The sequence below is a fragment of the Arachis stenosperma genome, chromosome 5, assembly GCF_014773155.1.
Source record: "Arachis stenosperma cultivar V10309 chromosome 5, arast.V10309.gnm1.PFL2, whole genome shotgun sequence".
NCBI classification, from domain to species: domain Eukaryota; kingdom Viridiplantae; phylum Streptophyta; class Magnoliopsida; order Fabales; family Fabaceae; genus Arachis; species Arachis stenosperma.
Genome location: NC_080381.1, coordinates 137,283,140 through 137,355,228, shown reverse-complemented (window position 1 = coordinate 137,355,228; position 72,089 = coordinate 137,283,140). Strand labels below are relative to the sequence as shown.

The following is a 72,089-nucleotide window of genomic DNA, read 5'->3' as shown; positions in this document are numbered from 1 at the left end:
AAACCCTATCAGGATCTACGACTGAGGCATCAGAGCCAGGGTCGTCCCCACTAGGATGAGATTGTTGGGTCGCCGCTTCCAATCTCTGCAAGTAGTCCTTCTGTGTATCATACACGTTGGTATTAGAATGACAGTCAATTGACTTTAAACCGAATACATTTTTAAACTTAGAATTAATTAAAACTCACATAATGAGTCCCAAACTATTTATCATCAAATCTCTCCATGTTGGTCTTCAACATATGGGTATACTTGAAGGTCTTCGCCAATATCCCTTCACCCTGGCTTCCAACGACTTAGACTACACGTATTGAAACCAACTAATAAAATAAATTAAGTAACAATTAATTCAAGTTATAATTAACAAAAATTAGCAAGCTACATACTGTCCTGCTCTTCGTCTTCATGAAAGTCACCGACCCACCGGTATACTTTGACAACTTCAGTGATATCTTGTTAATTCTGTTCGTCAGACGGCAACGCTGGAACCCCTCATTAGTACTAAAATGGACGTCCAGTTTCTTCTTAATATTTGGACAAAGCCATGTCGTGAGATGGTCGTGTCCTTCATGAACGTCCTATAGTATCTCCTAAAGTCACCTAGCTATTCGGTGGTCATAGATCTTCCTAATCAAGAGATCATATTTTCTATCCCATATAAATTTTTCTCGGACAAAGTAATTCAACATTAGTTAGTAAAAAAAATATAGTTAAAGGAAAAGTATACGTTACCAAGAGAGAGTCTGCCAACTATTACCAACACGTGATAAATTAGGATTAAACCATGATTAATTTAGATGTGGCTTTATTTAGTAGATGGGCTTCATGTTCAGCCCAACTCAAGTTGGCAGATTTTGGCAGATAAAAAGTTGGTAACGTAGCACTACTGATAGTTAAAATACATTTAATTCAACAATATTGGGTTCTTATCGCCTACGTCTAAAATCATCACTCTCTAGTCTCTTAGAATGATGAGATGAGACAATATGGAAGGAGATGAAGAAGAAAAAGAATAAGAAGATGACGACAAAGAAGAAGAGGGGAAAGGATGGAAATTTTTAAATTGTGCAAAATTTATCATAAAATAGTGTCAAAAATTTTTAACCACGACACATAAAATTTCTTAGGTTAATTTTGACACAGGAATTTCTTAACCATGACAAAAAAAAATTTAACCAATTAAAAATTATCAGAAACAAAAATAACACCAAAATTTTTTAATTGTAACATAAGAAAATTTTTAACCAATTAGAATTTATCATAAAATTTCTTAGCTTGTGATTCTTTTTAAGACTTTTTGAGTCGTTTACCAAAATTTTATGTGTCATTTTTAATAAAATAATATATTTTTTTTATTATTAAAGTGATTGACTGAAATTGAATTCATATATAAGATGTCTAGTCATATTCATGTATCATTTGTAATAAATTGATATATTTTTTAATTTCAAAAACATTTAACTGTATTTTATATGACGAATGAGTTAAGATTTTAGACTTATAACTTTTAAAATTTTTTTTTGCAATTTATAAAAAATTTATGTATTATTTTTAATTAAATGATGTGTTTTTATTAACATTGAGTCTATTGTGTGATATTAGACTAATATATAAGAGATGTAATATTTTGTGTCATTTGTAAGAATTTGATATATCTTTTGAATTTAAAACATATTTAAATACATCTGTTAATTGAGTGAGTCAAAGATTTAGATTTGTCAAAGATTTGGACTTATAATATTTTAAAATTTTGAAAACAAAATGATGATAATTAATGATAATAAAAAAGAAAAAAAAATAACGAAAAGAAATAAAAAAAGAGCAATAAGACGAAAAGAAAATGAATGAAAAAAAAAATATTAAAAAAATACATGCATATAAATTTGACTAAGTTAGATGTAATTAAAAAAAAGTTTAATTTTCTAGTATTTTTTATTATATATTTATAATTACTAGCATTTAAAGTGGTGCATGAGTTGAGATTGTAGTTAACCACTCTCTAATTAATAAATATACACTCAGTTCATCAGAAAGAATAATATTGCCTCTCCTAAAGAAGCATGAACATGAATTAGCTGCACACACAGAATCAACCAATGATGCATCGACAACAATATAATAAAATAGAAAATGAAATCATCAGTGACGAACGAGAGACCACGTGAATGTAGGTCCATAATTTAGATTTTTCTGTGTCAATTATTCTTGATGGAAAAACTAGCTGAGAATTATATACAATTATACATATATAGCTATCAAGTTATATACTCTTTCTGTTTCCTGTGATACTATTATTTAGTTTGTTTTATTGACAATAATTATTGTAAAATACAATTATTTATATATCTTTATTTATTAATTTGAATTTTCAAAATATATAGATATAGTATGAAAACTTTTAAGATTAAAATATCTAGAATTTATTTTTTATTGATCTCAAAGAAATAATTTTATTAGAGCACAATAAATATTCATTTCTGTTAAAAATAAGTTTCGTATATTTTAGATATGTTTAATTTTATCAGAGCACAAAGAAATTTTTTCTACTAACTCTTTTATGCAGGTCGTACAATCGGAGATTTTGGCGAACGAGATCACGAGTTATAGTTTTACAAGCTCTATTTGGAGAGGAGTGGTACCACCGAGAGTTGAGTTCTTTGGATAGTTTGTGCTGATTGGTAGAGTGAATATTAAAGAAAGATTGAGTCGGTTAGGCGTAATCATTCAGACTGATAATATGTGTGTCCTATGCAACAAAGAGGTAGAGTCTATTCAGCACTTATTTCTTCGTTGTGAGTTAACTTGACAAATCTGGTGCACTTGGTTAAAGTCGTTTGGTAGGGCTTGGTCCATCCCTGCTGGAACCATGAAAGAAATGTTTGAGACATGAACTGGCTACCACTATAACAAACAAGAGCAAAAGAAGTGGCTGATTAGATTCTTTGCAGTAATTTGGAACATCTAGTTGAAATGTAATAACAGAATTTTTAATCATAAAAAAGTAGGTGTGAAGATCATACAACATAGGACGTACATACTGGAGTTACAACGAATGGACTAGCAGTAATTCTTTGAGTTGTTGATGGCATTGTAGGATATGACAGCGGTTTAAAATTTATTATGTTATTTATCTCTATATCTAATTGTTCTTGCTCCAATTCAATGTGTTGAGTTTTATTTATTTAAAAAAAAAAACATAAACTTAAATTATATCTAAACACATTAATTAAAAAAGAAACTACCTGGCCTGTACAAATGTTTCCATTCGTAATAATAATCATGCATTTGAAAGACTTTAGGGTAAATTATTAATGATTATTATATGCATGCACGGTAGAAATTACGAAACATGATGACAATACTCACCATTAATGAGATCTGCGCTGGTATAATAAAACAAGATAATGAAGGAGGAAATTTGTACTAAAAGCTTAGTAATAGTTTTCCAACAAGTAAATATATATAACCCACGTAATTCGTCGTATCTTGTGTTGTTTGGTATTATTAATTATCTCCATAAAAAGATATTTTCATCATTGTTATTACTCGTGCAAATAGAGAAATGACAAAAGTGTAAGCAGGGACGGACCGAGGTTTAGAGGAGCTTTTGAAAAAATATATATATTGAGAGAAGGGAATTTGAATCCTCGATAGTTTGTGTTGTGAACGATATCAGTTTTTAAGATCGAGACTATTAAGTATTAATCATTATTTAGCTATTTCTCTAACCAAAAAGTTTACTTTTATTTTATTTTTATTTTACTGAACAGAACATATAGTTTTGAATTAATATAGTTAGTATATATATGAGGTTGAGATATCAACAATAAAAATTTGTCTAAGTTACTTTTTTTTTCTGTCCAAGTTAATTACTTTTTTTTGGGTCTAACTCATTTTCTTTTTTCTTTGTGAGTTTTTGGAGTATTTTCATTCATAAATCCAAGATCCATATTTATAAATTGAAAGGCAGGTCTGAATAATCTACTCTATAATTCTATATAATATGTAAAAATATTTATTTTGTTAAATTTAATATCAAATAAATAAATAAATAAATTCAATAAAAGATTAATGAATAATGATAATATATTTTTTGAAATTAATTAACTAATTTCTTTTTTATCAAATTAAATTTATCTCAGTTTTTAATCATGAGAAAATTATTAATATTTTTTAATCTTCAAAATTAGTTGAGATTGAGAAGAATAATATTTTTTTTATTAATTCGTATTTTTTATTTTAAAATTATATAATATTTTTTAATTTTAACTCTTAAAGAATCTTACTTATAACAATTTTTTAGTTGATCTCAATTATTAGATTCCGAATCCGGATGATCAGAGAGGTCATTGAGCATGCAAATTAAAGACCGGTTGAATGTGATTGATTTATTGACTATATACATGATGTCCTAATAAGTGATGAGTACTGCTAACATTTCTACTTGGATCATTAGTTAGTGAATAATTAAGATCAAGTACAATCATTTGTGCTTTACATTCCCCTAGCTAGGCCCTAGGTACCAACTATCTATAGTATAGGGCATTTGAATTTAATCATTAATCAATCAATTATATTATATATATACAGAGTAATACTAGATGATCAATAAATATTATTATTTTTTATTAATAATAATTTATATTTATAAATATTTTATATACAATAAATATATATAATTTATATTTATATTTATTATAATTTTATACATATAAATCAATATAATTTATATTTAAATTTTTTAAAATTTATACATATAAATTAATAAAATTTATTTCTTAAAAATAATTTAATATTTATATTAATTAAATAATGACAAAAATATTAAAAATTGCTGATCTAAAATTTTTTTCATATATATATATATATATAAAATCAACTATTAATGAATCGTATAAAAATACATATTTGATATTAAAAAAATATTATTTTTTATAAAGGTTTTGATCAATTTATTATAATAAATTTTATTAATTTAATAATTGACCATTTAACTAAAAAATATATAATTATTAATTTAATGACTAATTTTAAATAAATAAATATTATTTTTGTTCATGGAGGGTGATTTGCAGAGTAGTGGTTTGACTTTCGTCCTAAAATTAAATTGCTTTCATTGCAAGCATCTTGATGAGGATGTGCTATCTCAAATTCTCAATTTCACACATGTAATAAGTAATTTAGTTTATGATTTGTCCGTTGACTATAAATTGGTTCAGATAAAACTATAAATTAGAATTTAGTTAAAATTAAATACACATTTATTATATCAGAAATATATAAAAAATACGTATTTTATTCTCCTAACGGATTTATACTATAAAATCAACTAATTATGTATTAATTTAGATGGACACATAAATTTTTTCACAAATCTTTTTAAACAAGATCACTAAAACACAATTACGAAATAATTAACAAAAATTTCGTATACTTTTCTCGTATAATTAGTGTATGTAAAATTGAATGCCTAAATGCAGTGTATGTGTAATCACTAATCACTTTGTTTTTCTATGACAGTCTCAGTGATAGTAACTTAAAGCATATCACCACCGATTTTCAAATAATGATCATTGTTTGAAAAACCTAATAATAGGATAAGATTTCATTTTGTGTGTTTAAATTATTCAGAAATGCATGGGTAATATCAATTATAGACCAGGTTACAATCATAAGCTCCACCAATGTCTTATGTATCCTAAACGATAGGACAAAACTAAATAAACTAAATTCAAGCCTAGCTTGGACCAAGTTAAAGTAAATTTGGCTTCACATGTATGTTCAAATTTCTCTGCAAATTAAACATTAGGTTATCAATTTTAACATGTTACTCGTAATATAAATAATAGAATAATACTAAAAAATTATTTTTTTTCAATTTGTATTAAAATTATTTTATTTATCTTAAATTTTAAATTAATTAATATTGATTAACTAAAAATAAGTTTTTTATATTTTTTAAAGAATAAATATAAGGAATTAATTTTAAATTAATTAATATTAATTAATTTTTTATTATTAAATTATATTTTAAAATTTACTTTTTGGAGATTTTAAAATTTAATTTAATATTTAATGTTTAGAATTTAAAATAAAAAACAATTTTAAAATATTAACTAATATTAAATGAAAAAAGTTAACAACCTAATTGAGCTCTTTTCTTATCCATTGTGTTAAACGTTGAGAAGGGGATAAAAATCAAAGATATTCTATGTAGACGATAAGCTTAGTGAAATATTTGATCATTATATTACAAATTTATTTTGTTTAATCTAATCTTGCAAAAGGAACGGTCCAAGAGATAGTTAGGTTCTTTTGTCTCACAAATTCATAGGTCGAAAACAAATTAAAGCCAAATTAAAAAGGGATTATATCAAAGATTTAACTTCTTAAAGTTTCAGTCTTTTTGAATTGTCATCGTTTACATCATAATTTTGGGGGGGGGGGGTTAGTTTTAACTTTTATCGTTTAGCTTTTTAATTAACTTCATAATCATACTAATTAAGAACCTTCAAGAAGATCGATGTTAGTCTGAACAACTTGTTGACTTTGTCTTCTTCATTAAAGCCATTTTTCGTGCCACTTTGCTGTCTTTTGTCTTGAGAGAAAAATGGCATTCCCATTTGGTTGTTACTGCCGCAAAAGATACACGATAGCTTAGATTCAAATATATATTATTCCAAATCCAAATTGGTTTATTCGCTAAAATTTATTTCATATTAGTGATCTCTTGTCTTATACGTACTATATACTAGGAAGTACCCCTTTTTAAATTAAAAATATCTAAGAATATATAGTTAATTTTAAGGTTTGGTTTACATTGACAAAATACTGAAATAAAGATATAGAGACACAAAATTTTATTTGATAGATGAAACATGAATAGAAATATTATGTCCACCAAAAATACTGAATTAGTATATTTTGTGTTCATCTTGACAAGAAGGATACAGAGATACTAACAAGAGATAATTTATTTTTTATTTTTTTTTTCATCATTCTTGTTAATTTCTTATAATTATATTTTTTTCTCAAATTTTTTAAATAAAAAAAATAATTGAATTTTTAAAATTTGTTATAATTTATCACTAAATAGAATATAAAAACACAAAATTTTGATTATGTATTCTTTGTGTCTTATCTTATTTTGTTCTCAGAAACAAACGTAGTCAGAATTAGTGTAGAAATTAACTATAATTTAGTGAGTAAACTATTATTATTATTACATATGTATTTAGAACGCTGACAAATATTTAATAAAAAATAAATGAAATTAATTTTAGTATGATAGAAATATCTAAATGTTAATTTTTTTATGAATAGATTTGTTAATACTTTAAATTTTTATAGTAAAAATAATAATTTATTCATCTTTGACGAACACAAATTAAAGTTAGTTTTATTTATTTTTAGATAATTAATTTATCAATATTTTAATTTTTTATAAATAAAAATAATAATTTACTTTAATTTAACGGTTAAAAATTATTGTGGGTAAAATTTATAACTTGAAAATATTAAATTTTATTTTTTACAATAGTTATTTTGAAATTATTCGCATTCAATTTGATTAAGCTTTCAGGGTAAATGGTAATGATAACAAACGTAACTCAAAGAGTTATAAAATAAGTTTTTTATGTTACACGTTTTCTTGACCGGAAAATAGTTCTTTGATATCATATATAGATGCTCATTTTTTATGGATTAAGCTTTGGTGAATATGACACACACATCACTTCTTTTTTCTTTTTTTTTTTTTCTTTTTACTAAAAATAGGAGACTTAAACCCGTAATCTCTTAATTGAATATATAGAGACTATGTCATTTGAGTTATAACTTATTAGCACACACATCACTTACTTATCCATATAAAAATCGTTCTCTTACATGAGAATTGTGAACACACTTAGGATTTCTAATGTAGATAATGTAGGTATAAGCCGCGCCATGCATAGTTATTCATTTGAAGTCATATATGTGAATCATTATATGTAGTTTGAATATTTAGAAGGCAACAAAAAATTAACTGTGGAGCCACATACATACGTAGTATCTATGCTAAATCATATGATCTCTTTGTTTTTCATTTTATATACACTACTTTCTCGCCCAGATATTAGGGAAATTTTGCATTTATGTATCTGTGTGTTCAACATTTATTATATATAATTCCTGTGTTTTAAAATAATTTTGCCTATATATTCATCTTTCAATAAACTCAAATAGTAAAAACAATAGTTATTTTTCGCGCAAAATGCCTATCAAACTACTGCCTTATAAAATTTCGCGCAAAACATTGTATGGTTTAATAATAAATACTATATTTTTTTTTAATTATGTGATTTTTACAACTATATGAAATCTATTTTAATTTATAAAATTTTGCGCAAAATATTGTATTTATTTATTAATTTATGAAATCTATGTCACGGACGATCACTGGTATTTAAAGATTGTGTTCCGGCATACAGGTAAGCTGGCCCCTGAATTAGAAAATTTGCTTGCAGAATTGAAATTTTAGTTGCTTCTGTGCTCAAATCGGCTGAACTTGTTTTTGGAAGAAGATATCTCTGATGTGGTGTTGTATGGATGTGAATTTGAAAATCTGGATCTAAAATTGTTGATACCTTCTGCATATTTGTTGTTGAATTATTTGTTGAATTTGAATTTACATCGAGTTCTTTTTCTTCTGCATCCATGGATTTTGAAGTTTGGCATGAATTTTGTTGTTGTTGCTGAAACTGTGGCACTGCTTCTTCGGCATCAATTACATAATCTGAACGTGTTGATTTGCACACTAATCTTGTGTAATTGAATTTGTGATCTATTGTTGAATTTATTGCTGAATTTCTTGTTGAATCTGTAATTTTTGTTGATTTTGATTGTTACTGCTATGGTTGAACTCGTAAACTGAAATCTGATTCTTCTGCATCTTCTTCCTCTTCTGTGTGAACTGGAGTCATGTTGAATTCTGGAAAATTAGTTGCTGCATTCTCCAATGCTGCCTTCTCATAATCTGATGTTGAATTCTGAAATTGCAGAGCCGTAAGTGTTGAATTTTTTGCTTCTGAAGCTGTTGAATTATTGTTGAGTGGTTGAAAAGCTGAGGTTGATTTGGCTTAAATCTGGCATATTGGAGGCTGTTGGAGTCGTTGATGATTTTGCAAGGTTGCACAAATTTTGGTGCAGGTTGCCTGAATTTCTACAAGTATCTTGGATCGTTTTTCATATTCTGAATTCAAGCGATCTAAGCTAGTTTGAATCTGATCCTAGATTGCATTATCATAGGAATTTGGCATGGTGTTTAATGAAAGCACCATTTGATACGAATTTGTATCAAGAACTAGAGAGAATTAGAGATAATCAGAGAGAATAGAAGAGAAATTCCTAAACATAGGGCCAAAGAGAGAAAATAGAGTTTCCAATTATACCATGCCTCTCTTATATTATTACATCATACTCCTATTATTTATAGTATAATTCTCTAATTGGGCTAGCCCAATACTAATCCTATCATATATTCTCACATAAATTAAATGATCATAATAAATACCTTGGTTATATGTTACTTATTAAGTACATTTAATCTTAACTGATCAAATTAATCTAATGACTAAAAGTTAGGGATGGCAAAAACTTCTCAAGATGAGAAAATTCTCGCAAGAATTCCTAAAAATGAGATCTTACTGTAAAATTTTTTTTCAAGAAGATAGGAACAGAGGATGAAATTCTTCCGAGACAGGCGTGGGACCTGTCTCGGGATGCCGTCCCATCCTGCTAATTTTTTAAATTAATAAATTTACTTAATTGTCACATATATTTTTTAGTCATTTCACATGTCACACACACACACATTTTTTCTATTTGCGACATTATTCTTTCTCCTCGTCGTGGATATGTCCGTTCTCCTCTCCACAACTCTGCTATCGTGTCCATTCTCTTTTTTGCTGCTACGTCCCCCACCTCATCCACTGCTCTAGCCTCTATGTTCTACCTCGCCGTCGCATCCTCCACTGCGTCAATTTAAAAAAAAAGTCGTTATCTGTTGTTTAGTATTTTTCTATAAAATTTTGCTATTTTTGTATAAGATGAATACTTGCATTTCTACTCCTATAGAAATTTATTATCAATCACAACTATAAGAGACATGGAGAATGGAGTCCAGTAGAAAATGGGGATGGGGCCAATATTATCTACGGCGAGGATTAAAAATGGGACATGAAACAAATTTGGAGGTGAAGACGGGAAGTAAAGAGACATTTTTTGTTCCCTTCTTACTTCGTTGTCATCCCTACTAAAATTACATTTTCATATTTTTATATAAAAATTTTATTTTTATAAAATATTATATATATAATTTAAAAAATTAATCACTAAAATTAATTACTATATGTCACCAAAAATTATTATATAATTCTTTTTATATATATATGTAAAATTAATTTTTAATATTTATTTTATATTTTAATATGTTTCATAATATGGTTAATATATATTAGAAAAAAGATAAGTTATTACCAACTCATAGACGACACATTTATGATACAATCTTCTAAAGAAAATGTATACATGATAAAGGTATGACTAAAGCAAAAGCCATTTAAAAAATAAAGGGCCCAACAATATATAGCAATTGTTGATTTGCAGTTATTGCTTTTCTAAAGGACAATTTGGAGCCTATACAATCATCTTAATTATGGGAACAAAAAGAAGAATGCTACAAGACACAGAAGATATCTTTACATTGTTTGTTTTGATATTGGGGGAGCAAAAACAACCAAAAAGGAGTAGAGAAATTAAAGGTGCATATATAAATATCTGGATGAGGATATATAATACATCATAATCTTTTTATATTATTCACGGATATTTGTGTCCCTTTTCACATGCGTTCTCACGTTCTTTTAACATTTATCACTTGCTGGGTTTCATATTGTATCCGGTTCAAAAGTGAGATCTCTTGATCAATCTACTATATGTTATCACTATATAAGAAAGGAAAAGTATAACTAGACAATAATGTGAATAATGGGTTCAATAAAGTAAAAATACATTACACTTATAAATTATTTACCTAAATCTTAATATTAGATAACTATCCGTACACTTAGTAAATTGAACACCCGTTGTTCATATTGTTCAAAAAAATCATTGATTACCTAATATTATCCTATAAAAAATAACTCATTGTGTATTCATTGGTGAGCATCACTTTAATCATCTTAAAAATGATTTATCTTTAAATTTAAACTGATAAATAAAAATATATAAATAATTATATCTTATAAATTTTTTTATTCATTAATAATTTTTTTATTTTGTTGAAACGTAAATTTTTGCATAAGTATTTTTGTTTTTTTTTTCATCTTATATATTAAAACTAAATTTATTTATAATATATATATATATATATATATATATATATATATATATTATGTGTATTTCAAAATCAGCTATTAAAATTAGTTATTAGTATAAAATATATGTTAGAATACAAATACACATTAAAAATAAATTAAACCACACATGTATTTATACACAAATATATTGGTTGCTGATTTTACTGGTTGATTTTGGTGTATATAAATAACATTTTTGATATCTTATTATATACGTGGAAACCAAATAAAATCACTAACTCTAAAAATTAAACCACTAAGGATTAAGAGGATTATTGCACTGAAATATTAGACAACAAAGGTATTAGTACTATAGTTGAAAAAATATTATATAAGCATGTTAAAGCTTGAATTGAACACAACTTTTGTTCAAACATTTGTATTTTTCTGCACGATAACGCAACTATTTTTGCTTAGAGACAAAATGTTTAATTTGTGCTATAGAGAGTGAAAGAAACAGAATGCTAAATGAAAAGAAGGAAGTGATTGGAATCATTACTGAAATGTTGAATACAAAAATTCTACTCTATAGGACTCAAGAATGGATACAAGAATTGATCACAAGGCATAACAGATTTAACAATGGCATTATAGAGCACTAATCATTGAACATAAATCTAGTAAACAAGTATATATGCATGCCATAGGCGGATTCAACATGAAAATTTTAATAGTGATGTTGAAAAATAAAAGATTGGGCACGTCGAGAAATACACACAAATGAGTCCGTAATTCGTAGTTGGAAATGAACTCTTCTTATTTTCAATTTTTTTAAATATTATTTTATATATTTTAATATATATTTTATGCTATAAATAAGTAATTAATTGATAATTGATTTTTAATGTATATATTATAATTATTTTTGTAAATTGATTTTATAAAATATAATTTATATCATATAAAATTTAAATGAAAAAAATATAAAAAATAATTTATACGATATAAGATTATATTTTATAAAATAAATAAAAAAAGTAAGAGAATTTATTTGCCGGTAATGCATGTATGATGTATGATGATTTGAAGAGGACAAGGGTATCCATGAACTGAAATTCGACACGTGTGAACATAGCCGTATATGCGTACTGGTAGTTGGGAAACACGGACCCTGCACCAAGATGGCGACACGTGTCTTCAATCGTACGGTAGAAATTTTGTGTCCTTCCACTTTGGTGTTCCCTTTTCCGTGACACCTTTGATGAAGATGCGTCAACTACCCCTGCTTCTATGTTCTCTGTGTTTTATTCTTTTATTTTACTTCAGCTTCGTTCAATATATATATATATATTTAAAATGTTGAGTTTGCATATGATATTGATTTTAGTTGCTGCATTTTCTTGCAGAATATTGCCTCATTTATGGTTATTTATAGGAACAACATGAAAAATTGAAAACCAAACCAAGTAAAAATTGACTTCGTATTTTAATTAAAATGTAAAAGTAATATGATTTTCTTTTTTTGTTTTTGGTTATGTATATGAATTGCTTATATCTTCTTCTTCTTCTTTTGTTTGGTCTAAGGTTTATTTTTTCGGTTTTTGGTCTTGGGCGTACTAAGATATGAATGATTGTTCTGACTCACTAACAAACTTTTTCTGTTGGTTTTCTTCGGTATACCTTAGGGCCATGGCCCATACTACTTTTTTGGTGAATAAGACCAACAAAATTTATCAGCCCAAAATAAACTAGCCTTTTTTCAATGGAGAGTATTTAGATGAGATGCTTATCAAAATCAACCTTTTCTCCAGCAGTGGCGCTTCAACTCTCCAGCAGTGGAGTTTAATTTTTTCAATAAGCGAAGCTGGTGATCTCATTAATACACTAAATTTATATTTTTCGTAAACACTACAAGTTCATTATCCTGTACAAAACAGAGTGCTAACAATCATTACAATGAATCATCCTTTTAGAAAGAATCATGGAAGGTATGATATTTGAAGGCATGGGAGGAGATGTTGTCCACTTTGATGAGCCCCCAGTTCAATAGAAAGCTGCTGCCAATTAGAAACTGGTCAGGAGAGTACTCACAAAAAAATCACTCAACATGACTATAGTACGAAAGATCATCTTTCAGATGTGGAGAGATTCGTAAGGGTTGATAATCATTAGTGCAGATTTCAAGTCTTTCATTTTGAACTTTAGAAGCCAAAATAAAATAAGAAGAGCTTATGAAGGTGGACTATGGAAAATAGAAGGCCACATACTTAGTCTTCAGTGGTGGAGTTTAAAATTTGTCAGGAAGCCTTCTTCGCCCTCCACCTAAGCTGTGCAGGAAAAGCCCAAAGCCAATCCCAGAAGTGATATTGATTATTCAAGAATCGAAGTCGATTTGCTTTAAAAAAAGAGGATATCAATGAACTTCTATGAAATGGTTTCACGGGATTCAGCCAATTGTCTTGTATTCGGTGCTAAAGCGTGGGTATTTTGTAATCCTTGTCTTTGTTTATATCTTGGATTGGAACAAATTACTAGAATTCTACCTCGTCTACGGATCAATCTACATTTTTCACAAATTTTACGAACAAAGACCCGTATATTGATGAAGTAAATTACAATAAGCTTTTTATTTGGATTCAAATACATAGACTATCATATGATAAAATCAATAAAAAAAATACTAAAAAATAGGAGCAATATTGGGTAGGATTATAAATGCGAAAGACTCTTTTGTTGAAGGGATTATGCTTAGGCCTTTTTTGAGAGTTAGAGTTGAGATTAATATTTATTTTCATTAAAAATTGAATTTTGTTTAACAAAATTTGATGGAAGTCACTCATGGACATCGTTAAAATATAAAAAAATGTATGATTACTGCTATAAGTGTGGGATGATTGGTCATGATAAAAGGACCTGTGTTAAGGAGATGGTTATGGCCATAATTAATCGTGTCCAAATATGGTCCAAAACTCATTACTCTGGGTTTGAAATCCATAGATGTTAAAACAAGAAAGGCTGGGATTAGAAGACAAAGGGAAGAACAAAATAAGTGAATGGAGGAGCTATGGGAGGCGTGTGAGAGAAGCCAACAAGAGAGGGTATGGTAGAGAAGGCATAGAGAGAGAGAGAAGAAGAGTCTAGTCAAGGGTGGGTAAGGAGCTCTCAAGCTAGTGTTTCAGTAAAATCAATGGACAGAGTAGATGGTACACAAGATCTATCAGTAAATAGACAAGTGACATTGCAGAAAAATTCGAAACAAAATGAAGGGACTAATATGGAAGAGTTGATGGGTGATGTAGATACTGCTGTCTTGGAATTAGGTGACGGCTCAAACAGGAAGGAGGATTGAGAAAATCTCTCTTCTAGCACAAGGGATAGATTGGGGGGATAAATCAAACTATGATATGAAGACCCAGAGGCCCAAAAATTATATAGAAAAAATCATTGGAGGCATGAAGAGAACAGACATAAAAGCAAGGAAATGAATAAAGAAGGAGCAGGCCAATAGAAAGAGAAAATAATGTACAATCCAACATGGTCTTCTATCAAAATGATACAGTGAAAAGCCCAATACACTAAACTACCAATGAGAGAATGGGTATAATCAGAAAAAAAGAATTTGACTTAAGTGAGAGTCATATTACAAACAGGGACTATATGATGTTCAAGGAATTAAAGAGGTTCAAGGAAAGATGGACTAAAGATGAAAAAATACTAACTATTGGAGAAATATTAAATTAGTGGGGTAAAGGGTTCCAAGAAAATAAAGACAGCAGGGTGAATTAGCAAAAGAAGCAAGGATTCATAGTAGGAAATAAAACAGAAGGAAGAGAGCACGTGAAAAAGAAAAAAATATGCTGGAATCAAAGAAGCTGTGAAAAATCAGCAAGATTGGCACAAGAAAGACAAGTACACATGTCAACTAATGGAGATTTATACTTTGTGAAATTGGCTAAGGAGGATGAGGAAGAGGATAGCAATGACAACCAGCCACTTACTATAACAAAGGAGAGTGAGGTGGAATTAGCAAGATGCATAAGGGATAGCTTGAAGCTGAAAAGAAAAAGGGAGGACGAGGATGTTGCATATGTAATAGAAGTGGAAGAGGGTGAAGAGGGGGTGAACCAAAACATCAAGACAAGAAAAAAAGGCAAGGCAAAATTGGAGAAGCACGAATCAGGAATGAAGGAACAACAATTACAAACCAAAGAAGCTGTCATGGAATATTTTATGGCTGAGGAGGCGGGTCTTAACATGTCCCTAACTCAGCCATTAGTGTGATAAGTTGGAATTGTCGCGGGTTGGCAACTCCCGCGACAATGTAATTTCAGAGCTTCAGAATTTATGCAAACAGATAAAGCAAGCCATAGTATTTGTAATAAAAACTAGAACAAAAGAAAAAACTATCATGAAAAATAGGAAAAGACTACATTTTGATGAAGCTTTTTGCATTGAACCTCAGGGATTGTCTGGTGGTCTTTGCTTATTTTAGAATGCAATATATAATGTTAATGTTTATTTTTGGTGTGACAATTACATTAAAGCTCGTATTGAAGACAAAAAAGAAAATATATAATATTGTAATTTTGTATATGGTAATCCTCTTTTTAGGAGAAGAAAGGAGTTATAGAAGGATATCACATCAAGTAATAATCATAGAGACATACCCCAACTCTTTATAGGAGATTTTAATGATGTATTAAAACAAGAGGAGAAGGTGAAATTGCACTCGAAACCACAAAATCAGGTAAGGGAGTTTAGAAATTTTGTTGATGCTAATCCTCTAATGGATATAGAGTTGAAAGGAGGTATATTTACTTGGTTTAGCAACCCAAGGAATGGAGTGATTACTAGGGAGAGAATAGATAGAGAGTTAGCCAATTAGGATTGGAGAAGTATTGTTCAACATGCCTCTTTGACAGCCATGCCAGCCATAAACTCAGACCATTGTCCAATCATTCTGAATTTAGAGCTAAAAAATGAATCATGGAAGAGCTTCAATTTTGAATTGTATTAGGTCAATCATGAAGACTATGAGAAAGCAGTTACTAAAAGCTGGAATAAGGAGGAATCAAATGGAGATAATTAGAGTAAGATGATGGAAAAGATTAAAAACGACAGAGAAGAACTCAAAACACAAAGTAAGGTGACCTTCAAAAGGGCAGATAAAAAAATTCAAAAAATGAAAGAGGAACTTAGAAGACTGCAAACATCAAAAATTTCAGAAAAGCACAGAAAATGATTCTAGAATTAAAAGAAGAGATAGCAAAACTATGGAAGCAAAAGGAAAAATACTAGGACCAACAAGCTAGAATAAAGTGGCTAAGGTGGGGCGATAAAAATACAACATTCTTTCACGCGACTGCTATTCAGAGAAGAGACATGAACCATATAGAGAAATTAAAAGATAGTATTGGACAATGGCTGAATGAAAACTGGGAGATGATGGAACAGATTGAGAGCCATTTTCAGAGCCTTTTCAATTCAACAAAAAGGCAAGATTTTGAAAAAACCATCAATAAGATTCCAAGAATGATAACTAATGAATGAATGATGAGCTATTAAAAGAAGTCACAGAGGAGGAGATAATAATGGATGTCTTTAGCATGGGAGGTCTTAAGGGACCCGGGCCTGATGGTTTGAACGGATTGTTTTATCAGAAATACTCGGAGTTTATTAAGAGTGATGTGTGTGCGATAATAAAGAAATTTTTTTAATAGTGGGTACATACCTGAAGAGGGGAGCGAGACAACAGTGGTCTTAATTCCTAAGATCAAGAACCCAAAGAACCTCAACCAGCTGTGACCCATAAGTTGTTGCAAATTTGTATATAAAATCTTAGCAAAAGTCCTAGTATAGAGAATGAAGAAGATGATGGAAAGAGTTGTATCGCTGACTCAAAGTGCGTTTGTGGGGGTAGATTCATACAAAACAATATCATTATAGTACAAGAGGCTTATTATAGCCTTAACAGAAAAGAAAAAAAAAGTTCTAAAAATATAGCAATTAAGCTAGACATGAACAAAGCTTACGATAGGCTTGAATGGGACTTCCTAGAAAAGGTCCTCACAGCTTTCGAATTCCAAGCCAGGTGGGTGAAGTTGATAATGGCATGTGTTACACGTGTTACCTATAGATTCAAAATTAATGGAGAGCTATCAAGAAAATTCAAGTCATATAGGGGAATTCGACAGGGCGATCCCTTATCACCGTATTTGTTTATAATGGCAGCAAAGGTGTTGACAGTCCTAATGAGTGAGGCACAAAGAGAATGCAGGATTTCAGGATTCAAAATAGCACCAACAACACCTACTGTTTCTCATTTACTTTTTGTGGATGATTGCATTATTTTGGCAGAAGCAAATGAGGAAGAAATTTTTCATATCATTACAGTTTTGAATGAATATACTGAAGTTTCGAGTCAGAAAATCAATTTAGACAAATCAGGAGTTAGTTTTGGATATCAAGTGCCTATACAGACTAGAGTGAACATCGAGAAGAATCTCAGTATGGCGACATGGGACACTCCAGGGAAGTATTTGGGGCTGCCAGCCAACTGGAGAAGGTCCCAAAATAAAGCTTTAGCATGGATCGAGGAGGTCATAAACAAGCTAGAAGGTTGGAAAGAAAAGCTATTAAGTCAAGTAGGGAAGGAAACTTTAATAAAAGCAGTTGTGCAAGCAATACCGTCTTATGCAATGAATGTGATTAGATTTTCAAAAGGCTTTTGTAGAAGGCTGAGCTCAAGAGTGGTGAGATTTTGGTAGGCTTCATAAGGAAAAGAGCGAGGCATACACTGAAAGAGTTGGAAATCTATAACAGCAAGTAAAAGGGACGAGGGGGCTAGGATTTAAAGACATAAAGATTCAAAACCTAGCTTATTTGGCTAAACAAGCTTGGAGAATTATAAAATATCCGAATGCAACATGGGTGCAAATCCTAAAGGCTGTTTATTTTCTGAGAGAGAACTTTTGGGAAGTGAAGGCTTCAAGAAATGCTTCGTGGGTATGGAAGAGTATTTTACAAGGTAGGGAGCTGCTCCAAAAACAGGAAAAGTCGTGTATGGGAGATGGTACCCAAGTTAGCATAAGGAAGGACAATTGGGGATAGCAGAGGACAAAAAAGTAAATGAGCTATTGAATGAAAGTGGCGAGTGGGATAGAACCAAAATTACTCAATATTTTCACAAAAGGTAGCAGATAGCATAATGAGAACACAATAAGTACAATAAAAAGGTGTGATACTCTATATTGGCCTTGGAGAGAAGATGGTATTTATACAATCAAAATTGGTTATCAAGCAGCAAGATTAAAAGCGAAAAAAAAAACTCAAAATGGTCCTTCAACAAGCACATATAGAAGGGGACTATGGAATGAGATTTGGAATATGAATTTTTTTAAAAAAATTAGAACGTTCTTATGGAAGGCAACCCAAGATATCCTGCCTGTAAATGCTAACTTATATAAGAAAAAATTGATAACTAGTCCTATTTGCCAAATGTGTATGTAACACGGGGATTGAAACTATAGAGTATGTCCTGCTTTTTTGCAAATGGGCGCGAGCAACCTGGTTTGGGGCAGAATGTCAGTGCTCACCCACAGCAGACTTAGTAAAATCGTTTGGGATTTGGTTCATGGAATGTATAGAGAAAATAAAAAAACAGATAGGAGATCATCAAGAGATGAGAATAAGTAGAGTATGTTTTCTAGCTTGGAAGGTGTAGAAGACAAGAAACTAAAAAATATTTTAGTAGTAGAATATTCAACCAGAATAGACAATTAAAAGAGCTAAATTGATAGAGAATCTATCTTGAAATACAACAGACCAACAATTTATAGAAAAGACGAGCGAGAAAAATAGAAGAGGACACCTGATCAAATGGAGGCCTCCATCGGAAGATTGGTTAAAGGCTAATGTGGATGTTGCTTTTAGGACGGAGGATAGAAAATGAGCAATATCTGTAATAATTAGGAACAATAATGAAAATATTGTGTTAATCTTCATTGAAAAAATTAGCACACATTTAAGTATAATAGCTGAAGCTATAGCTATTAGACAAGCCTTTATTATTAATATTGATAATTTAGATTGGAGAAAACATTAATTGAATCAGACAGTTTAAAATTAATCCAAACCATAAAATCAAATACTTCTGTCGGGAAACTGAAGCAATACGATATTAGAGAGCTAATAAAAAGATTACTAAATTGTGGTGTAACTTGGACATCCAGGAAAGAAAACCTACTTGCTCACATAGTTGCTAAAATGGCAACGTCAGATTGCCTTCGTCAAAGTTGGAGTATGCAACTACCTCTAGCGATGCGGCGTATTATCAACATGGAAGCTCAAAGTTGACAACAACTCTTGAAAAAGGAAAATCAATAAAAAAAATAGAAACATAATAATTTAGAAAATTCAACAATCGAAAACAAGAGTAATTGTTACATGTAGAATAATTTGAGAGACAAAATCAATCAAAATCAATACCAAATTCAGGGGTTTAAGGAGGAACCAACATGAGCAAACTTGACCTGAGAAATCACATGTCTTCCACGACCTTGTTCAAAGCAATTGGAAATGAAGAAACGATAAGGGTGGATTTCCAGCGGCAGCAGCAATTTGAATTGAGACAAGAGATACAACCAAACTGAAGATGCATGTTAGCTACAAGAGAAAAGGGAGCGGTCTCGATGCAGGGAACGAGTTCGAGGGCAAATAGGCTAGAAACTTAGAAACGACTTCATTGAAATTACAAATTTAGAGGAGAGGAAGCCGAAGCTTCCATGTTTGTGTACCCTTGGCGTTAGAGCTTCATTCGGAGCGCAGGCAGTAGAGGAGACCCGACCGAAAGTCACATCCATAATTACAAATCGCTATGGGTTCTAGATTTGTTCAGTGCAGGGGCGGCACCGGAGAGAACACTAACGTTGCAATGGCCATGAACACACATTACATTTAACTGATTTAAGACCTCTTTTTCAAGAGCGTAATGATAAGGGAGTTTAGATTTCGGGACGAATGAGTTTCAGGTAGAGTTATTGAGCTTAGCCTAAAACCAAAAAAAAAAAAAGATGAGATACTTGCACATCGCAAGGCTTGATTTTGTGGCAATTATGTCTGCCTTGTTAAGAGGTACATCAGATTTAAACTTTAGTTATGTCTAAAAAGTTGATATATAAAATCTATTAAAAAGAAAAAGTGTGTGTAAGGATATTTGACAAAAAAAAAAATGATATGCTTGCAACTCTTTTGTTCAAATTATTGAAGTCTAATTGAATAACCACCCCCTCCCTCCAAAGAGAAACTCATTTTGTTCATAATAATGACTTAAAACTAGCAATCTAGCATTTTGTTCATTAATCAGAAAACTACAAGAGCTTTTTTTATTATCTGTAAGGTTAGATATTTAAATCATAATTTTCTTTTTATTTTCAAGAATAGATAGTATCATTAACTACTTTAGGTCCTACAAAGATTTAATAGATTTTATTTTATTTAGAGAAAAATCCAGATATCTATTATTCTACAAATATATTATAACCTGGACACCAAATTAAAAAAAAAAACTATAATATCTTGATTTGATGAATCTTTTTATTCTGCATCAATATGGTTTGGGAATATATTAGATACATATAGATCTAGTTATTTACTATTTGCAAACAAATTAGACTAGATTGTTAAAGTGTTACCCTTATTTACTCATATATTATTTGTTAAGTTCTTTTTTTATCTGTTCATTGTAAATATACTCAATTTTTTTTATCAAAAATAGAGAAATTTAAATTCGTGACCTCTAAATAAATATGAGAAGACTATGTCATTTGAATTATAATTCATTAGTTAAATATACTCAATTTATTTTCTTAATTCTAAACTTTTTAAATGTGAGTAAAATATGCTTCTTCTTTTTTTTTTTTGAGATTTCTTATTTACACTCTCTTCTCTCATATTTTTAATTGAAAAATTTTATATGAATCCCAGAAATCATGAAATATATATTTCTATATATTTATACATATTTTACATATACTTTTAGTAATCATATTATATATGTACAAAAAATTAATCACTCAGTATAAAATACGTGTTAAAATATAAAATATATATTAAAAATAAAATAAATAATATATATATATATATATATATATATATATATATTCTTACACAAAAAGCATATTGACTAATTCTATTTTAATATGTAAATAATATTTTTCTATTTTTAGTAAAATAATTAATCACCAAAGTTATCAAACATTTTATAGCAAAATTTCATGAACATAAAAGATTAACTGTGACTGTGTTTTTTTTTTTTACTTTTATTCGTATTTTAATTACAAATATAAATATAATTTGTTTATATTAGTTATAAAATTTGATTAGGATCATCCAGTGTTCGATGCAAGTGATTTATTGTTAATATTCATATAGCATGATATTCACTAAAAAAAATAAAAAAAAATCCAAACAGAGTTTCTTTTATCTCCGTTTTTCAAAAAAAAGAATGATATGACAGAAAAAAAATAATTCAGAAATTGTACAAATTTTCACTAGAAAAGTAGAAAACACTCATTGTTGTTCTTGAACACCAACGCTAGTTTCCTTATCAGTTAAGAGACAGAGAAGGATTCATGGCTCTTCAACCTCCACCTCCACCTCCACCACGACGACTGGGGTGCCATAAAGGTTGAGCGGCATGCGACATACAGAGAAGACGCTGTCCACCAGATTGCATCTTTGCTCGCTATTTCCTCGATGATCCTGATTATAAGTAATAAAAATATCTTTTTATATGATTATATCTAAATATAATTCATTCACAAATAAAAATATCTTTTTACATAAATTATTCAAATATAAATTTTTTTTAATTTTTTTTATAAAATCTTTTAAAAAAGATAACTTAAAAAAGATATTATCTTAAATACTCCCTCAAACAAATTCTTAAATCATATTTTAAAAATTAAATCAACATTCTGTCAATTATTTTCTAATATATAGTAATACTAGTTAAAAATCCGAGGTTTGTTCAGTAACCAGCAAAAAGAAACCCAAGTGTTTGGCGTCTCTTCTGAGGTCTGAAACATGGGCGAGACGGGTCGATGGGCAAACATCTATCCAGATATGTTGAACGAAATCAAGAAGCGGTTCCATTCATTCAAGGATCACATCCCACTTGGATTGGTTTGCAAAGAATGGAACCTCAAACTTGGAAGCAGCGAAATTCCGTGGTTGATTCTACCTGAAGAAACTTTGAAGGCTAGTTTTGATGAAGAGGAGGAAGAGATCTACAGTCTCATGCATTTACCTGTTGCTGACGAAGACGCACTTGAGACTAAGGTTCTTGAAGAGAATGGAGTCTACCATGTCATGCTTCCAGATATGCAGATGTTGGACATCTTCATCCGTGGTTCCTGCTATGGATGGCTGATCACCCTAACAATATCCCAAGGTAAGATGCAAATGCTAAATCCATTTACAAAGATGCATTTTGATCTTCCTCCACTGTCAACTTTTCCCAATATAATTGAGTATAGTCATGAATACGATGAATATATTATGTGGGATTTTAAGGACAAAATCTCTCGCCTAGAACGCGATCGTATGCACAGGGTCCAAATTTGGAAGGTTGTCATAAATTCAGCTCCTAACAATGATAACAAAGATTTTATGGCGGTGGCTATATATGGACAGCTCAGAAGATTAGCCTTTTACAAACCTAACAATAAGAGATGGTCATGGTCAGGCTTGACAACAGACACGAGATTTGAAGATATCATATTTTTTAAAGAGAAAATATATGCAGTAGGCTTTGATGGCCAGCTACACAAATTTGACACCAACACAGAATCAGGGACTGTTGTGGGAGGAATCCATGCCCCACCTCCAATTGGGTATACCACATCCCCTTATAAGCTGAAATATGTAATTGGATGTGCCAATGGAAACATATTGATGTTGGTAAGACATTATGCTTCTTTGAGGGGAACAGAGAAGGAACATAAGGAACTTGAGACCATGAAATTTGAGATCTATGAATTGAGAAAAGGTTCTAAAAAATGGTCAAGATTACATAGTTTAGGAAATTACGTAGTCTTGATCGGATTCAATTCCAGTGTTCAGATATTACCTACCAATTTTCTAGGCAAAGGAAATCAAATTTATTACACGGATAACTTAATAGAGCTGAAATCAACAGACTTCGCTTCTACACGTGACATGGGCATCTTTGACTTGAAGGATACAAGTTTCCGAAGAATATTACGGGATGTCAAGTTTTTCTGTCCTCCTGTTTGGTGCTTTCACTGTCTTTCTTCTTTGATGTAGTTACTCTTGTGAATTAATGTTTTTCACTAATTTTATTTAATTGATTAAGTGGTTATAATAGTTTTGTGTTCGTATATAAAGTATGGTTCTATAAATAATTTTTTCTACATATTTTGATTCATCGTCGTAATAAATTTTTTTTACAGGGGTAATAGTCATTTAAAAAAAATAAAAAAAAAGTTAAGATCGACTAACAATTTTATGCATAGAAATTGGTCAATGTTAGTCTAAAAATTAAATTATATGGCTATTTTAGGTTGTGATTGTTATAATAAACTTTTACTTTGGATAATTCAAGGACTAATGTTTAAGAACAAAATAACGTATATGTAATTAACAAAAAAAACACTTAATTTGTTAGCAGGGTCAATTACATAAACTAAATGACATCATTGTGCCTAACTATTAGTATTACATATTTTTGATCTATTTACATTTTTTGTTATTAATATATAAAGACTTATTTTTATCAGTCCCTTACATCTCAAACGAGTAAAATCGGAAAAAATATATATTTTTTGGAATTAAATTTTGATACAGCTGATGATGTAAATAAGTTTTATATACGTGTTTAATTACGTATTATCACGTTGATAAAAATAATTATTTTTGGATCTATTATATATATAAAACATAGATATAATTCAGTAACAGAATACCTAATTAGTTGCAGTCGAAGGCATCATTTTTCTTCACGGTAACTGTCTATTCATCTATTTTCCAAGTTTTTTTGCTCTAACGTTCGTTTCTTAACCATCAGGAAAGCAATCAGTTCATTGATTAGGTAGGTACTTTCGCAATATTTTCTGTTCTGTTAATTGTGGGCAGCAAAAAAAAGCTCTCGAATTTAATTTGTATAACCATTTGGAAGCTCTGGTTAACTCTAATTTATATTCTAAGTTCGAGTGTTTTTCAGGGTTTTAATTTGACTTTAATTTGTTTTCCCAAAAAATAAAAAAATTGTTTTGTTCTTCGATTTTTTTCCCCCGAGAGAAGGAATCCATTTTGCAAAATTGAAATTTTGACTAGAGGAGTGCTAAGGTCCAGGTTTTGTGATTTGTAGCCATCAAAATGAGTGTTCCATTCAAAAGGGTAAGAAATCAATTCTTACAGAAGAAAAAGAGTTTGTTGATCTTTGGCTTCTTAATTACAGTAAAATCAATCATACGTAGGATTCTCTTCTCTAAGAATTGTTATTGCAAATTTGCACTTGCACTGTAGAATGATGACTCTTTTGCAGGCAATAGACTAACTTTGAATGAACCGCATTCAAGTTGATTCTATCAAAGAATTTGTTAAATGTCAACCTTCAAGTTTTTGTTAAGACCTGTTGAATGAAGTGTTACATTTATATTGTATTGTTTATTTGCAGAGTGAAGGACATTTGATGCTTTGGAGTTTTAGTTGATCAGAAGAAGTTTCACTTGCACACTTTTGCAATCATGGTATGGTTTAACCCTGAAATCTTAACTATCTCATGTATGTTTCCTTGTTATTCTATTTAATTTTGTTTACCTATAGAGGGTTTTGTAATGCTGATTTACATGCTCCATATTGTTCTTTGCTTTTTGATATGATTATCCTTATCTAGGAAGCATTATGTTGATATGTTTTCTATGTCAAAACGGAAATTCTATCAGATGTATATAAGAAGAAATTCTTTTAGACCAAAAATTGTATTACACAGTGGAACGACAGTACCTCCGATTTTAAATGCCACAGGAAAAGAGCACATCTCATCTCATAAATAGTTAAATACACTTTTGGACTAAATTCAAGTTTTGGAGTTCTTGGAGTTTACTTAACTAATACCATAAAAACTAAAATTTTTCGGATAATTTTTTTATTTTATTTTTTAAAGTGATTGTGTTCTGCACTTATTTTATGTAATGCTGATTGCAGGATGCAAATGGTTCCATTGATGATAAGTGTGAAAGTAGACTTTATATTGGCAACCTTGATCTAAGAATTACAGAGTAAGACTTATAATAACTCCTAGAAAGGCTTAAGTTTATGAGCGCCAAGAGTTGTGGGTCGGAAAGTAGTCCACGAGTTTTGGTTTCATGCTGAGACAACACGTTAAGGATGAATCTTCAAGAATGTATGGACCAATAAAAGAGTTGGTGACAGAAGAGAATCCTCCAATTTATAAGGAAATGAAAATGCCGAACTTGGTAAAAGTGGTGTATACCACAAAGCTAGATTACGATGTCTTCTCTTCACTAAAACACTTAGACTATGAAGTATCAAGAATTAAAGATACTCCTGTATGAAACTATATTAATTACAAACTTTTTTGAGGGGTGTTAGAGTGAGAGATTCAACATTTACGGTTTTAAAAACTCTCATGTCTTATTTCTAAATAAAAGTCCCTTCGAAATTCATTTGGTGTATGTTAAACTAGATGATGTGAGGAGTTATTTATAGAATGGGAAAGTATGAGGAGCCAATGAGATATTTATACAATGTGTACAATGGAGATTTATAGAGTATTAGAGATATAATTATTAGTGTTACATTTTTCTATCAGCAGAAGCTTTTGGGATGAGTGGTATCATGACATGGTATTAAAGCGCTAGATCCGAAAGGTCAAGAGTTCGATCCTTGGTGAACCCAAAAATTAAACTAATTTTTCGAGAAGATGTTTATTATCCCTTGTACTCGGATGGTTATTCTAAATAGTATAGGGAATGTTCATTTCATAACTCAATAGCCATTGTACACATTATAAGTATGGTTGTACCATTATAAGTAAATTATTAGAAAAATATATTTTTTTAATAATTTTTTTAATGTGTTTGACAAAATATTAGTAGTAAAATTAAAAGTATTAAAAAATAAATATATATTTTTTTAGAAGTTATAATTTATATTTTTTTAAATATTTTTTGTTTAAAAAATACTTTTAACATAATAAATAAACAAAAAATACTGTTTATATTGTTATAGTTAAATATAATTGTTAGATAAAAAATATTTTTATATAAAATATCTAAACATAAAAATGACTTTTATTTTTTTTTAAATGGTTTCGTTTTGATAATATTTTACATTCATTCGATTACCACAGAGAATCAGAGTCAATAAAAATGTTAGCAAAATCTACTTAATATACTAAAATTGGGTTTTTCCCCAGCTACTAAAGATGACGTGTCGATCTCTCATGCCTCCGTTTTTCCTCCAAAAGGAATGAAATTTTTTTATTCTAAATTATTTTATAAAAAAATATCTTTATTGTAATTATATTATATTAATACTTAATGAATAATATATAATTATACTAATTTAGCAACATATCTTCATTATAATTATATCAAATTAGTATTTAATGTACTATTAAACTACTTATCAATTATCAATTAAAAATACTTTTAATAATTTTAATGATAATAATAATATCGATAATAGTAATAATAATAATAAAAAAATTTTGTTACCCGTGATATGATGAAATTATTCACGTATATCAATTAATTTTTCTAACTTATTTTATAAAAAATATCTTTATTATAATTAATATTTAATGAAAAATATATAATTATACTAATTTAGAAACATATCTTCATTATAATTATATCAAATTAATATTTAATGCACTATTAAACTATTTATCAATTATCAATTAAAAATTAAAAATATTTTTAATCACTTTAATGATAATAATAATATCAATAATAGTAATACTAGATAATAAAAAATCTTTGTTACCCGTGATATGATGAAATTATTCACGTATATCAATTAATTATTCTATATTATTTTATAAAAAATATCTTTATTATAATTATATTATAATTAATATTTAATGAATAATATATAATTATACTAATTTAGTAACATATATTCATTATAATTATATCAAATCAATATTTAATGCATTATTAAAAAATTACCTTAATAATAAGTAATTTACATATTTATTTTTGTTTTACTAAAGTCTATATATAGTGTTTTCCTGTGGTACATGAATCTAAATTTGAGAGTCAATTCATAATTTTATATTTAGTGTTTTTTTTACTACTTCATAGAATAAGAAGGTATTCTTCGTTTTTTATTGAAGTTGATCCTTTTAAGGTACAATTTATAATTTTTTATAATATTTTTCATATACTCATTCTATTATATTATTCTTTTGATAATTTATTATTTGTTGTTACTCTAAGTTATTCTTATCGTCTAATGTTCCAGTTCGATTGTCTTTTGCCACAATCATTTATAATGCATCACATCCATGAAATACCTCATCGAGTTGTCTTCACTGATTTGGGTTCCAACTAATGATGTAAGCGTTCAAAGAAGGGGCAATAGTCTCTACTTTACTGAAGGATGGTTGGATCTACTCACCTATTATGACCAACCTAATGGAATGTGGTTAAAGTTAGATTTCTTAGGAGGAGCTCAATTTTTTATTGAGGAATTGTATCCACGGAACTTTATAGGGCAAGTTCAAGTTCCATCCCCTCTATGCTTTTTATGTCTGCCCGAAAATCTTCGAAGTGGAGCACATAATGAGATTGAATTTCCTCATTTTAAGTTCAATTTTGCTAAATTCGTGACAAATTCAGATATACAATTTCAACGATTGGTAATATATTTAAATTTTCTTATTTAAGCTGTTCATTATTAGAATAATTTTTTAACATATTTTGATTTTTTTTTAGAAATTACCAGCTTTCTTTTGCATACAATGCCATTGAGGGGAATAAGAGTTAGTTTGGTTTCTCGGTGTGACAATTCTATACCTTGCCGCATTGCATGGATAGCGGATGATGAAGCTTATCTAACAAGAGGATGGTCTGATTTTGCACGAATTCTAAATATTGAAACTTACGATGTTATTTCAGTTGGTTATCGTTACAAGAATGATTCTACACTATACGTGACTAAGGACTAGAATAGGTTCATTATTGTTTAGGTAATTTGATTTTAATATTAGTATTTGATTAAATTATAATTATAGAATTTTAAATTATTGCCTCAATTTATATATTATGAATATTTTTTGTTGATGTGCTATTTTTAAATAATTTAATAAAATGAAGTAGTGTTAGATATAATTAAGTTTATTTTTTTCTTTTATTTCTTTATTTGTATTTTCATTATGTTTGACAAAAAATGCAACCTACACATATATTAAATCGTTAACCTAAACACAATTTATTTGTCAATAAAAAAATATTTTATCTAACAAAAAATAATAAAACATGAATAATGTATGATTATGTTATTTCTTCGACTAGCTAATTAATACAAAATCGAGTACCCTTTTTTATTCGATTGATGTCATATTTTATTTGGTGCAAGTTTCAATCACCTTAATTAAATCATGTCTTTGTGCCTTAACTTATACAGGGAGTAATATGTTACATATTATTTGGTATATCTAAGTAGTTATTTCCCATAGCGGAGATGTAAAAATCATATTAAGGTTTATTGGCAGATAATTAGCTCATGAATAATATATGATTATATTATTTTGGAAAATTATTTTTATTATAATTATATCAAATCAATATTTAATTATGATAAAATATGTTAATTATAATTATATCATAGAATTATAATAATTACGATATTTATGTTATATATTTTAATCATTTATGTATGTAAATAAAATAGAAATCAATCAAATCAAATTATCACGGTAAATAATATGTTGTATATTATTACGAAAAATAATCCGTGGATAAAATTGAAATTATACCTATGACATATAATTATAATTGATTAATTGGTATAAAATGAAATTATACCCGTGCCATGAGTAATAATCTAAATAATTATATCTTAACAAAATATAATTTGAAATAATTTATAAACAATTATCTTAACAAAAATAATTATTTAATAATTGATTTAAAAATCAATGCAATTTTTTTTTAAAAATAGTATTATTAACTGGGTAAATAATATAATTTCAAATTATTACTTGAAATATAAATAATATATGAAAATCTATTGAGTAAATCAATGATTTTGCACCTTAATAATTTGACAATTATTACTCAATTAACCAGTTAATTGAATTAGTAATAACAATTTCTAATTTCAAATTTTGTATATTAAGTAATTATTAAAAATTGAATAATAACGATTTACACGAAAAAATCATTGATAAATTCAATTAACCATATAGAAGATAATATCCTAACAGTTTTAGTATATTATTTGTGGCAAGGGAAATTATTTCCTCAAATTTTCTAATAAAATTGAAATTAGTAATAATTTAAAAAAAAATTTATTAATAAAATTACTAATAGTCACATTTTTATACACAGGATATATGTTTTCTATATATTATTTAAATTTATTTTTTATATAACAATAATTTTATATACATTTATATATCACTTTTTTTAATGCATTCTTAAAAATATTGGCATATAATTAATATAGATAACATATATACTTAATAAATATCTTTATTAAATTAATTATAACGATTATATCAATTATAATAATAATTCACGTGACTTTATGTGCAGTAATTTTTGAATTATAATTGTCACCTAATTATACTTGAATATTATTTAATTTTGGATGTTTTATAGGTAAAATTTGTTATCACGTGAATTATCATCATTACTCAATAATAATAATAATAATAATAATAATAATAATAATAATAATAATAATAATTTTAAAATCATATAATTGATATAGTTCTAATTCTCATTCGTATGTAATAATTTTATTAGTATGTATTCACAGTTTTAATCAATATATAATAATAATAATATTATATGGACATAAAATTAATTAGTTAACAAATTGAATTTAGCTTATGGAGTTTTATTTTCTACTCAAATTTTTAATCATTACAGATTTTTGTTTTTTATATTTACAGTAACTTTTGACCATAAAAAGAAAAAAAATTAGTTTTGATTGTTTCCTATTTTATTTATTTACAGTCATAATTAAATTTGATATAATTATAGTAAGTCTCTATAATTATAGCAATATAAAACTGCTTCATATATAGCAATAATATTATACATATTTATATATCTTCTCTTTTATCTCTTTTTTTTTTAAATTTTGGCATATAATTAATGTAGACAATATATAATATTAAACTGTTTTGTTATGCATATATATTAATTTATAAAATAATCTGTGTACATTAATACGTATGGCATAATACATATGTCAAAAAAAGATTCCATAATTTTTGTTAACCACTGTTTTGATATATGAAATTGAAATTGAAATTAAATAATTTTTATTTATATAATCTTTTTCTATTAGTATCAAGTATCTCCATTAAAAATTCATACCGTTTGTTATTAGTGTGTATGTATATATATAAGTCGTAATAGTCAACTGTTTTAATTTTTTTTCATCTACAAAATTTGTACCTTATTCATATTTCTTTTTCTCTTTATTATTTTCCATACCTAATGGCTACAAGTTATGATTCTATCAACAGTATTACCTGTAGTAGATTATGTAATGAAAATATTTGGAAAATAAAGGCAAGAATTATAAGGTTATGGAAAGTTTCATCCAAATTTGACAAAAGTAAGACAACTTATCTAGAAATGGTTCTCATGAATGATAAGGTAGGTTGATTATTCTACATAATTTCTTCGAGTGATGCTAGGTCCAGTTTATAGATATTTTCTGTTCATATTTTAACTTTATTTGATAAGTAAACTCTTAGAGGAATCAACGACAGTGGGATTTAATAGAATTGTAAGTGCTAATAATTACGAAGCTTTAGACAAATCAACGACAGTGGGATCATAATTAAATTTTTTAAAAAAAGGACGATTTTAATACAAAAAAATACGTTAAGGATGATTTTAAATCGAAAGATACATCAGGGATAGGTTTGATTCTGACCCTGAACGTGAGGACCAAAATAATACTTATCCCCTTATTTAATTACGAAATGATATTATATGTTACTTTTATATTGTTAATTAAATTTTAGTTACTACACAAATATTATATTTTAGGTAATTGTATATTTTTTTATTATTTTAAAAATTATTATATAATTTTAAGATCATTTAATTTTGTGTATTTTTTTAAAAGTATTGTCATTATTGAAGAGTAACTAATGTTTGTGATAGTCTAAAATTGAGAAATAAAATACAAAATATTAATATACTAAGTTTTCAAAGTATAAATCTTGAAGTAAATATATGTGATTATAATTAATGATCATAATTAAAAATTTTTATTTTAATGATAAGTATTGTTACGAAGCTTTAGACAAATGCCTCAGAGACATCTTAAGGTGTTCAGATTCGTACAATGCTCATTTGCCATTTGGAGGTAAAGTTGTTGTTCTCGGAGGAGATTTTAGACAAATTTTACCTGTGATTCCCAGAGGCTCAAGGCAAGATATAATTCAGTCTTCTATTAATTCTTCATATTTGTGGCATAATTGGAAGGTTCTGAAGCTTATAAAAAAACATGAGATTGTCACTGGGTGAAAACAACAACATACAAGAACTCAGAAATTTTACAGAATGGCTACTCAAAATTGGTGATGATTTGGCTGGTGATACAACAGATGGTGAATCGATCGTTCATATACCATATGACATTTTGGTTAAGAACTCTAAGACAGCTTTGGATGACCTCATTGATTTCGTGTATCCATATATGTTATCCAATTTATCCGTTGAAAATTATTTCAAGGATAGAGCAATTCTTGCACCAACTTTGAATTGTGTCACTGATGTCAACAAGATGACTGCAGGGTTACCTGGACAAGAAAGAGTCTACTTAAGTTCAGACTCTGTGTGTGCTGAGGAGGGAAATATGAAATTTGAGTTAGATGTTTTCTCGCCGGAGATTCTAAATGGAATAAATTATTCAAGTCTACCACCACACAAGTTGGTTCTGAAGGTTGGCGCTCCTGTTATGTTGCTGTGGAATATAAACCAAACTAATGGTTTGTGCAATGGAATGAGAATGCAAGTTAGAAGAATGGGAAATCATGTGATAGAATGCAAGACTTTAACTGGTAACAAAGTTGGAAGTATTGTTCTTATTCCAAGACTGAATCTAATTCCAAATAATGAAACATTGCCGGTCAGGTTTTAAAGAAGACAATTCCCAATTATCATGTCATTTGCAATGACAATAAATAAGTCTCAGGGACAAACTCTATCGAAAGTTGAAATTTACCTTCCAAGGCCAATTTTCACCCATGGTCAATTGTATGTTGCGTTATCAAGGGTAACGAGTAAAGACGGTCTGTGAGTGCTGTTGCAAGATCATGGACACTTGGAAGATAACTGCATGATGAATGTGGTATATAGAGAAGTTTTTGAGAGCTTATAATGAAAAGGTAATAACAAAATGACTTGCTAAATCTATTAATTTATTAAAATTAATTACTATCAATCAAAAAAATTTATAAATTCTAGGAAATAATGGATGAATTTTTATTGTACATTAATAGTTTGAGAATATTAAAATTATCATAAAAATTCGTATTATCTTATTCTCCTGATAAACAATTTTATAATTACGTTAACAATATAATTTTATATACTAACATTGATACAGTGTTGTTTCATGTATATATTTTGCAGGTATCAAAGGATAGCATTGAATTGTTAATCAATATGTTTATATTATTTATTGTTTATTACAGAACTTTCTGCGTTAGGATTCTTTATTAATTTTTTCTTCATTTTGAGCTGATTTTGATATGTTCTTACTTCACAGTAAACCAACATATAGAACTTTGTTGGTGGATTTAAGTATTACTAGATTATTTATGGTCATATTGAGTATATATGTCTGATTTATTAAACAAAGTAGATTAAATAACTATTTTATAGTTAATACAATTAACACTATATTAAGAAAAGAAAAACAACGCATACAATTTTTTTATTAATTAAGTTATTATAATTAAAATTAATTTTAACACAGCAACTTAAATTTTTCTTTTCAATCTTATCACGTGCATGGCACGGATAATTATACTTGTATTGGTATTGCTGGTGATGACGACAATAATGATGGAGGAGAAAGAAAAAAAGAAATGAAGAGATCAAAGAAATTCAAATAAAAAAGAAACAGGAAGAAGAGGAGGAGGAAGAGATGAATGTGGTAGTATAATGGTGGTGATGATGACGATAATAAAAAAAAGAGGAAGAAAAAGGAGGAAGAGGAAGAGGAGAAAGAAGAAGACGAAACCGGCAGCGTAAACTAAATGACTTAGATGAAATTGTTTAGATATGTAGCGGAACTCAAAAAGAAACTACTATGATAACTGATAATATCTGGTATAACACCAACTCTTTTAACAACAAACTAACACATCATTAGATAAGGTTTTTTTTTCTGAAATAAATTAAAAAAATATTTATTTCCAGACACACATTCTTTGAACTTTAATTGTTTAGATACGATTTTTTTTTATTCAAGGCAAGTTCGACGCATCTCCAGCAAACTCCATAATATTAATAGAACTTAACTTCAAATTCTCAAAAATATCTGGCTTACTCAAATTCTTAAACTTTGCAACAGATAATGACAATCATTATCATCGTCTCGAGAGTACATTAAGAGTACACAACAGTACATGGGAATAAGTCGTATTTTTATTGGAGAAATAATGGTTCTTTTAATTTGTAATGAAAAAAAATCTTATTAAATCTGGAGACATGATATTGGTTACTATTGCCGCTGATAATGTTAAAGAAGACATGTTTGTCTGTGTATTTTGTGTACTTTTATGTATTTTTTGAGACGATGATAATGACTTAAAAATTTGAGTTTCGTTATCAGATAAGTTTTGGAGAGAATTAGAGTAAAATTCATTGAAATTTGACGAACTCTATAAAATTATAGAAGTTGGCCAAAACTAAACGAACTCATCGTAAAAAATGTTTTTTAAAAATTAAAATTCAAATAACATATTTTTAAAAATAATATATTTTTTTATTTTTAAAAAAAATTCCATTAGATAATGGTCCCAAAAGGCATTAGTTTTGTTGGAATAGAATTAAGAGGGATACTTTCATCATGTGAAATTATTAACACATAATTCCAGTTGCTATTAATATTTGGGTGAAATATCTTTGTCCAAAATGCGACCTGTACAATATTCACAAGCCATGAGTATGGACATCATGATTAAAATATATAATATAGAGTAAAGTATTGTTTTTATCTCTAATATTTGTGGTAAATTTTAAAAGGAAAAGTATAGGGTACCAACATATTATCTGTCAACTTTTGCCAACTCTTATTTATATTTGTGTTTCATGGAAGTGTGTTCGTAGATGTGTCTAGTAATTAAGGTAACGTTTGTTTTCGGGACAGGACACGGAGACATGGCTCAGGATTTGGTGATCCAGGAACCTTTGGACCACTTAGTGGTCCAAGTAGAAAACATGTTTTTTAAGATTTTTTAACAACTGCTACATAGTCCTTTAACTAATTTTAATTATAAATTGACCCATATATTTTATATAATTATAAAAATAATTTTTTATTTTATAAATAATTAATTTATCATAAATCTATCATGTTCATTAACAATCAAATACAAAAACAATTTTTTGGCCATTACAATCGATTAAAATATTAAATTTGATTCGTGTCGTTCGCGAGGAATCATAAAATTGTGTTTTCTGCGAAAACCAATCGATTGGAATAATGAATCAATCGATTGGATTACAGTTTACCACTAAACAATCGATTGAAAATTGCCAAAAGCATGGTTTTCGCATAACTCAATCGATTGGTCATACGATCCAATTGATTGAACGATGAATAAAAATTGGATTTTTGTAATTCAATCGATTGTTTAGAATTTCCAATCGATTGAATGCTTCAAAACAACCTGAGTCTCACCAAATTCAATCGATTGAAATGATAATTCAATCGATTGGAACGCGATGTATTACGTCAGTCTTGTTTTCGTTTTTAAAAATTATCTTCTTATTCATCTATCTCATCTTTAAAATTCTATCTTCCTTTTTTAAGGTTTTATTTTGATTTAGATACTCTAATCTTATGTTTTCCTTAATATTAATATTATAAATTAGTGAATAATCCATCACCAATTATTCAATCCCACCATTAAAATCGTGTATCATTCTCTTTGTAAAAAATTTCATTGTTTTTCTTTCGAACATCCATCCATCTACTGAATATCTAATTTTTTTTATTTTTTATCCGTCTATTTAATATCCACTTTTTGTTCATCGTTAATTGACAATCACCCGTTGCAGTAATCAGCAAAAGTCCAATCAATTTTTTTCATTGTAGTGTTCAAAAAACAATCCATCGTTTTGATTACAAAATCGAGGTAAGTGATAGAATCTCTAATTTATAGTGAATAAGTTGCAGCTTACCATTTTTTTAACAAAAAAAATTTATAGTGAATAAGTTGCAGCTTACTATTTTTTTAACAAAAAAAATTTACAAAAAAATTATTCACTTACCATTTTTTGTACTAATTTATAGTGAATAAATTGCAGCTTGAGGATCACGATATTCGCATTACTCTGAAATCGGATCAACCATAAGAAGGCACAAATTATAGCGTCGGCCGATGATTTTTGGAAATTGCACACTAACCATAAGATGTAAAGATTATAGTAGTAATCTAGATAAAACTTAATACTTTGGTTATTGTCAATTTATTTGTTATGTTTGGTGGATGTACTTCTTTAGTTATTTTTCAATGACTTCTTAAATAGATATTTATCGTTTTGTGGCTTCTACAATTTTTCTCTATTTCTATGCAATTTATAGATACTTTAGTTTAAAAAACTCATATTATTTTGATGTAGTAATGTTATTTTCGTTTATTATTTCAACAACAATTGCATACAAATATTATGTCTTGTGAATTATATTTTATATTATTTAATTAATTTATAAATAAAAAAATTCCATGTCTTTTTATTTGTTTGCATTCTATTTTGGATTTTGCATCTTATAAAATTTGACCTCTCTATTTTAATTAATTTTATATATTGCTAATAGATAAAAAAATCTTGATAAGAGTAACCATAAGAACAATCAATCATGATTATTATATATTGCATTTGGAAAGAGAGACTTTTTTAAAACAACATAACGAAAAATCAAGAAGCAATAAATTAGAATAGCAAACCAGAAATTCAAATTACATAAAGAACAGCTTCTTCTTCTTCCCTTCCCCCTTCTTTTTCTTCCCTTCCCCTTTCAGACGAACAGAGACACTCTTTCTCTTTTTTTTTTTTCATTTTATAATTTTTTATTATGGGTAATTTGATCCAAAATTTTAACATCTAAGTAAAAAAGACAATTTCGTATACAAAAAAAAGATTAGAAACGAAAAAAATTTTAGCCTATACCTTAAGAACCAAAATCGTTCTTAACCCTTCATATTTCATAGGGACTTACTAAATACCTTTTAATTTTAATACTGTATGATATGAGATATAGAAATTCTTGGTTCGGCTAGAAAAACCAAGGTGAGACCACATAATGAAAAAATTCCGAGGGGAATGAAAAATTCATTACACATATTTTAATTGTAGAGAACATGTGGTAAATTGGATTTCCATTCTAGAGTTTCTTAGGTAACATAGAAAAATCAACCGTGCATATATTCACTTGGACTACAAACTATGCAATTACATCATTAGGGACAACTGGACAAGGAGCAATCAGATTTGAAAACAAACAAAGGTATGTGTCCTTGTATGTAACACCAAAAAATGTTAAACTATCAAAAAAGCCTAAGTGAGACTCCTAACTAGATTGGTATCTCAACATATAAGATATAAATTTTCTCCACTATTTAGTTGGCCATAAGAAGTGGAGGCAAATGAAAAACACTTGAAATGAAGAATGCAAAGAATCAGTATAAAATTCTGAGACAGCTTCCATCTTCAGAGATATGGTCTCTTGCATGCATAGAACTGTTGTTAAACCACTCTAGCCGCTACCAGCCCACAAGCCAGAGCTGCTCCAAACAAAGCATGTAACCTCACATAGAAGTACTTTGCCATGAAGACATTGCTTTTGTCCTGTAAGTAAATAACATAACCAAGGCTTAATACCAAACTCCAGGAATCATAAAAGGGTAACACAAAGTCTTGGACGTGCCTTATGATTTTCTTGCACAAATCTCACTACCAAGTTTCCAATTGGTAAGGTCAAGGCACAAAGGAACTAGAACCACCATAGTCATAGCAAGAGAGAAGACAAACAAATCATAAGCTCATAATGAGATGAGAAGATATCAGAAATTAAGTGTTTAGAGTTGCATACAATACTGGCTAGGGGAAGCGCCTTGCACAGACCGAAAGCAATCAAAAGAGCATAGAGTGCCATGACTGCCACTTTCACTACCTCTGCGCCTCTTGCAGTGCCTAGTCTAACCTGAAAGAGACAATGGGAAATCAAAATTATCCTAATCCGAATCCTAACCAGCAACAATACCTAACAAAATAAATCAATAACCAGCAACAATGAATCAAATTAACAATGAATTAACAAGTCAGCAAGTCAGCAATAAAGTAAACAATATCAATGAATCAACGATTTAGCCAAATCACATACCTGACTCGGTGGCTCGGGCTCCATATCTGACTTGAATCGGTGACTGGTGGGTGCTGTGTTGTGGGTGGCGACTGGCGAGGGTTGTGGCTCTGTTACTGCTGGGTGCGAGGTTGCGAGGTTCGGGCTCTGCTACTGCTGGGTGCGAGGAAGGAGGCTCGTGCTCTGCTATTGCTGGCGCTGGGTGCGAGCCTGCGAGGGACGAGGGTCGTGCGCTGTGTGCGAGCGTCGTTCAGGCTGTGGTGCGAGTGTCGTGCGCCACTGCAGAGAGGAGAGCGCGACGGTGAGAGGAGAGTGCGACGGTGAGAGGCTGAGACTGAGAGCTTTGGATTGGGGGTGGGAGGCGTGGGGTTAGGGCTCACTTCTGCTCAGTAATCGCGCTCAAGGGAATTGGGTTTGGCCGTTTGGGGGTGGGGTGGGGTGGGGGTGGGGGTGGGGGGAGTGGGTTGGTTTTTAAGGGTTTTTTTACTAAACCGGTTCGGTTTGGTTCGGTTAAGATTTTCCTGTTCAGAACCGAAAATCGAACCGAACCGCAAAAAAATGCAAAACACATTTTTTTGGTTTTTTTGTTTTCGGTTTTCGATTTTTTCATATTGGTTGGTCGGTTTAGTTCGGTCCGGATCGGTTTTGAACACCCCTAGTTTTTCTGATTCTGATTCTGAATGAGGAACGAAAGGGGGAAGGTTTTAGGGGAAGGGGGGTTGACGCGTTACGCGTTTGGTGTTGTTTTTAATCAGACCGGCGTCCTATTGTTGAACCGGTCAGAGAGCACAATCCGATCAAACCGGCCGGTTCAACAATTTTCAATGGTTTTCAATCTGACGATTTTAAATACTGAACCAGACCGTTTACATTGCCGGTTTGAGCGATTTTTTTACCCTTTTTCGCAAACCGATATTCAGTTGGCAATTATTTCATCTAAAGAGCATACGCACGACTATTGTAAGAATTATATATAATTTCATTAATATAGTGCAATAAAATAAATAAACACAACTATGGAACTGATTCATTCCGCAAAAATATTAAGTATATGGAGGTGGCTAATTATCACTATCTAACTCAGCCGTCGGTACTGAATATACGTCGCTATCATCTGAACCATTAGCTTCATCTTCAATAACATTGTTGTCAATGTCCTTTTGCCAAGGACATGTTGTCTTCTTATGTCCTTCCATTTGACAAACACTACAACGTTGCCGCTTCTTCCTAGATGGTTGTCCTGAGCCTACACCAATTTGATGAGCATACGGATTGCTACTTTTAGCTACACCTGAATGAGGTTAATTAGTGCCTTCGTTTGCAGCCTTGTAAGATGAGTACAATCCCATAATTAGGTCACGTGTCTCTTCATATCTCCCTGGTACTTTAGCAGCAACAGCAGCCAATTTTTTAGAAAATTCTATCAAGGCACTTTGGCGACTAATAATAACAGCATCCCTCGTGAACCCACTTGGATCAATGAGTGCTGACTTAACCTTTTTTGTCCATCTATCCAATACCAATGACCGGGGAATCTCACAAATGTCTTTGTCAACCATAACTTTCACAATATGTTCGTAGGGAATTCCAAATGACTCCATTCTTAAACAGGTACACATGAAGATCATTTCTTCTTGACAAAAATCAACAGTCCACATAAAATCGGGCCTCCCATGCTTACACATAATGTACTTTATGCAATCATCGTTATTCTCTATGTTTAGCACCCGCATTGATCCAGCTCTAGAAAAAAATGGCCGAAAGAAACGAAATATCTCATGAGTGTATAACTCAGCAGCATATCTCTCTAGCAGCTCTATACAAGTCTGCATAACGGGCACCCCACGTGTAGATTCATAATCAGCATTAAATTCTTTAAAGCGCAAGTGTGCAACACACCTTTGAAAATGCTCTACGAAACTTGTCAAATCATGCCGCGACCCCACATACCTTGCAACAACTGAGTGTAAACCTTCACATCTTGAGGTAGTTCTAAAGCCAGCAAAGAATTTTCCTCTTATATATGCAGTAGCCCACATATGCTTCTCTTCGTACATGTTGATCACCCACGGCTTATCCTCAAGGCCAAATTCTTCAATAAGCTGAACCCACTTACGCTTAAACACGGAAATCTCGTAGTCTCCCAACATAATTTTTTGGAATTTAGATGTAAACGATGGACTTCCAACATTGCTAGTTGCATTTCGAATAAGGTGCCAAGCGCATAATCTATGTCTGACTTCGGAAAATACAACTCTGACTGCATTCCTAATCGCCATGGCCCTATCAGTTATTATTGAGGTCGGGGTCTTATCCTTCATTGCAAACATGAGCTGACGCAGGAGCCAAATATATGTATCAGTAGTTTCGTCCACAACTAACGCAGCAGCAAAAATAATTATTTGGTTGTGGTGGTTAACCCCGCTGAATATGACTAATGGACAACTATACTTGTTCTTCTCGTACGTAGCATCAAAAGCAATAACATCCCCGAAGAGTCGGTAGTCTAGTTGGCTAATCCCATCAGACCAGAACAAGTTACGTAACAAACCTCTTGAATCATGACATGCCTTGAAATATAATTGTGGATCCTTCAACCGCATAGCCTCCAACTTCTTCAACACTCGTGCTGCATCACCAGGAATTTGACGCCTTTGCCGAGCAATCTCATTGTACATATCTCTGGGACCATAGCCAACAAATTCATACCCGCCTGCTTGACTAGCTAGAAGACCAAATATCTGTGAAGTGCTAATCCCTGACTTTAGCATGTTCATCATTTGCATAATATCTGCCTCTGACATTTTTCTATGGGCAGGCAACATAGCACTGAATTGTGTATCCAATAGATCATTGTTGTGTTTGTCAGAGAAATAAAAGATATGCCACCTTCCAGTTTCTGGTACAAATTTAACATCCATTCGGGCTTCACATCCAGTTCTTGTTTCCAATCTAGGCTCCTTCTTCCTTTTTTTCCATCGTGTAATATTTCTCCATCCTGAATCCTTGCCTATGACATACAAACTTTTGTTTGTATACCTCGCCAGTACTATTCTTGAAGGTCTTGCTCTTCCTTGCACTAAAGCTCTTCGACTTTGAGTACTTCATATAAAAATCAAATGCAAGCTGCAAAGTAGAAAAGTGGTATTTGCCAATTTTCTCCGCAAAATTCTCACTAAATTTCAAAGTTGTAATGTCTTGCACGGAGTCAACCGCATAAGCGGCTTCAAGGATATCTTCTGACATATCAGATTCAGAAAAAAACGCTCCCTCAATAAATTCATCTCTGAAATCTTGTTCGAATTCATTCTGTTCATCCATCATATATTGGTCACTTACTAGCTCTTCTTGTTGGTTAAAGTCATTGTCCTCCTGGTATTGCTCATTCATCTCAGTGTCCGTAAATATACCTGACATCTTAAAATGTCCAATGAAAAAAAAAATCAGTACACTCCATCTTATAACATTACATAAAATAGATAGATTCGTATATTGCTAGCAGGGACGGATCCAGAGATTTTAATGTTGAGGTGCCAATTTTTATATAATTTTTTTTAATCTATAAAATAATTAACATATAGTTATTGGAGTTAGTTTTTTAATAGATTTATTAAGATACATATAATTATAATTTTTTCCAATAATTTTATTTTTAATATGATAATTACATAAATAAAATATAACTTTAACAATTGTACATTACAAATTTATAAAATACCATATAATTTATAACGGGATTTGCTAAAAATGATCCCATATCTTATTAATTAAAATTCATTCTTTCAAAAGTTTTAAAAAAATTTGAAAATAAATTATAAATTATTAATTAATTGAAAGACACGGTACCATTGTAGAATACAAGATATACGATATCTTTATAAAATTTTTCTTTTACCAATGTGAATTTAGAAGAAGAATTAATATTTTTTACAAGAAAATAATATCTACAGTATATAATGTGATTACCAAAGCATAACTACTTAAGTTATTATTAATATAAAAATATGAATGTTAAATATATTAATATAAAAAAACAAATGATTTTTAAAAAAATAAATATAAAAATTATTATATAAAAACTAATTTGAAAGGTACAAAGACTTGATGGTATGATATTAAATTAGTTAGGTAAAAATATTAATGAATTAACAATTAAGACATAAATCTATTACATAGTGAAAAATAATACATATAAAACTATTAAATTACCTAATATTTGTTTTTATTTTTTAAACACAAATCGTATATATAAGTATAATTTCTTAAAATTTTGGGGGGTCCAGGCCACTACTCGCCCCCTCTAGGTCCGTCCCTGATTGCTAGCTAATTAGTAATAAAAAATAATAACATCTATTTTCTTTTTAGTAATTCTCAATGTCTTGTCAGTTAATAAAAGATAAAAAAAACATTTTTTCATTACACAATCAATTTTACGAATAAAATATCGAAACGAATAATTGGAAAATTAGAGATTCTATCCACTTACCTTGATTTTGTAATCAAAACGATGGATTATTTTCTGAACAATGAAAAAAATTGATTGGACCTTTACTGATTGCTGCAACGGTGATTGTCAATTAACGATGAACAAAAAATGGATATTACATAGACGGATAAAAAATAAAAAAATTAGATATTCAGTAGATGGATGGATGTTCGAAAGAAAAACAATAAAATTTTTTATAAAGAGAATGATACACGATTTTAATGGTGGGATTGAATAATTGGTGATGGATTATTCACCAATTTATAATATTAATATTAAGGAAAAGATAAGATTAGAGTATCTAAATCAAAATAAAACCTTAAAAAAGGAAGATAGAATTTTAAAGATGAGATAAATGAATAAGAAGATAATTTTTAAAAACGAAAACAAGACTGACGTAATACATCATGTTCCAATGGATTGAATTATCATTTCAATCGATTGAATTTGAACTCACACACACTACAATCGATTGAAATTGGCAAATTCATATTGTTTGGGTAAATTCAATCGATTGAGTCACAAAAGTAATCGATTGAATTTGGTGAGACTCAGGTTGTTTTGAAGCATTCAATCGATTGGAAATTCTAAACAATCGATTGAATTACAAAAATCCAATTTTTATGCATCGTTCAATCGATTAGATCGTATGACCAATCGATTGAGTTATGCGAAAACCATGCTTTTGGCAATTTTCAATCGATTGTTTAGTGGTAAACTGTAATCCAATCGATTGAGATATAATTCAATCGATTGATTCATTATTCCAATCGATTGGTTTTCGCAGAAAACACAATTTTATGATTCCTCCCGAACGACACGAATCAAATTTAATATTTTAATCGATTGTAATGGCCAAAAAATTGTTTTTGTATTTGATTGTTAATGAACATGATAGATTTATGATAAATTAATTATTTATAAAATAAAAAATTATTTTTATAATTATATAAAATATATGGGTCAATTTATAATTAAAATTAGTTAAAGAACTATGTAGCAGTTGTTAAAAAATCTTAAAAAACATGTTTTCTACTTGGACCACTAAGTAGTCCAAAGGTTCCTGGACCACCGAATCCTGAGCCCGGAGACATGGACAACACTTGTTTAAAAAGTGTTTGGAAGCAGAGACATGGACAGTGGACATATTGTCTCTGAGACATTTTTTTATACTTTTGTGTCCACTCTTTCACGAAGGACAATGATGGACACGGAATTTGGAAGAGTGGACACGGACAATTTTAAAAATTTTGTTTTCCTTTTTTTCCACTATTACCCCTTCTTATGTTCTCTGAAAAAAGTATCAATTTTAAAAATTTTCTTCCTGTTCTTTCTCTATCTCTTTCTTTCTCACGTACTCTCTCTTTTCTGTAGAATTTTTTATTGAGGGTACATAATTCTTTTCTTTTTATCGTTTTACTTCAGTACCATTTTAACCTTATATTATATTATTTGATTTGTAATAAAAATAATAACAAAAATAATTAATCTTGAAACTTTTGAAAGATAAATATTATCAAAAATAAAATTGATCTTTTAAAATGCTAAAAAATAATTTATAAATTGTAATTGATTTTATATAATTTAAAGAAAAATCAGTTTTTAGATAAAAAATTAGTTTTTTTTTAAATAAAAATAGATTTTTATATGCAAAAACTAATTATTTTTTCATGGATTTTTTTAAATTAATTTTTTATTTAAAATTAATTTGGCTTATTAACTTAAACAAAATTTTTTATTAATCAAACTCAAATTTATTTTTTTTTGTTAATCTTAACTATATGTATTCCTACATATTAATAATAAATTTTAAAATAAAATAATTATATTTATAAATTTTATTTTAATATAAATACTAATATATTTTTTTATTAAAATTTTTTGCTTCTTCAAATATTTTTTTCAAGTTCCATCTGTACTCTTACGTACTCTCATTTTTTATTAAATTAATTTGTATTGATGTAGAAAATTTGGAATCACAGGGCTATTTTAGTAAAACCATATAATATTTTATTCTTGTCCATGTGTATCCAAGCATAATACTAGACATTACATTAGTGTCTTGTCCATCATATTCAAACACAATACACAAAAAATAATTTTTAGTATCTCCGTCCTATTGTCTCCGTTTCAGTGTCATGTTTTGTCCTGTCTCTAAAAACAAACGTAGCCTAATATATTTTAAATACATATATAAAGAGACACATCCAAAAAATATATCTATAAAGACACTTCTATTAAACACAGTTATAAAAAAGATATTTTTATTAGACACATCCACAAACACACTTTCATGAAACACAATTATAAATAAGAGTTGGCAAAAGTTGGCAGATATGTTGTTGGTAACGTAGCGGAACCGATTTTAAAATTGTCTTTGACGTTCTTTAGTGACTAAGTTGTGTTTAAATCGTCTTATTTAAATTCCTAACGTTTTAAAAAATAATCGAATAACTATGTATCGTAAAAAATTAATATTATTGAAAGATAAAATTAAAATTTATTACTATATATAGTTTTTGTTCCAACATTTTCGTCGTATTTAAATTCTTAACGTTTTAAAATTTTTCAATTTTGTCTCACCGTCAAGTTTGTTAACAAATTCCTAATGCAGGATAATATTGAGCCAATTTTAAAATGTTTGAGACTTAAATAGGACGATTTAGTGTGTATTTGGGCTGAACGTTTGTCAAACTAGAGTTTGAATAAAATTGATTTTGTAAAATTAATTCTGGTAAGAGTGAGTTTATGTCAACCTTACATGATTTATGTTTGACAATTTTATATTAAAATTAATTTTGATAAAATGAATATTGTTTGGATAATATTAGTTAAAATCACTTTTAGATAAATAATTAATTAATTATTTAAAAATATAATATTAAATTATAATGTTATTTTTTAAATATATTTAATTTTTTTATATTTTTTTTAGTATATTTTTTATATAATATTTTTTATAGTACTCTATTTTAGTATGTTATAAATTTTTATTATTATAATAAAATTAATATTTTTTATTAAATTAAAAATAACATAAAAATTGACATCTTTTAAGTATTGTTTTTATAATAAAAATTAATATTTATTTATTAAATTATAAATAACATAAAATAACATATTTTAATATTCTTGGTCAATACTCTCAATAATCTTATTTTTATTATTATTTCATGTTCTAACTTTTTATTAGTTATATTTTTATTATTTATTTATAATTAATTTTTTATTTAATTTATTATTTTTAATAGAAACAATAATACATATTATAAAAAATTAGAATAATAAACCGTACACAAAAATTACAATAATAAATTTTACAATATCAAACAAAAAAATATTCTATAATTATTTTAATACTTTTAGTATTCTTTTATTTAGTATTATTTTGGACGATAAAATTTTATTACTTATGATTTTATTACTATGTATGATCAATTTTTTATTTACTTTGTCCTTTTTAATAAAATTAATAATTCATATTATATGAAAATTATATTAAAAAATTTAATAAAAAAATAAAAAATCAACATACAAAAGAAAGTATTAAAAATGATAAAAAATTATGGAGAAAATTATTAAAGCCAATTATGACTAGCAACAAATGTAAAGGATGTTAAGTAAACGCAGAAACTACAATTTCTTGCTTCGAGTGAACGTGTTTTTAGCATGCAAAATCCGCGTTTAAAGACCAGCATTCAAAGCACTTAAATGCACTTTTATCCTCTCTAACGTGTTTGCCAAACACACCTTTAAACATTAGGAAGAACTTTAAGAAACATTGAGGACAAAAACAATACTTTACTCTATAATACATACTAGCTAAGAGTATTGATGTACAGAGCAACCTAAAAGATTTACGGTAATGCTAGGAAAAAAAATAGACAGAATTTGCCTTGTTTTATATTAATTAATTGTCACAATAATTAATGAATGTTAAATAAGGTAAATTATGGTTATTTTTTGTTAATTTTCTTTGGTTATCAAATATTTTCAAAAATTTTATCATTAATGGTTTTTAAATGCCAATTTGATTTATGATATTGAATTTATCTAGCTGATTCCACCTAAAAGGAAGAGGTAGGTTCGGGTGCTGTTCTATACCACATAGAGCCAAAGTTATTCCTTGAGAAATTTGGGATCAACAATTAACATTTTGATTAGGAAAAATTTAAAAAGCCAACAATTTTTATATTTTTTGACCAACACTTAACCATCAAAAGAAGAGGGAGTGATTTCTTATCATTAGATGTAATCTCACACCATTAAAAACATTATTGATGGTCAATTAATGGTTACAAAATACAAAAGTTGTTGTCCCCTAACATTCCTCTTTTGATTATGTGGGGAAGTAAGTGTTTAAGAATAAACATAGCTACTAAGAAGTCTCCTTTATAACATAAAATCTTAGAAGCTTCAAATTAGTAAGGGGGAACTATGCATTACATCAATATCAGACTGAACCGGTAGAGAGTTGAAAACATTATAAGATTAAGTTTTTAGTTTTTACCCTAATTAATTTGTAAATGGATAAATAAATGGCGAAATGCTGGAAAATGGATGCATGACGTATTATGCACAAATGTAGAGTTGTCGTTGTCAGAACCCTAAAAACATAACCTACGTTTTGGGTAAGACGAAGACCAAGAAAGTGAAGTGATGAGCGGATAATTTGTATGCTTTTTGGCATTGTTTTTAGTATGTTTTTAGTATCATTTAGTTAGTTTTTAGTATATTTTTATTAGTTTTTAATTAAAATTCACTTTTCTGGACTTTACTATGAGTTTGTGTATTTTTCTGTGATTTCAGGTATTTTCTGACTGAAATTGAGGGTCCTGAGCAAAAATCTGATCCAGAGACTGAAAAGGACTGCAGATGCTGTTGGATTCTGACCTCCCTGCATTCGAAGTGGATTTTTTGGAGCTACAGAAGCCCAATTGGTGCGCTCTCAACGGCATTGGAAAGTAGACATCCTGGGCTTTCCAGCAATATATAATAGTCCATACTTTGCCCAAGATTTGATGGCCCAAACCGGCGCTCAAAGTCACCTACAGAAATTCCAGCGTTAAACGCCGGAACTGGAATAAAATTTGGAGTTAAACGCCCAAACTGGCATGAAAGCTGGCGTTTAACTCCAGAAAAGGTCTCTACACGAAATTCCTTCATTGCTCAGCCCAAGCACACACCAAGTGGGCCCGGAAGTGGATTTTTCTGTCATTTACTCAATTCTGTAAACCTTAGGACACTAGTTTACTACTTATAGGATCTTTTGACATTGTATCCGCACCTTATGACCCCATAACATTTTGTACACGTTTCTTTCCACAGTATGAGCCTCTAAACCCCATGGTTGGGGGTGAGGAGCTCTGCTGTGTCTTGATGGATTAATGCAATTACTACTGTTTCTCATTCAATCATGCTTGCTTCCATTCTAAGATAATACTTGTTCTCAATCCGGATGAATGTGATGATCAGTGACAATCATCATCATTCTCAACCATGAACATGTGCCTGACAACCACCTCTGTTCTACCTTAGATTAAGTAGTTATCTCTTGGATTCTTTTATCGGAATCTTCGTGGTATAAGCTAGACTGATGGCGGCATTCAAGAGAATCCGGAAGGTCTAAACCTTGTCTGTGGTATTCTGAGTAGGATTCAATGACTGAATGACTGTGACGTGCTTCAATCTCCTGAAGGCGGGGCGTTAGTGACAGACGCCAAAAGAATCACTGGATTCTACTCCGGTCTGATTGAGAACCGACATATGGAATGCCGTGCCGTGACAGGGCATTAGGAATCGTTCCAATGAGAGGATGGGAGGTAGCCACTGACAACGGTGAAACCCTACACACAGCTTGCCATGGAAGGAGACTTGCGTGTTTGATGAAGAAGACAGTAGGAAAGCAGAGATTCAGAAGATGGAGCATCTCCAAACCTCAACCTATTCCCCATTACTGCAAAACAAGTAACCATTTCATGTTCTTTTGCTTTTCACAATCAATCCTGATAATCTCTGATATCCTGACTAAGATTTACAAGATAACCATAGCTTGATTCAAGCCGACAATCTCCGTGGGATCGACCCTTGCTCACGCAAGGTATTACTTGGACGACCCAGTGCACTTGCTGGTTAGTTGTGCGGGATTGCAAAAGTGTTATTGCAATTTCGTGCACCAAGTTTTTGGCGCCGTTGCCGGGGATTGTTCGAGTTTGGACAACTGACGGCTTGTCTTGTTGCTTAGATTAGGACTGTTTTATTTTTGTTGGTTTAGAGTCTTTTAGTTGAGTCTAGTCTCATATTTTAAGTTTGGTGTCAATTGCATGCTGTTGTTTTTCTTTTGATTTTCGAATTTTTCTTGTTCTTAGTCCCTTTTTTTTTTTTTTGATTCACAAAAGTTCTAAGTTTGGTGTCCTCTTTGTGTTTTTCCTTTAAAATTTTCGAAAAGATTAGTGTTTGATTTTCTAAAATTTTAAGTTTGGTGTCATTTTGTGTTTTTCTCTTTCCTCTTTTTAAAAATCAAATCTTTTTCATAAAAATTTTTCAATCATATCTTCTTAATTGCTGTTTTCAAAATCTTTTTAATTCACTAATTGATTCAGTTCTCAATTTGCTTTGATCTTATTTTATTTTTCTTTTTTTTTATTTTTATTTTCGAATTTTATTTTTATTTTCCTTTTGTTTTATTTTATTGAATTTTATTTTTTTTTCGGTTATTTCAAAAAAAAAATAAAAATAAAAAATAAAAACAAACAAAATTTATCTCTTTGGAATTATTATCATTTCCCTTTTGTCCATCATGGACTTAAGTGGAATTAATCAGTCCAAAAGGACTCTGGGGTCATATGCTAACCCCATTACAGCTGCATATGGGAGTAGCATCTGTATACCTCCCATCAAAGCAAGCAGCTTTGAGCTAAATCCTCAACTCATTATCATAGTGCAGCAAAATTGCCAGTATTCCGGTCTTCCACAGGAAGAACCTACTGAGTTTCTGGCACAGTTCTTACAAATTGCTGACACAGTACATGATAAAGAGGTAGATCAGGATGTCTACAGACTATTACTGTTTCCATTTGCTGTAAAAGATCAAGCTAAAAGGTGGTTAAATAACCAACCTACAGCAAGCATAAAGACATGGAAACAGTTATCAGACAAATTCCTGAATCATTTTTACCCTCCAAAAAGGATGACACAGCTAAGGCTGGACATCCAAGGCTTTAAACAAGAGGATAATGAATCCCTTTATAATGCCTGGGAGAGGTATAGAGGTATGCTAAGAAAATGTCCCTCTGAAATGTTTTCAGAGTGGGTACAGTTAGACATTTTCTACTATGGGCTTACAGAAAAAGCTCAGATGTCTTTAGACCACTCAGCTGGTGGATCTATACACATGAGAAAGACAATTGAAGAAGCTCAAGAGCTTATAGACACTGTTGCTAGAAACCAATACCTATATTCTAGCAATGAGTTCGTTCCAGAGAAGGAAGTCATGGCATTAGTCACTGACCCTAATCCTCAAGAACAGATGAATGAGCTTAATCAACAACTGCTCCTGATGACAGAACAGTTAGCAGAATTTAAAGAAATGCTCCATGATACTAAGGTTGCTAACAAGAGCATAGAACTGCAGTTGAATCAAGCAAAACAGCAAATATCTAAACAAATAACAGAAGAATGTCAAGCAGTTCAACTGAGGAGTGGGAAAACATTGAATGCCACTGCTCAAAAGAGCAAGAAGTCAATTAAGGAACAGTTGACAGAGGATGACCAAGCCACTGTTCAAAATCCCTCTGAGGACAGTAAGAGCCCAGAGAGGAATATTATTGGCGTTCAAACGCCAAAAAGGGAAGGAAAGTTGGCGTTAAACGCCCATTCCTTGCCCAATACTGGCGTTCAAACGCCAGAACAGGGAGGAAAGCTGGCGTTAAACGCCCATTCCCTGCCCAGTTCTGGCGTTCAAACGCCAGAAAAGGGGGAGAAGTTGGCGTTTAACGCCCAAACTTCATCCACTCCTGGCGTTCAAACGCCCAAGGAGAATCAGGCACCTGAGAGTTCTGATGATTATCCCCCTAACAAGGCCTCTTCAACCATTTCTGTAAGGAATAAACCTGCAGCATCTAAGGTTGAAGAATATCAAGCCAAGATGCCTTATCCTCAGAAACTCCGCAAAGCGGAACAGGATAAGCAATTTGCCCGCTTTGCAGACTATCTAAGGACTCTTGAAATAAAGATTCCGTTTGCAGAGGCACTTGAGCAAATACCCTCTTATGCTAAGTTCATGAAAGAGATCTTAAGCCATAAGAAGAATTGGAGAGAAACTGAAAAAGTGTTTCTCACTGAAGAATGCAGTGCAGTCATTTTGAAAAGCTTACCAGAAAAGCTTCAAGATCCTGGAAGCTTTATGATACCCTGCACATTAGAAGGCGCCTGCACCAAGATAGCCCTATGTGATCTTGGAGCAAGCATCAATCTAATACCTGCATCCACTATCAGAAAGCTTGGGTTGACTGGAGAAGTCAAACCAACCAGGATATGCCTCCAACTTGCTGATGGTTCCATTAAACACCCATCAGGCATAATAGAGGACATGATTGTCAAGGTTGGGCCATTTGCCTTTCCAACTGACTTTGTGGTGCTGGAAATGGAGGAGCACAAAAGTGCAACTCTCATTCTAGGAAGACCTTTCCTAGCAACTGGACGAACTCTCATTGATGTACATAAAGGGGAAGTAACCCTGAGAGTCAATGAGGATGAGTTCAAGTTGAATGCTGTGAAAGCTATGCAGCATCCAGACACACCAGAAGACTGCATGGACGTTGACATTATTGATTCTCTGGTAGAAGAGATCAATATGGCTGAAAGCCTAGAATCAGAGCTTGAGGACATCTTCAAGGATGCTCAACCTGATCAAGAAGAACTAGAGGAGGCAAAGGAATTTTCGAAAATTCCTCAGGAGGAGGATAAGCCTCCCAAGCCTGAACTCAAACCATTACCATCATCTTTGAAATATGCATTTCTGGGAGAGGGTGACACTTTTCCAGTGATTATAAGCTCTGCTTTAAATTCACAGGAAGAGGAAGCACTGATTCAAGTGCTAAGGACACACAAGACAGCTCTTGGGTGGTCCATAAGTGATCTTAAGGGCATTAGCCCAGCTAGATGCATGCACAAGATCCTGTTGGAGGATAATGCCAAACCAGTGGTTCAACCACAGAGGAGGCTAAATCCTGCCATGAAGGAGGTGGTGCAGAAAGAGGTCACTAAATTACTAGAGGCTGGGATTATTTATCCTATTTCTGATAGCCCCTGGGTGAGTCCTGTCCAAGTTGTTCCCAAAAAGGGAGGCATGACAGTGGTTCATAATGAAAAAAATGAACTGGTTCCTACAAGGACAGTCACAGGGTGGCGCATGTGTATTGACTACAGAAGACTCAATACAGCCACCAGAAAGGATCATTTTCCTTTACCATTCATAGACCAAATGCTAGAAAGACTAGCTGGTCATGATTACTACTGCTTTTTGGATGGCTACTCAGGCTACAACCAAATTGCAGTAGATCCTCAAGACCAAGAGAAAACAGCATTCACCTGCCCTTCAGGCGTGTTTGCCTATAGGAGAATGCCTTTTGGTCTGTGCAATGCACCTGCAACCTTCCAAAGGTGCATGCTCTCTATCTTCTCAGATATGGTAGAGAAATTTCTGGAAGTCTTCATGGATGACTTCTCAGTATATGGAGACTCATTTAGCTCCTGTCTTAACCACCTATCACTTGTCCTGAAAAGATGCCAAGAGACTAACCTGGTTTTAAACTGGGAGAAATGTCACTTTATGGTGACTGAAGGAATTGTCCTTGGGCACAAAATTTCAAGCAGGGGAATAGAGGTGGATAAGGCAAAGGTAGAGGTAATTGAAAAATTACCACCACCTGCCAATGTTAAGGCAATCAGAAGCTTTCTAGGACATGCAGGATTTTACAGAAGGTTTATCAAGGATTTTTCGAAAATTGCCAAACCTCTGAGTAATCTGCTAGCTGCTGACACTCCATTTATCTTTGATAATGAGTGTCTGCAGGCATTTGAGACCCTGAAAGCTAAGCTGGTCACAGCACCAGTTATCTCTGCACCAGATTGGGCATTACCATTTGAATTAATGTGTGATGCCAGTGATCATGCCATTGGTGCAGTGTTGGGACAGAGGCACAATAAACTTCTGCATGTCATTTATTATGCCAGCCGTGTTCTAAATGATGCACAGAAGAATTACACAACCACAGAAAAAGAATTACTTGCAGTGGTTTATGCCATTGACAAGTTTAGATCCTACCTAGTAGGATCCAAAGTGATTGTGTACACTGACCATGCTGCTCTTAAATACTTACTCACAAAGCAGGATTCAAAACCCAGGCTTATCAGATGGGTGTTGCTTCTGCAAGAGTTTGATATAGAAATAAGAGACAGAAAGGGGACAGAGAATCAGGTAGCTGATCATCTGTCCAGAATAGAGCCAGTAGTTGGGGCGTCCCTCCCTTCTACTGAGATTTCTGAGACTTTCCCAGATGAGCAATTATTTGCCATTCAGGAAGCTCCATGGTTTGCAGACATTGCAAACTATAAAGCTGTGAGGTTCATACCCAAAGAGTACAGTTACATGCAGAAAAAGAAATTAATTTCAGATGCCAAGTACTACCTTTGGGATGAACCATATCTCTTTAAGAGATGTGCTGACGGAGTGATCCGCAGGTGTGTACCCAGAGAAGAAGCACAGAGGATCCTATGGCACTGCCATGGATCACAGTATGGAGGACATTTTGGAAGTGAGCGAACAGCCACTAAAGTCCTCCAATGTGGCTTCTACTGGCCTACTCTCTATAAAGATTCCCGAGAGTTTGTGCGTAACTGTGACAGTTGCCAAAGAGCTGGTAACCTGCCTCATGGATATGCCATGCCTCAACAAGGGATATTAGAGATAGAGCTGTTTGATGTATGGGGAATTGACTTCATGGGGCCATTCCCACCATCATACTCAAACACTTACATTCTGGTGGCAGTGGACTATGTATCTAAGTGGGTAGAAGCAATTGCTACACCCACTAATGATACTAAGACCGTACTGAAATTCCTCCAGAAGAACATTTTCAGCAGATTTGGCGTTCCCAGAGTGCTAATCAGTGATGGGGGCACTCATTTCTGCAATAAACAGCTATACTCTGCTATGGTTAGATATGGAATCAGCCATAAAGTGGCAACTCCGTATCATCCACAGACAAATGGGCAAGCTGAAGTCTCTAACAGAGAGCTAAAAAGAATCCTAGAACGGACTGTGATGGCCCGAAGAAAGGATTGGGCAAAGAGCTTGGATGATGCTCTGTGGGCATACAGAACAGCATTCAAGACTCCTATAGGCACCTCTCCATACCAACTGGTGTATGGGAAGGCCTGTCATTTGCCTGTGGAACTGGAACATAAAGCCTACTGGGCAACCAGATTCCTAAACATGGATGCACAGTTAGCTGGTGAGAAAAGACTGCTCCAGCTAAATGAGCTAGAGGAGTTCAGACTTGATGAGCGGATAATTTGTATACTTTTTGGCATTGTTTTTAGTATGTTTTTGATATGATATAGTTAGTTTTTAGTATATTTTTATTAGTTTTTAGTTAAAATTCACTTTTCTGGACTTTACTATGAGTTTGTGTGTTTTTCTGTGATTTCAGGTATTTTCTGGCTGAAATTGAGGGACCTGAGCAAAAATCTGATCCAGAGACTCAAAAGGACTGCAGATGCTGTTGGATTCTGACCTCCCTGCACTCGAAGTGGATTTTCTAGAGCTACAGAAGCTCAATTGGCGCGCTCTCAACGGCGTTGGAAAGTAGACATCCTGGGCTTTCCAGCAATATATAATAGTCCATACTTTGCCCAAGATTTGATGGCCCAAACCGGCGTTCAAAGTCACCTCAAGAAATCCCAGCGTTAAACGCTGGAACTGGCACCCAAATGGGAGTTAAACGCCCAAACTGGCACTAAAGCTGGCGTTTAACTCCAAGAAGAGTCTCTACACGAAATTGCTTCATTGCTCAGCCCAAGCACACACCAAGTGGGCCCGGAAGAGGATTTTTATGTCATTTACTCATTTCTGTACACCCTAGGCTACTAGTTTCTTATAAGTAGGACCTTTTACTATTGTATAGGAATCTTTTGATCACTTTTAGATCTCTAGATCATCTTTGGACATTTTAGTTCATAGATCATTGGGAGGCTGGCCATTCGGCCATGCCTAGACCTTATGCTTATGTATTTTCAACGGTGGAGTTTCTACACACCATAGATTAAGGTGTGGAGCTCTGCTGTACCTCGAGTATTAATGCAATTACTATTGTTCTTTCATTCAAATTCCACTTGTTCTTTTACCAAGATATCACTTGTTCTTCAACATGATGAAGGTGATGATTGACACCCATCACCATTCTCACCCATGAATAAGGTGACTGACAACCATTCTTGTTCTACAAGCATCTGAGGCTTAGTGAATATCTCTTGGATTCCTGATTGCACGATGCATGGTTGATCGCCTGACAACCGAGTGCTCGCCTGACAAACGAGCCAACCATTCCGTGAGATCAGAGTCTTCGTGGTATAGGCAAGAACTGATGGCAGCATTCAAGAGAATCCGGAAGGTCTAACCTTGTCTGTGGTGTTCTGAGTAGGATTCAATGACTGAATGACTGTGACGTGCTTCAAACCTGTAACCCACTGGGCGTTAGTGACAGACGCAAAAGAGTTATTCTATTCCGGTAGGGGAGGGAACCAAACCGGTGATTGGCCGTACTGTGACAGAGTATTGTGCATTAGCTTTCACTGCGTGGATGGGAGGTAGCTGCTGACAACAGTGAGACCCTATACGAGCTTGCCATGGAAAGGAGTAAGAAGGGTTGGATGAAGACAGTAGGAAAGCAGAGAGACGGAAGGGAAGGCATCTTCATGCGCTTATCTGAAGTTCCTACCAATGAATTACATAAGTATCACTATCTTTATCTTTTATGTTATTTTCGTTCATCACCATATATATCTGAGTTTGCCTGACTAAGATTTACAAGATGACCATAGCTTGCTTCAATACTAACAATCTCCGTGGGATCGACCCTTACTCACGTAAGGTTTATTACTTGGACGACCCAGTGCACTTGCTGGTTAGTTGTGCGAAGTTGTGTAATGCCATGGTATTGAGCGCACCAAGTTTTTGGGGCCATTACCAGGGATTATGAGAGTTGTGAAAAAGTATAGTTCACAATTTCGTGCACCAAGTTTTTGGCGCCGTTGCCGGGGATTGTTCTAGTTTTGAGCAAGCCTTTGGTAACATCAGTGCCAAGATCCGGCAACAACATCAAATTTTTGGTGTTATTGCCCGGGATTGTTCAGGCTGGACAACTGACGGTTCATCTTGTTGCTTAGATTAGGTATTTTTTTCGAAATTCTTGAAGGTGAATTCTAGAGTTTCATGATGATTTGTTGAAATCTGGCTGGCTGAGAAGCCATGTCTAATCTGATTGGACCGAGATTTCAACTTATCACCACAAGAGCTTGTTGATTTCGTATCAATCTTGCTTTTGGAGCAGTGATTTGCTAAGGCTTGGCTGACCTTTGGTCATGTCTAGTGTTTTGGACCGAAGCTTTCTTTGGAAGCTTGGCTGGCTGAGAAGCCATGTCTAATTCCTGGACCGGAGTCTTAGACTAGCATTGCACTGATTCCTGGAATTCTCATTAGGAATTTTGATACCTTCTTTTTCCACTTAATTTTCGAAAAACACAAAAAAATTAAAAAAATTAAAAAAAAAATCATAAAATTCAAAAATATTTGCTGTTTCTTGCTTAAGTCTAGTGTCTCATCTTAAGTTTGGTGTCAAATGCATGTTTTTGTTATATTTTTCGAATTCATGCATATAGTTCTTTGTTTTGATCTTTGAATTCTTTTGGCTTGAGTGTTTATGTGTCTCATATAGTGTCAGTAGTATACAAACTGCTAAGTTTGGTGTCTTGCATGCATTGTTATTTGATTCTTGTTGCATTTTAATTATTAAAAATCCAAAAATATTTTTAATTTGTGTCTTTTCAAGTCAATGATACAAGGGATTGAAGATTCAGAACACACTGCAGAGGAATTATACAGAAAAAGCTGAGCATTCAAAAATGCCCAGTGAAGAAGGCAGACTGGCGTTTAAACGCCAGCCAGGGCACCTGGTTGGGCGTTTAACGCCCAAAAAGGTAGCATTTTGGGCGTTAAACGCCAGAATGTATACCATTCTGGGCGTTTAACGCCAGGATGGTGCTAGGGGGAAGATTTTGTTTTCAAATCAATTTTTTTCAAGTTTTTCAAAATCAAATCTTTTTCAAATCAAATCTTTTCAATCAAATGCTTTCAAAATTAATTTCTTTCCTTTTTCAAAGATACTTACTAACAATTAATGATTTGATTGAACATCTCAAATTTGTTGCCTTTTCTGTTGAGGAAGGTTTTATGTTTGAATCATATCTTTTCTTGTTAGGCAAGTCATTAATTTTTAAAATCATATCTTTTCAAATTGTTTTCAAATCATATCTTTTAAAATTGTTTTCAAATCATATCTTCTCAATCACATCTTTTTAAAACCATAACTTTTCAATCAAATCTTTTTAACCTCATCTTTTTCAAAATAGTTTTCAATCAAACCTTTTTGACTTCTAATTTCAAAATCTTTTTCAAAAATCACTTGATTTCTTTTTCACTTTTAATTTTCGAAAATTATCAATCAAATTTTCAAAATGTTTTCAAAATCTTTTTGATTGAATTTTCGAAAATTCACTTCCCTCCTTCTCACATCCTTCTATTTATGGAGTACCACTCCTTCTAAATGCACAATTCGAACCTTATCTAATTAAAGTTCGAATTCTTCTTCACCTTCTTCTTTCTATTTCTCTTTTCCTCTGACATTTCAAGGAATCTCTATACTGTGACATAGAGGATTCCACATTTTCTTTTTCTCTTCTCTTTCATATGAGCAGGAGCAGAGACAAAGGCATTCTTGTTGAAGCTGATCCTGAACCCGAAAGGACCCTGAAGAGAAAGCTAAGAGAAGCCAAAGCACAACTCTCTTTAGAGGACCTGACCGAATTCTTCAAGGAAGAAGAACCCATGGCAAACGAAAACAACAACAATGCCAACAATGCAAGGAAGGTGCTGGGTGACTTTACTGCACCTACTCCTGATTTCTATGGGAGAAGCATCTCTATCCCTGCCATTGGAGCAAACAACTTTGAGCTTAAGCCTCAATTAGTTTCTCTAATGCAACAGAATTGCAAGTTCCATGGACTTCCAATGGAAGATCCTTATCAGTTTTTAGCTGAATTCTTGCAAATCTGTGACACAGTCAAGACTAATGAGGTTAACCCTGAGGTCTATAGACTGATGCTATTCCCTTTTGCTGTAAGAGACAGAGCTAGAATATGGTTGGATTCTCAACCTAAAGAAAGCCTGGACTCTTGGGAAAAGCTAGTCAATGCCTTCTTGGCAAAGTTCTTTCCACCACAAAGATGGAGTAAGCTTAGAGTGGAAGTCCAAACCTTCAGACAGAAGGATGGAGAATCCCTCTATGAAGCTTGGGAAAGATACAAACAATTAATCAGAAGATGTCCTTCAGACATGCTTTCTGAATGGAGCATCATAGGTATTTTCTATGATGGTCTCTCTGAACTATCCAAGATGTCCTTGGATAGCTCTGCTGGAGGATCTCTTCATCTGAAGAAGACGCCTGCAGAAGCTCAAGAATTGATTGAAATGGTTGCAAATAACCAATTCATGTACACTTCTGAAAGGAATCCTGTGAACAATGGGACTAGTCAGAAGAAAGGAGTTCTTGAGATTGACACTCTGAATGCCATATTGGCTCAGAACAAGATATTGACTCAACAAGTCAATTTGATTTCTCAAAGTCTGTCTGGAATGCAAAATGCACCAAACAGTACTAAGGATGCTTCATCTGAGGAAGAAGCCTATGATCCTGAGAACCCTTCAATGGAAGAGGTGAATTACCTAGGAGAACCCTATAGAAACACCTACAATTCTTCATGGAGAAATCACCCCAATTTCTCATGGAAGAATCAAGAGAGACCTCAACAAGGTTTCAATAACAATAATGGTGGAAGAAACAGGTTTAGCAATGGCAAGCCTTTTCCATCATCTTCTCAGCAATAGACAGAGAGTTCTAAGCAGAATACCTCTGACTTAGCAACCATGGTCTCTGATCTAATAAAGACCACTCAAAGTTTCATGAATGAAACAAGGTCCTCCATCAGAAATTTGGAAGGACAAGTGGGTCAGCTGAGCAAGAAAGTTACTGAACTCCCTCCTAGCACTCTCCCAAGTAATACAGAAGAAAATCCAAAAGGAGAGTGCAAAGCCATTAACATGGCTGAATTCTGAGAGGAAGGAGAGGCAGTGAACGCCACTGAGGAAGACCTCAATGGGCGTGCACTGGCCTCCAGTGAGTTCCCCAATGAGGAACCATGGGAATCTGAGGCTCAAAATGAGACCATAGAGATTCCATTGGACTTACTTCTGCCATTCATGAGCTCTGATGAGTATTCTTCCTCTGAAGAGGATGAGTATGTTACTGAAGAGCAAGTTGCTAAATACCTTGGAGCAATCATGAAGCTAAATGACAAGTTATTTGGAAATGAGACTTGGGAGGATGAACCTCCCTTGCTCACCAAAGAACTGGATGACTTGTCTAAGCAAAAACTGCCTCAAAAGAGGCAGGATCCTGGGAAGTTTTCTATACCTTGTACCATAGGCACCATGACCTTCAAGAAGGCCTTGTGTGACTTAGGGTCAAGTGTGAACCTCATGCCCCTCTCTGTAATGGAGAAATTAGGGATCTTTGAGGTGCAAGCTGCAAGAATCTCATTAGAGATGGCAGACAATTCAAGAAAACAAGCTCATGGACTTGTAGAGAATGTTTTGGTGAAGATTGAAGACCATTACATCCCTACTGATTTCATAGTCCTAGAGACTGGGAAGTGCATGGATGAATCCATCATCCTTGGCAGACCCTTCCTAGCCACAGCAAAGGCTGTGATTGATGTTGATAGAGGAGAGTTGATCATTCAAGTGAATGGAGAATCCTTGGTGTTTAAGGCCCAAGGACATCCCTCTATCATCATGGAGAGGAAGCATGAAGAGCTTCTCTCAAAACAGAGCCAAACAGAGCCCCCACAGTCAAACTCTAAGTTTGGTGTTGGGAGGCTACAACCAAACTCTAAGTTTGGTGTTGAAACCCCACATTCAAACTCTAAGTTTGGTGTTGGGAGGTTTCAACACGGTTCTGAGCATTTCTGAGGCTCCATGAGAGTCCTCTGTCAAGCTAATGACATTAAAGAAGCGCTTGTTGGGAGGCAACCCAATGTTTTATAATTAATTATTTCTTTTGTTATTTTATCTTTTTTGTAGGTTGATGATCATAAGAAGTCACAAAAACAATGAAAAAAGCAAAAACAGAATGAAAAACAGGAAGAAAAACAGCACACCCTGGAGGAGAAGAAACTGGCGTTCAAACGCCAGTAATGCTAGCTGTTGGGCGTTTAACGCCCAGTCTGGCACCATTCTGGGCGTTTAACGCCAGAAAGGGGCACCAGACTGGCGTTAAACGCCAGTAAAGGGCAAGAACCTGGCGTTAAACGCCAGGAATGGGCACCAGCCCGGCGTTTAATGCCAGAAATGCCTCAAAACGTGATTTTGAGCAACATTTGGTGCATGGATGACTTTTCCTTGACACTACAGGATCTGTGGACCCCACAGGACCCTACCATCACTCTCTCTTCTTCCCCCATTCACCAATCACCTCAACACCTCTTCCCCAAAAACCCCTCACCTATCAAATCCCATCTTTCTCTTCACCACTCACATCCATCCTTCATAAAACCCCACCAACCTCACCCTTCAAATTCAAACCACTTTCCCTCCCAAACCCACCCATAATGGCCGAACCTTTACCCCCCTCTCTCCTATAAATACCCTTCTTCAACTCTTCATTTTCACACAACCTAAACACCCTTTCTTACCCTTCTTGGCCGAACACACTACCATCTCCCTTCTTCCTCATTTCTTCTTCTTCTACTCTCTTCTTTCTTTTGCTCGAGGACGAGCAAACATTTTAAGTTTGGTGTGGTAAAAGCGTTGCTTTTTCGTTTTTCCATAACCATTATGGCATCCAAGGCCGGAGAAACCTCTAAAAAGAGGAAAAGGAAGGCAAAAGCTTCCACCTCCGAGTCATGGGAGATGGATAGATTCCTCTCAAGGGTGCATCAAGACCACTTCTATGAAGTTGTGGCCTTGAAGAAGGTGATCCCCGAAGTCCCCTTTTCACTCAAAAAGGGTGAATATCCGGAGATCCGCCATGAGATCCGAAGAAGAGGTTGGGAAGTTCTTACCAACCCCATTCAACAAGTCGGAATCTTGATGGTTCAAGAGTTCTATGCCAATGCATGGATCACAAAGAACCATGACCAAAGTGTGAACCCGAATCCAAAGAATTATCTCACTATGGTTCGGGGGAAATACTTGGATTTTAGTCCGGAGAGTGTGAGGGTGGCGTTCAACTTGCCTATGATGCAAGGAGATGAGCATCCTTACACTAGAAGGGTCAACTTTGATCAAAGGTTGGACCAAGTCCTCACAGTCATATGTGAAGAGGGCGCACAATGGAAGCAAGATTCAAGAGGAAAGCCGGTCCAATTGAGAAGGCATGACCTCAAGCCCGTGGCTAGAGGATGGTTAGAGTTCATACAACGCTCAATCATCCCCACTAGCAACCGGTTCGAAGTTACCATAGACCGGGCCATCATGATCCATAGTATCATGATTGGAGAAGAAATAGAGGTTCATGAGGTTATAGCCCAAGAACTCTATAAGGTGGCGGACAAGACCTCCACCTTGGCAAGGTTAGCCTTTCCTCATCTCATTTGTCACCTCTGTTATTCAGTTGGAGTTGACATAGAGGGAGACATTCCCATTGATGAGGACAAGCCCATCACCAAGAAAAGGATGGAGTACACAAGAGATCTTACTCATCATGAGATCCCTGAAATTCCTCAAGGGATGAATTTTCCTCCACAAAACTATTGGGAGCAACTAAACACCTCCCTAGGAGAACTAAGTTCCAACATGGGACAACTGAGGGTGGAGCATCAAGAACACTCCATCATCCTTCATGAAATTAGAGAAGATCAAAGAATCATGAGGGAGGAGCAACAAAGACAAGGAAGAGACATTGAGGAGCTCAAGCACTCCATAGGATCTTCAAGAGGAAGAAAGAGCCGCCATCACTAAGGTGGACCCGTTCTTTGATTTCCTTGTTATTGTTCTTCTGTTTTTCGAATTTTAATGCTTATGTTTATCCATGTTTGTGTCTTGTGATCATTAGTGTCTTAGTGTCTATGCCTTAAAGTTATGAATGTCCTATGAATCCATCACCTTTCTTCAATAAAAACGTGCCTAATTGATAAAAGAAAGAATTGCATGAATTTTGAATTTTATAATAGTTTAATTATTTTGATGTGGTGGCAATATTTTTGTTCTCTGAATGTATGCTTAAACAGTGCATATGTCTTTTGAATTTGTGGTTCATGAATGTTGGCTCTTGAAAGAATGATGAAAAAGGAGACATGTTACTGAGGATCTGAAAAATCAATAAAATGATTCTTGAAGCAAGAAAAAGCATTTCAAAAAAAAAAAAAAAGAAGAAAGAAAAAGAAAAGAAATAAAGTTGTGATCCAAGGCAAATAAGAGTGTGCTTAAGAACCCTGGACACCTCTAATTGGGGACTTTAGCAAAGCTGAGTCACAATCTGAAAAGGTTCACCCAATTATGTGTCTGTGGCATGTATGTATCCGGTGGTAATACTGGAAGACAGAGTGCTTTGGGCCACAGCCAAGACTCAATAAATAGCTATGTTCAAGAATCATCATACTTACTAAGAGAATCATTAACACTATCTGGATTCTAAGTTCCTAAAGAAGCCAACCATTCTGGATTTCAAAGGATAGAGTGAGATGCCAAAACTGTTCGGAGGCAAAAAGTTAGAAGCCCCGCTCATCTGATTAATACTGATCTTCACAGATGTTTTTGGAATTCATTGCATATTCTCTTCTTTTATCTTATTTGATTTTCAGTTGCTTGAGGACAAGCAACAATTTAAGTTTGGTGTTGTGATGAGCGGATAATTTGTATACTTTTTGGCATTGTTTTTAGTATGTTTTTGATATGATATAGTTAGTTTTTAGTATATTTTTATTAGTTTTTAGTTAAAATTCACTTTTCTGGACTTTACTATGAGTTTGTGTGTTTTTCTGTGATTTCAGGTATTTTCTGGCTGAAATTGAGGGACCTGAGCAAAAATCTGATCCAGAGACTCAAAAGGACTGCAGATGCTGTTGGATTCTGACCTCCCTGCACTCGAAGTGGATTTTCTGGAGGTACAGAAGCCCAATTGGCGCGCTCTCAACGGCGTTGGAAAGTAGACATCCTGGGCTTTCCAGCAATATATAATAGTCCATACTTTGCCCAAGATTTGATGGCCCAAACCGGCGTTCAAAGTCACCTCAAGAAATCCCAGCGTTAAACGCTGGAACTGGCACCCAAATGGGAGTTAAACGCCCAAACTGGTACTAAAGCTGGTGTTTAACTCCAAGAAGAGTCTCTACACGAAATTGCTTCATTGCTCAGCCCAAGCACACACCAAGTGGGCCCGGAAGAGGATTTTTATGTCATTTACTCATTTCTGTACACCCTAGGCTACTAGTTTCTTATAAGTAGGACCTTTTACTATTGTATAGGAATCTTTTGATCACTTTTAGATCTCTAGATCATCTTTGGACATTTTAGTTCATAGATCATTGGGAGGCTGGCCATTCGGCCATGCCTAGACCTTATGCTTATGTATTTTCAACGGTGGAGTTTCTACACACCATAGATTAAGGTGTGGAGCTCTGCTGTACCTCGAGTATTAATGCAATTACTATTGTTCTTTCATTCAAATTCCACTTGTTCTTTTACCAAGATATCACTTGTTCTTCAACATGATGAAGGTGATGATTGACACCCATCACCATTCTCACCCATGAACAAGGTGACTGACAACCATTCTTGTTCTACAAGCATCTGAGGCTTAGTGAATATCTCTTGGATTCCTGATTGCACGATGCATGGTTGATCGCCTGACAACCGAGTGCTCGCCTGACAAACGAGCCAACCATTCCGTGAGATCAGAGTCTTCGTGGTATAGGCAAGAACTGATGGCAGCATTCAAGAGAATCCGGAAGGTCTAACCTTGTCTGTGGTGTTCTGAGTAGGATTCAATGACTGAATGACTGTGACGTGCTTCAAACCTGTAACCCACTGGGCGTTAGTGACAGACGCAAAAGAGTTATTCTATTCCGGTAGGGGAGGGAACCAAACCGGTGATTGGCCGTACTGTGACAGAGTATTGTGCATTAGCTTTCACTGCGTGGATGGGAGGTAGCTGCTGACAACAGTGAGACCCTATACGAGCTTGCCATGGAAAGGAGTAAGAAGGGTTGGATGAAGACAGTAGGAAAGCAGAGAGACGGAAGGGAAGGCATCTTCATGCGCTTATCTGAAGTTCCTACCAATGAATTACATAAGTATCACTATCTTTATCTTTTATGTTATTTTCGTTCATCACCATATATATCTGAGTTTGCCTGACTAAGATTTACAAGATGACCATAACTTGCTTCAATACTAACAATCTCCGTGGGATCGACCCTTACTCACGTAAGGTTTATTACTTGGACGACCCAGTGCACTTGCTGGTTAGTTGTGCGAAGTTGTGTAATGCCATGGTATTGAGCGCACCAAGTTTTTGGGGCCATTACCAGGGATTATGAGAGTTGTGAAAAAGTATAGTTCACAATTTCGCGCACCAAGACTCAATGCCTTTGAAAATGCAAAAATTTATAAGGAAAAGGCAAAGAAGTGGCATGACAAGAGATTGTCAACCAGAGTCTTTGAGCCAGGACAGAAAGTTCTGCTCTTCAACTCCAGGCTCAAATTGTTTCCAGGAAAACTCAAATCCCGGTGGAGGGGTCCGTATGTGATTACAGGAGTATCACCATATGGATATGTTGAGCTTCGGGATAGTGATTCTGACAAGAAGTTCATTGTTAATGGACAGAGAATCAAGCACTATCTTGAAGGAAATTTTGAGCAGGAATGCTCAAAACTGAGACTTGAGTGATTCTCAGTGAAAGTCCAGCTAAAGACAGTAAAGAAGCGCTTGCTGGGAGGCAACCCAGTCATTAGGAAAGTTGTATGATTAGTTCTTACAGAGGCAAGTATCAAAAATGAAGGAATTCACAGAGTTACAGAAGGATTCAGCTCAAAAAGCAGAGAAAATGAGCTTACTGGCGAAAAAACGCCAGTAAGGTGCATTTTGGGCGTTAAACCCCAGAATGGGTACCATTCTGGGCGTTTAACGCCAGTAATGGTACCATTTTGGGCGTTAAACGCCAGAATGGGTACCATTCTGGGCGTTTAACGCCAGGTGTGCAGCATCACTGGGCGTTCAGAAAAACGCCCAGTGAGGAAGGTTTTCTGGCGTTTAACGCCAGCCAGGGTACCTGGCTGGGCGTTAAACGCCCAAAAAGGGTGCCAAGTGGGCGTTAAACGCCAGAATGGGTGCCATTCTGGGCGTTTAACGCCAGAAAGGTGGGGGGACCACATTTTTGTTTTCAACTCAAATTTTTTCAAACTTCCTCTTTTTACCCATAATCTTCTGCATAAATGCACTTCAACCTTTCATCATTCACTTTCAAATCTTCACAAATCAAAACCATTCTTCAAATCTATTTCAAAATAATCTCAAATCTTCTTCAAAAACTCACCCTTTTCTCAAATTTTTTCAAAATCTTTTCAAATTTCCTTTCAAATCTCTCTTTTGTTTTCGAAATTCTCCTCCCCCCACTCTATAAATGAACGTTCCTCACCCCTCCTTCCTCACACCATTCGAATTTCCTCTCTCTCTCTCTCTCTCTTCTTCTTTCTTTTCTTTTTACTTGAGGACAAGCAAAACCTCTAAGTTTGGTGTGCTTTTCCGTGATCACTAAGCTAAGATCTATCAAGATCATGGCTCCCAAGGGAAAACAAACCAACTCAAGAGGAAAGAAAGAGACTAATCCAAAGAATCTTTGGAATGAAGAGAAGTTCTTAACCAAAGAACATGAAGACCATTATCACAAAATAATGGGTCTGAGGTCAGTGATCCCGGAAGTTAAATTTGATCTGAAAGAAGATGAATATCCGGAGATCCAAGAGCAAATTCGAAACAGAGGTTGGGAAGTTCTGACCAATCCTGAGACAAAGGTTGGAAGGAACATGGTTCAGGAATTCTACTCAAATCTGTGGCTAACAGATAAGCAAAGAATGACTGGAACCGCGTACCATACCCACAGAACCATGGTTAGAGGGAAAGTCATGTACTTCCATCTGGACAAAATAAGAGAAATCTTCAAACTACCTCAACTACAAGATGATCCTGATTCCTTCAATAGGAGGATGGTGAGAGTAGATAAAGGTTTGGATCAAGTTCTAGAGGACATCTGCCTCCCTGGGACTAAGTGGATAACTAATTCAAAGGGTGTCCCAAACCAACTCAAGAGGGGAGACCTCAAGCCAATTGCAAGAGGTTGGCTAGACTTTATTGGGCGTTCCATATTGCCCACTAGCAACCGTTCTGAGGTCACCATCAAGAGAGCAGTGATGATTCACTGCATTATGCTTGGAAAAGAAGTGGAGGTTCATCATGTGATTGCTTGTGAGATCTACACCATTGCAAATAAGAATTCCACTGAGGCCAAACTGGCTTACCCAAGCTTGATTTTCTTGCTCTGTAAAGAGGCTGGGGTGAAGATGGGAGTAGATGAGTTCATACCCATTGAACACCCAATCACCAAGAAGTCAATGGAAGGACAAGTGCAAGATAACTCCATCAAGAGGAGGGCGCAGGAATTCCTCCATGAATTCCCAAGAATTGACTACTGGTCCAGCCTAGAAGCATCTATTAACAAGCTGCAAGAGACTATGGAGCAACTGAAGGAAGAACAGCAGAATCAGAATTGCATGCTCTGCAAATTGCTGAAGGAACAAGAGAAGCAGGGGCGTGAACTCCAAGAGTTGAAACGCCAAAAGCTCTCCTCTCAAGCTGAGGGAGCATCCACTTCTCAAAATCAAGGTTGTTGAGTCCTAACCCTGTGAAAACCTCTATCATTAGGAGCCTCTGTTTTTCGTTTTTTTTCTTTATTTTGTTTTTATTTTTCGTTTTTCTAGTCTCATTCTATATCTATTTTTGAGTCTTGTTTTTAATTCATAATTAATAAAATTAAAGTTATGCCTTAAAGTTATGAATGTCCTATGAATCCATCACCTCTCTTAAAAGAAAAATGCTTTAATCACAAAAGAACAAGAAGTACAGGGTTTCAAAATTTATCTCTGAAACTAGTTGAATTAGTTTGATGTGGTGACAATACTTTTTGTTTTCTGAATGAATGCTTGAATAGTGCATATGTCTTTTGAATTTGTTGTTTTAAGAATGTTAAAATTGTTGGCTCTTGAAAGAATGAGGAGAAAGAGAACTGTTATTGAGGATCTGAAAAATCATCAAATTGATTCTTGAAGCAAGAAAAAGCAGTGAAAAAAAAAAAAGAAAAGAAAGAAAAAGAAAAAGAAAAAGAATAAGAGTTGTGATCCAAGGCAACAAGAGTGTGCTTAAGAACCCTGGACACCTCTAATTGGGGACTTTAGCAAAGCTGAGTCACAATCTGAGAAGGTTCACCCAATTATGTGTCTGTGGCATGTATGTATCCGGTGGTAATACTGGAAGACAGAGTGCTTTGGGCCACAGCCAAGACTCATACACTGGCTATGTTCAAGAATCAACATACTTAACTATGAGAATCAATAACACTATCTGAGTTCTGAGTTCTTATAGATGCTAATCATTCTGAACTTCAAAGGATAGAGTGAGATGCCAAAACTGTTCGGAGGCAAAAAGCTACTAGTCCCGCTCATCTAATTGGAGCTATGTTTCTTTGATATTTTGGAGTCTATAGTATATTCTCTTCTTTTTATCCTACTTTGATTTTCAGTTGCTTGGGGACAAGCAACAATTTAAGTTTGGTGTTGTGATGAGCGGATAATTTGTATGCTTTTTGGCATTGTTTTTAGTATGTTTTTAGTATCTTTTAGTTAGTTTTTAGTATATTTTTATTAGTTTTTAATTAAAATTCACTTTTCTAGACTTTACTATGAGTTTGTGTGTTTTTCTGTGATTTCAGGTATTTTCTGACTGAAATTGAGGGTCCTGAGCAAAAATCTGATCCAGAGACTGAAAAGGACTGCAGATGCTGTTGGATTCTGACCTCCCTGCATTCGAAGTGGATTTTTTGGAGCTACAGAAGCCCAATTGGCGCGCTCTCAACGGCATTGGAAAGTAGACATCCTGGGCTTTCCAGCAATATATAATAGTCCATACTTTGCCCAAGATTTGATGGCCCAAACCGGCGCTCAAAGTCACCTACAGAAATTCCAGCGTTAAACGCCGGAACTGGAAAAAATTTGGAGTTAAACGCCCAAACTGGCATGAAAGCTGGCGTTTAACTCCAGAAAAGGTCTCTACACGAAATTGCTTCATTGCTCAGCCCAAGCACACACCAAGTGGGCCCGGAAGTGGATTTTTCTGTCATTTACTCAATTCTGTAAACCTTAGGACACTAGTTTACTACTTATAGGATCTTTTGACATTGTATCCGCACCTTATGACCCCATAACATTTTGTACACGTTTCTTTCCACAGTATGAGCCTCTAAACCCCATGGTTGGGGGTGAGGAGCTCTGCTGTGTCTTGATGGATTAATGCAATTACTACTGTTTCTCATTCAATCATGCTTGCTTCCATTCTAAGATAATACTTGTTCTCAATCCGGATGAATGTGATGATCAGTGACAATCATCATCATTCTTAACCATGAACATGTGCCTGACAACCACCTCTGTTCTACCTTAGATTAAGTAGTTATCTCTTGGATTCTTTTATCGGAATCTTCGTGGTATAAGCTAGACTGATGGCGGCATTCAAGAGAATCCGGAAGGTCTAAACCTTGTCTGTGGTATTCTGAGTAGGATTCAATGACTGAATGACTGTGACGTGCTTCAATCTCCTGAAGGCGGGGCGTTAGTGACAGACGCCAAAAGAATCACTGGATTCTACTCCGGTCTGATTGAGAACCGACATATGGAATGCCGTGCCGTGACAGGGCATTAGGAATCGTTCCAATGAGAGGATGGGAGGTAGCCACTGACAACGGTGAAACCCTACACACAGCTTGCCATGGAAGGAGACTTGCGTGTTGATGAAGAAGACAGTAGGAAAGCAGAGATTCAGAAGATGGAGCATCTCCAAACCTCAACCTATTCCCCATTACTGCAAAACAAGTAACCATTTCATGTTCTTTTGCTTTTCACAATCAATCCTGATAATCTCTGATATCCTGACTAAGATTTACAAGATAACCATAGCTTGATTCAAGCCGACAATCTCCGTGGGATCGACCCTTGCTCACGCAAGGTATTACTTGGACGACCCAGTGCACTTGCTGGTTAGTTGTGCGGGATTGCAAAAGTGTTATTGCAATTTCGTGCACCATGAAGCATGCTACAAAACGCAGCCTGCAGTTGGCAGGACAGGACAACCTCGTTTCGAAATTTGTCTCTTGTCTCCTGAGACATGAGCAGTTGTTGACCAGCATTGAGTTCGCCAAAATGCAGGTTGCGTTCGGCAGGCGTGCAGGTGCAAGTCGTAAGTTGTGATTGGCAGCCTCCCTGCAGCCCTGCTTGCATGTGCGGCACATGTTGTAGAGGGTGGTGAATCCAATTTATAAAAGCCAAAACACACGTAGGATTGTGTTGAGAGAGGAAGCAAGAGTGAAAAACGTTACTGAAGAAGCAAGAGTGAAAAGCAAGAGTGAAGAAGCAAGTGTGGGAGGAAGAAGAATACGGTGAAGGGTTAGGGTTTAAGGAGGAAGAAAAAATGGTTCGTGATTTTACCAAATCGGAAGAACACATTATTAAATATCTGGATCATCCTTAATGAGTAAATATATATATTTTTAATTTTATGATTAATAAATAATTTTAATTTATTTATATTTTATGTATTTGTGTTTTAACTATTATTATTATTATTATTATTATTATTATTATTATTATTGGCATTGTTATTGTTATTATTATTAAGATTAAGTCTCAAGAAAAAAATTATTACGATGATTAGTACATTGTTAATTTTCTAAAATACTATAGAGGATAATAATAAATTATTATTATTTTTTAATAATAAATAATATTGTTTAATAATTTTTTATTAATTTTTAATAATTTATTACGAATTTTTATGATAATAATAATAATACTGTGTAATAAAATAAAATAAATAATATTGTTTATAATTGTTTATTATTTTTTAATAATTTATTAGGAATTTTTATGATAATAATAATACTGTGCAATAAAATAGAATAAATAATAATGTTTAATAATTTTTTATTATTTTTTAATAATTTATTATGAATTTTTATGATAATAATAGTACTGTATAATAAAATAGAATAAATAATATTATTTAATAAATTTTTATTATTTTTTAATAATTTATTATTAATTTTTATGATAATAACAATATTGTATAAAAAAATATAATAAATAATAGTGTTTAATAATTTTTTATTATTTTTTAATAATTTATTATGAATATTTATGATAATAATAATACTGTATAATAAAATATATTAGATAATACTGTTTAATAACTTTTTAATATTTTTTTAATAATTTATTAGTAATTTTTATGATAATAACAATACTGTGTGGTTAATTAATGGTAGTGGTAACTTTAATTAATAACCATCGCCACTAAACTCACTTAAATGTTCGAATATCTTAAATATTCAGCAATTGGTTTTCTCCAATCATCAACTTTCCATTTATCTAAGGCCAAAGCCTTTCTTTCAGCAACAGGTACTAAAATTTAACGAACTCTCGCCAATTTTTTTAACGTTTTAGGAAACGCTTTGTATCTCGATGTAATTTGGGCCAACTCATTAGCAATTTCATTCTGAATCCTCGGGATATGAACCAATGACACTTTTTAAAAAGATGCTAACAGTTTCCATGCCATCAGTAGATACTTTTGTAACTTCTCTTTATTACATTTGAATTCTTTTGATAACTGTTTTAAAACTAACGAAAAATCCCCAAAGATTTAAATATCTATGCCCTTTTTCCAATCAAAATTTCGAGGCCCAATATTAAAGCCTACTTAGTCACATTATTCGAACAAGGGTATTTTAACTCAAATAGAAATTCCGATGGAACATCTTCTGGTGAAATAATTTAAATCCCTACTCTAGCACCATCTTTATGTTTCGAACCATCAAAATATAACTTCCAATAATCAACCAATACATCAATTACGTTTGCCCTCTCGTCATTAAGATTATTCGAATGGTTCACTAAAAAATCTGCAATGACCTGACATTTCATAGCTTTGGCTGGGACATATTGCAAATCGAATTCTGTCAAGGCCAACATCTATTTTCCTAATCGACCTCTCAGCATAGGATAGGATAACATATATTTAACCAAGTCAGTCTGGGCAATTACTTTCACAATTTTGGCTACCATGTAACACTTTAATTTCGTGCAAGCGTAATAGAGAGATAAACACAACTTTTCAACAGGTGAGTACCTCGTCTCTATGTCAGTTAGCACCCGACTAAGATAATAGATAGCCCGTTCATGTCCATCTTCATCATCCTGAGCCAATATACATCCAATCGTATTCGTGGATGCTGCGATGTATAATTTTAAAGGCTCATGAGGACGAACGTTTCCCATTACCGGGGCTTTGGACAAATAAACTTTGATTTACTCGAAAGCTTCTTGATGTTCTACTGTCCATTTGAACTGTGTTTCATTCTTGAGTTTTACTAAAGGTGTAAATACTTGAGTTTGACTCGAGAGGTTTGATATAAACCTTCTGAGATAATTAACCTTTCCAAAAAGGATTGCACTTCTTTTTTCGACTTAGGAGGGGACAACTCCAAGATTACATTAGCCTTGTTTTTATCAACAGTAATTCCCTTTTTGTGAACCACAAATTTCAGGAAGTTTCTTGCAGATACACCAAATGTGCATTTTAAAGGATTCATTTTTAATCTTTTTCTCCGCATCGTGTTAAATGCCTGTCTCAAATGATCGAGATGTTGGTTTACTGAATTCAACTTAACCATAACATTATCAATATAAACTTCCATAAATT

General features: G+C 32.6%; 3 protein-coding genes, 1 long non-coding RNA gene and 1 other non-coding gene across 5 annotated transcripts; 3 read left to right on the top strand and 2 right to left on the bottom strand.

Annotated features, from left to right (window-relative positions):
* The first annotated feature begins 22,424 nt into the window (after nucleotides 1-22,424).
* LOC130981496 (uncharacterized) lies at nucleotides 22,425-23,666 on the top strand. The gene has a single exon (XM_057905089.1). It carries the CDS (start codon nucleotides 22,425-22,427, stop codon nucleotides 23,664-23,666), a length of 1,242 nt encoding a protein of 413 aa, XP_057761072.1.
* Nucleotides 23,667-24,345: 679 nt separating this feature from the next.
* LOC130978977 (uncharacterized) lies at nucleotides 24,346-26,325 on the top strand. The gene is made up of 3 exons (XR_009086502.1): nucleotides 24,346-24,450; nucleotides 25,039-25,111; nucleotides 25,569-26,325. It is a non-coding gene; the product is annotated as an uncharacterized LOC130978977 (long non-coding RNA).
* A 5,765-nt stretch (nucleotides 26,326-32,090) lies between these two features.
* LOC130981495 (uncharacterized) lies at nucleotides 32,091-32,726 on the top strand. The gene has a single exon (XM_057905088.1). The coding sequence runs from the start codon at nucleotides 32,091-32,093 to the stop codon at nucleotides 32,724-32,726; it is 636 nt and encodes a 211-aa protein (XP_057761071.1).
* A 6,518-nt stretch (nucleotides 32,727-39,244) lies between these two features.
* LOC130981494 (protein FAR1-RELATED SEQUENCE 5-like) lies at nucleotides 39,245-41,104 on the bottom strand. The gene is made up of 2 exons (XM_057905087.1): nucleotides 39,496-41,104; nucleotides 39,245-39,429 (listed from the first exon to the last, which is right to left on the bottom strand). Exons 1-2 carry the CDS (start codon nucleotides 41,102-41,104, stop codon nucleotides 39,245-39,247), a joined length of 1,794 nt encoding a protein of 597 aa, XP_057761070.1.
* Nucleotides 41,105-58,240: 17,136 nt separating this feature from the next.
* On the bottom strand, nucleotides 58,241-58,348 carry LOC130984136 (small nucleolar RNA R71). Its single transcript, XR_009088088.1, has one exon. It is a non-coding gene; the product is annotated as a small nucleolar RNA R71 (small nucleolar RNA).
* Between the last annotated feature and the right edge of the window lie 13,741 nt (nucleotides 58,349-72,089).

What these genes read in the sequence shown, in the direction of transcription:
- LOC130981495 (XM_057905088.1), top strand. Translation starts at nt 32,091, where the DNA reads ATGAGATTGTCACTGGGTGAAAACAACAACATACAAGAACTCAGAAAT.
- LOC130981496 (XM_057905089.1), top strand. Translation starts at nt 22,425, where the DNA reads ATGGGCGAGACGGGTCGATGGGCAAACATCTATCCAGATATGTTGAAC.
- LOC130981494 (XM_057905087.1), bottom strand. Translation starts at nt 41,104, where the DNA reads ATGGATGTTAAATTTGTACCAGAAACTGGAAGGTGGCATATCTTTTAT. An exon ending in TTACAAGGCTGCAAACGAAG is followed by an intron (nt 39,430 to 39,495) that starts GCACTAATTAAC and finishes AAATTGGTGTAG; the next exon opens with GCTCAGGACAACCATCTAGG.